Source organism: Chiloscyllium punctatum, chromosome 46 (assembly GCF_047496795.1).
Source record: "Chiloscyllium punctatum isolate Juve2018m chromosome 46, sChiPun1.3, whole genome shotgun sequence".
NCBI lineage: Eukaryota > Metazoa > Chordata > Chondrichthyes > Orectolobiformes > Hemiscylliidae > Chiloscyllium > Chiloscyllium punctatum.
The window spans coordinates 21,532,393-21,604,481 of record NC_092784.1 but is presented as its reverse complement, the minus strand read 5'-3'; positions in this window follow the sequence as shown (position 1 = coordinate 21,604,481).

Here is a 72,089-nt window from a genome sequence, read left to right as displayed (position 1 = left end):
TCTGTTTTTAATACATCTTTCCTTAATCCACGTACATATCTGTTCCTCAATCCCTCCATGGCTGTTGGAGGGATTATAGTAACGCAGTGCTTGCATCCTTCTTATTTTTGAGCTTTACCCATATTGCTGCAGTGGATGTACCCTCCAGGTTGTCCTCTTCAAGTATAGATGTAGCACTCTCCCTGATTAGTAAAACAACTCGTCCACATCTTTTACCTTCCTCTCTATCTCGCCTAAAACAATGAAACCCTGGAATGTTGAATGGCCAGTCCTTTCCCTCTCTCAAGCAAGTCTCTGTAAAGCTGCAACATCATAGTCCCATGCACGGATTCAGGCTGGAAGTTCATCGGTCTTACCCATAATAATTCTTACATTGAAATAAATACGCTTCAGCCCATCTCCATCAGATCCTGACCTGATACTTGGTTTGAGTTTCCTGATGTAAATTCTCCTCGTCTATTCTCTGGTAACTGGAGATTACAAAAGACTGTCAGTAAAGTAGAAAACTTTGCAAAGAGTCAATTTCAGTTTCCTCCCTTGTCCCTTCAATCTGTATGTTGCATCACCCACTGTACAATTCCCATAAACTGATGGATAATTATTATGCTTCAAACAACAGTCTCCAGCCTCTCAATGCACATTCTTCAACTCTCTCTGGACCCATTGGATTGATTGTTTTCTGATCCCTCTCTGAACTAAATCTCTGTAATATTTATATCATAGTTATGTATACTCATTCAAATTCCAAACTCCAAGCTCATCTGTCTTGCCCGTCGTACTGCTCACATTAAAATCAGCACACTTCAGACTGCCAGTCCCATTGTGTTCACTCCACACTGCCAGTTTGTTGTTGGTCTTAGCTGTGCTGGGATTAATCTCCAACTACTCTTCTGTCACTGTGCTTGTGGATGTACTGCTCTGTCTCCCCCCCTTCCCCACAACGCCACACTAGTTTAACCCCTCCTGAGTGACAATAGCAAACCTGCCTGCCAGGACGTTGCTGCCGGTTCACGTCCATCCCGTCCTTCTTGTGTACTTCATACTGATCCAGGAATTCCAATGACCCACATATCGGAGATTGCTGCCAGTTCACAAGCATCCCGTCGTTCTTGTGTATATCCTACCGACCCGGGAATCCCAATGATCCACATATTGCAATTGCTGCCTACCCTACCAGATCTTTGGTCATGTTTTTAACTGTACTGCCTTCCTATTCCTAACTTCACTGGCACGTGGCATAATCTCATCTCTCCAATATTCAAATATCATTTCAGCATCACACCGGCAAGATATTTACTTTAAAATGGATAGACTTGACAATAAAAACTTAAGTGTGATCGCATTTACCAGGAAAGTGGAGCCCAATGAATCAGTCACACTGAACATAGGATCTGATATCTATCATCTTCACCAAACCTGTGTGACAAGGTACACATATGGAGCACCTATTTGTAGATGGACGAGGATAAACAGAATTTAGTCCAAAAGACCAGAAAATGTTAGAACAGATGGGTGCCATTCAAACTGTTTACTCTGCTTTTCTGTTCAATTGGATTTCAGCTATTCTGTTCCTTTTCATGGCAGAGTGTTTGCCCCGCATCCCTAGTAGGTCAGAAAGTGCCCAGTGTATTTGTGCGCTCCCTGTATAGGGAGCATCCAGTGCCAGGCGATGCGGTGTGGGGAATACCGGGGTGGCTCGATGAAAGGCTGCATTCAGTGACGGATGGACTCAGGGATTGAGAGAGACAGAGCAGATAATCAGGGACATGCACACACATAAGTAGCTGGGCAAGATTCCCAAACAACCGGGGAGCCCGAGCACCAGGGCAACCTTTACAATAAATCCGTCATATTTGCAGCAATTCTCCATCAAACACAAGTAAATATACTGCAAATGGCAGAAACCTGAAACAAACACAGAAACATACTGTGGAGAGAGAAAAGAGTTAATTCTCCCAATGCAGACACGGGGAGATTGTAAAAACTCCACAAAGACAGGGTCCAGAGATTGGAATTATTCTTATTTGAATGAAAATTGTCTTATCAGTGATAGGCAACTTGGTTTTGTGCAGAGAAGGTCATGTCTTACCAAATCAATAGAATTCTTTGAGGAAGTGACAAAGTTGATTGATGAGGGAGACACTGTAGATGCCATGTACATGGACTTCAGGAAGGCGTTTGGTATGTTTCCCCATGGTCAGGGTATGGCGAAAGTGAAGTTACATGGTGCGCAAGCTAGGGGAATATAGAACTGGCTGGGCAACAGGAGGCAGAGAGTATTAGGGGGAGGGAGTTTCTCAAAATGGAGAACTGTGACCAGTGGTTACATTTAAGATGTTTCTGGGAAAGATACATGAATGGTCAGGGAACAAAGGGATACAGATCCTTAGATAATAGGCGACAGGTTTAGATAGAGGATTTGGATCGGCGCAGGCTCGGACCACCGAATGGCCTGTCTCTGTGCTGGAATGTTTTTTGTTATAACATTATCAAAGACCCATCAGACCGCAGTAAAGATCTCCTCCAACCTCTTCTATCAGGCTAAAAGATACAGAAGCTTGAAAACACTGAGCAGCTGGTTCAGGAACAGCTTCTTCCTCACTGTTATTAGACTGATGAATGGACTCACTTATCTCAGATAATACTGATCTTGTTCATGTTGATCTCGACTCATGCATGCCCTGTGAAGCGTAACCTGCATGCCTCTCAGACATGTTTTACAGCCATCGTTCTGTACATCCTTGCTTACTATGATTTGACTGTACATCGTGGTACAGGTCAAAGTAAATGCTCACCTCCCCGCCCCCCCAACTCACTCCAGTGCTCACTCCGATACTCTTTCCGGTCCTCACTCCCAGCACCTCCCATTCCCCATCCCCAGCTCCCTGTGTGCTTTGTATCTCACTATTTCTCTCACACTGGCTGTTTCCCTGTGTTTTCCTTTTCTCTGTCTTCTGTTTCTTTCCCTGAACTTACTATCTCCCATTCTCCCTGTTCTTGTGACTGTTTGTTTCTTGTTTTGTTTCCTTTTTCTGTTTTACTGACTGTCCTTCTGTTTCCCTCGCTGTGTTCTCTCTCTCCTTATACGTGTCCATCTCTTTCTCCCTCGTTGTGATGGTGATGGCTTCTCTTTTTTTTTAAGCATGTGATGGCTCTTTGGTTGGATGTTGGCAATACAGTAGACTCAATTGTGTTTTGGTATCTTGTACATAATTTAAATTTATTGGATATCCATTTTAACAGCCAATTTTTACATCTAAATATTTTGGAACTGCCTTCTCCCAGTGCTCTGTATACTGGCAACTGAAAGCATTCTGTTCACGTGCATAATAGTGTGACGGAAACTGCTCTTCCCAGGACCATAAGAAACTACAGACGGTTGTGTGCACAGCCCAGACTATCATGGAAGACAATCTTCTAACCATTCACACTTCTCATTGTTAGCGAAAGGCTGGCAACATCAAATATCTCTCCAAAACCGGTAATGATCTCTCCAATATCGCCCAAAGGGAGGAGATACAGAGGCTTGAAAACATGGACCAGCATGCTCAGAAACACCTTCGTCCCGATTGTAATTACACTGACGAATTCAAATCTCTAACTTTTCAAATAATGTTAATCTTGCTAAAGTCGATCTTGAGTTGCACACTTCCTGTACAGCTGTAACCTTGTATGCCTCACTCTGTCTAAGTGCCATGTGAGGCTCAAGGTCTTCCCAAGGGCAATCAAAAAAGTGAACTAATGCTGGCGCAGCCAGCGATACCGATATCCCATCAATAAATTTAAGAAGATGACAACACTCAGGGAAGAAAGACAGGTGGGATCAAATCGCTTTAAACATGATCTTAGATATATACAGGCTTCCCTCGGTATCTGAAAGTAGAGTGTTCCTACAAAACACCTCCTGTACAGCTGTAACCTGATGGCAAAGGTTCATCTTGGAGTGCCGTCACTAGCGGTGTTCCGCAAGGATCTGTTTTGGGACCATTGCTGTTTGTCATTTTTATAAATGACCTGGAGGAAGGGTTAGAAGGTTGGGTGAGCAAGTTTGCGGATGATACGAAAGTCGGAGGAGTTGTAGACAGTGAGGAAGGATGTGGCAGGTTACAGCGGGATATAGAGAAGCTGCAGAGCTGGGCAGAAAGGTGGCAAATGGAGTTCAATGTAGCTAAGTGTGAGGTGATTCACATTGGTAAGAATAACAAAAAGATGGGGTACTGGGCTAATGGTCGGATACTTGGTAGTGTGGAAGAGCAGAGGGATCTTGGTGTCCATGTACACAGATCTCTGAAAGTTGCCACCCAGGTAAATAGTGCAGTGAAGAAGACATATGGCGTACTGGCTTTTATTGGTAGAGGAATTGAGTTCCGGAGTCCTGAGGTCATGCTGCAGTTGTATAAGACTCTGGTGCGGCCGCATCTGGAATATTGTGTGCAGTTTTGGTCGCCATACTATAGGAAGGATGTGGAGGCACTGGAACGGGTGCAGAGGAAGTTTACCAGGATGTTGCCTGGTATGGTAGGAAGATCCTATGAGGAAAGGCTGAGGCACTTGGGGTTGTTTTCATTGGAGAAAAGAAGGTTTAGGGGTGACTTGATAGAGGTGTACAAGATGATTAGGGGGTGAGATAGGGTTGACAGTGAGAACCTTTTTCCACGTATGGAGTCAGCTATTACAAGGGGGCATAGCTTTAAATTAAGGGGGGGTAGATATAGGACTGATGTTAGGGGTAGGTTCTTCACTCAGCGAGTCGTAGGTTCATGGAATGCCCTGCCAGTAGCAGTGGTGGACTCTCCCTCTTTATGGGTATTTAAGCGGGCATTGGATAGGTATATGGAGGATAGTGGGTTAGTGTAGGTTAGGTGGGCTTTGATCGTCGCAACATCGAGGGCCGAAGGCCCTGTACTGCGCTGTATTCTTCTATGTTCTATGTTCTATGTTCTGAAACCTTTCATAAGCTGATATGGCATAAAGCGAATTAGCATTAGCTTATGTGGGAAAAATTCACCTTTCTTGGTAAAAGTGAAAATCATCTTCGGATTTCTTTTGGTGAGCGAAAACAGGACGCAATGGAGGTTTTTCAGAAAGGTGGCAAAAAGCGAATTTTTGAAAAGCGGGAGATACATGTACTGGCATAGGTATGACTTTCAGGAAGATGGGAAAAGTTAAAAATAAATGAGTTGAATCTCATATTTTATTTCCATCCCAGCTGATCATCATTCCCCTTGTTTGCTCTTTTCCTTCTATCCCTCTCTTTCTCTACAGATTTAACTCACTCCTCCTCCCCTTCAAAGCAGACTTCCCTGTCACCAGCATTATTCACACTATTTTTCAATTGCTTTCACTCCAGAAAAGTTCCCCAGCACTTTCTGTTCTTTTATTTGCATTTTTAATGCAATTTCAGATCTCCAGCATCTTTCTTTATTTATAAGACCATAAGGTTTAACCTTCAAATTTGTTCTTCCATGAGAAGTCGGCATCTCTGCCAAGGGCAGCATTTGTTAATCATCACTAATTTTCCTGACTGTGAGGCCATTGCTATGGGTCTGAAGTCACACTTAACCCAGACCGGGTAGTAATATTGGATTTCTTTACCGAAGGTTATCAGTGAAACAGCAAGATTTTCAGAAAAAAATGTGGGTTTATGGTTTTTTTTCGTGAAATTCACTTTTGTTCGAATTCTTATCATTTTTTATTTAGGTTCTGCCATCAGCTGTGGTAGGACTTGAAACAAATCGCTTGAAACAATTTACCTCGTTTAATAGGTGACACAGTTACAATGCATGGAGACTGACATCAATCACAGTCACTGAGCAAACAGTTCCAGCATTCTATACTGCACATTCAGTTCACAATATAACTGGACTGGACTGGATGCTGACATCGCAGGCTATTGGTCACATCTCCTATCACCAATTCCTCTAGTGAAGTCAGTTGTGAGGGAGAATGGTAGATGTTTTCTTATTGAAGGCTAGATGACTGCTCTTCTGTACGTTTGCAATGCTTTAAGCATCTTACCCCGAATCTCCGCCCCTCCACACAAAAATAGAAACTCAATCAGGATGTTGTTACTGTGCTGAGTTCTCATCCACGGGAACAAACGTCAGCCAACAGACTGTCACTGGGCACAGTTGCCCTGAAGATAGACAGGAAGTGTGGTCTTCTCTGAATGTTCCTCTCCCTGGTCTAATAAATAAACTTTGGAACTTCTATACAGAATATGCTTCAGTTTTTAATTTATACAAATTGACAAACATCTTAATACAGTTTTGTTTGCTGTAAAGCAGTAATTTTTATGTTTTCTCCCCTCAGTCCAAAACAAAAAGTGAACTTATTCATTAAAACCTTTGAATTAATGAGTCAGGTTTGGCTGGGAGATAGGGTGGAATGGTGGCAGTGGCTGTGGAGACTGCATGGGGAGTACAAAGATATTCCCCAGTCATCATCACTCTTCATGTCATACAGAATTAAACATAACTTACAACAAGGAAAGAGCTAACGTTTGTGAGATGCAATGCTGAATGACAATGTGAACTAAACAGAATAATTTTAAATGTGATAAAGTGAACGATATTGTATATACACACCATTTAACCATTGGGAATACAGAGTGAATAGGGTCACCGCACCTGAAGCATTAACTTTGATTTCTCTTCACAGATACAGCCAGACCTGCTGAGCTTTCCCTCCAACGTCTGTTTTTGTTTGAGATTGATCATATTGTTCAATATCTGGCAGGATGCTTACAATTAAAAGCAGATAATAATAACAAGATATGCAGGGCTATGGGGACAATACAGGAGAACAATAGTAGATATATCGCTCATTCCAAACTGCAAGAGACAATGGGCCGAGTTTTCACCACCTTTCTGGTAATAATTCTATGTTATGCATTGAATGCTTTTGGAGAGTGGGAAGACATGCTTGTTCAACGAAGGACACAGAGTGTTCCATCCTAAAAAATCTATCCCTATTATTTCATGAAGTCCAACTGCCTCTAAAATGCATTTACACAAAAAATTGATTTCCTGAGATTTACAGGACATTCAGATTTTCAAGGTTTGGGAGAAGATTTGTAACTCGGGTGCTCATTGTTGTGGTTCTGTTCGCCGAGCTGGGAATTTGTGTTGCAAACGTTTCATCCCCTGTCCAGGTGACATCCTCAGTGCTTGGGAGCCTCCTGTGAAGAGCTTCTGTGATGTTTCCTCCGGCATTTATAGTGGCTTGTCTTGCCGCTTCCGGTTGTCAGTTCCAGCTGTCTGCTGCAGTAGCCGGTATATTGGGTCCAGGTCGATGTGTTTGTTGATAGAATCTGTGGATGAGTGAAATGCCTCTAGGAATTCCCTGGCTGTTCTCTGTTTGTCTTGCCCTATAATAGTAGTGTTGTCCCAGTGGAATTCATGTTGCTTGTCATCTGCGTGTGTGGCTACTAAGGAGAGCTGGACATGTCGATTCGTGGCTAGTTGGTGTTCATGGATGCGGTTCGTTAGCTGTCTTCCTGTTTGTCGTATGTCGTGTTTTGTGCAGTCCTTGCGTGGGATTTTGTACACTACATTGGTTTTGCTCATGCTGGGTATTCGGTCCTTCGTTCTGGTGAGTTGTTGTCTGTGAGTGACTGTTGGTTTGTGTGCTGTTATATGTCCTAGTGGTCGCAGTAGTCTGGCTGTCAGTTCGGAAATGTTCCTGATGTATGGTAGTGTGGCTAGTCCTTCGGGTTGCGGCATGTCCTCGTTCCTTTGTCTTTCCCTTAAGCATCTGTTGATGAAATTGCGCGGGTATCCGTTTTTGGCGAATACATTGTATAGGTGTTCTTCTTCCTCTTTTTGCAGTTCTGGTGTGCTGCAGTGTGTTGTGGCCCTTTTGAATAGTGTCTTGATGCAACTTCGTTTGTGTGTGTTGGGGTGGTTGCTTTCATAGTTCAGGACTTGGTCTGTATGTGTGGCTTTCCTGTATACCATTGTGTTGAATTCTCCGTTCGGTGTTCTCTGTACCATCACGTCTAGGAATGGGAGTTGGAACGAAGGACCCGATACCCAGCATGAGCAATCATCTAGCTCCCCGAACACTCTTGAAAAGAGAAATCCTGACATTCGATACTCCATGTTTGAAGAAAACACTTACTGCTCCGATATATCATGGCCTATTGATGTGACAAAAAGAGGTTAGCTCAAGTGTTCAGGTAAAAATGACTGGCCCCGATATCAAGGCAGTGGTTGCCTTCTGTTGACATCAAGGAGCTTAACAAAACTGGACTTAATGGGAACCAGAGTAACCTCTCCAGTGTTTGCTGTCAAACATGGCACAAAGGAAGATGTTCATCATCTCAGTCCTGGGTCACCTCTGGGAAATCCTCAGGGTAGCTTCCTCTTCACAAACATCTTCAACTGCTTCATCAATTTCTCCCGCTTCCACCATCCCCACCATATGATCATAAGTGGGGATGGTCACTGAAGATTCCACAATGTTCAGAACAATTTATCCCCCGTCAGCTCCTGAACTGGTCTGTGTCCACGAGCAGCAATACCCAGACTCCATTGAGGAGTGTGCTGTTAAAGGGTCCGTAATATTCATTGAACAGCGCTGCCTGACACTGCACATTGCCACAATAAAACAAGAGTTCATTCAGCACCTAACGCTGGTTTCACAGGAATATGAGGAAAACATTCAGCCGATTGACACTATTGGAGAAGAACAGGGACAGCCCACTCAGTGCCTCCAGACTATTCCTTAGGAAGAGAGGGAGTCGAGTGTGATGGACCACACCACAGAAACTTGCAAATATTTGAAGGCAATAGCCTAGACTCTCGTGTTTTCTTATTTTAAAGGAAATGTAAAGTGTCTGTTTCAGATGCAATGTGACTGGTCAAACTACTCGGTGGTAAGGAAAACACCATTTATTTAAACACAAAAGATTAAATAAAACCAAAGAAAGAGGAATTTCGTGTAACGTAATTCTATTGGACAACTTAAGAGAATAATAGATCTAAGAACTACTACAAATGAACCAGTCCAACATAGGAAATTCCCATAAACAGAGCCCTTGGCAAAAAGGAAAATTCAGGAATTGAAAACAGCATCAAGAGAAAATTCAGAGACAGTAGCAGCCAGGAGTCATTCGCTGAAGCTTCCAACTCTGTCGAGACCCCTATAGTTTTTGATGTTACTGAGAAACGAAAACCCAGTGATCCAAATTTGTGCGTGCTGGCCACACCCATTCAGGCTGCATTAAAATAAACCTAAGGCCTCCCTAGCTGTTTACTCAAGTGTCTTAACTAGCCAGCTTGGTAACGATCGTTCAATCTCTCTCTGAAAAGAAACCAGGACAAAAGAAGCTCTTAAAGCTGAAGCATCATCACACTTGTCAGCACATTGAACAGTCAAACAGGAACCAGGGGTAACCCTTGGCCCTGTCCAATCGGAAGAGGAAGAAGCCAATCAGTCCCTTGAGTCACTTCCCCAGGATCAGGAGGAGGCCATTCCCATCTCAATGCACTTACACTGGGGCAGAATGAGGTAATTGATGCTGATTCCTGATGAATGTCTTATGCCCAAAACGTCGATTCCCCTGCTTCAAGGAAGCTTACTGACCTGCTGTGCTTTTCCAGCAATTGACTCTCTACTCTGATCTCCAGCATCGGCAGTCCTCACTGTCTCCAGATTGATGCTCTAACATAATGAAAAAGTGGAGCAGAGGCTGCACAGACAGACTGCTCCACGTTGTTCCTCCTGGCTCCGTTGCTTATGATACACACGTGGGACTTTAACGTGGTTTTGTAGTGGTGAGGAGGGAAGCCATATGACTTGTGTGAAGTCTCAGAAAGTAATCTTTCATCTCCAAGAAGACAGCCTGGAGTTCTCTATGCAGGGCGGAAGCTGGTGGGAATTGCTACCTGTTTCAGATAAAAGGTATTGTGGCTGCAGTTGGAGATTGTGAACAACATGGCATTCAGTACGGGTTCACACGCCGACTGCCCAATAACTCGGGGAGAGTTAATTTAGGCATATAAACTATTAGGAAAGTCACGTTAGACTGATGAAAGGACTCTCTAAGTTCAAATAATGCTGATCCTGTCCATGTTGACCTTGTCTAGTGCACGTCCTGTTCAGTGTAACCTGTATGCCTTACTCTGTCCAAGTCTATTTCCACCCTATGATTTGCCTGGCCATGCTTACTATGATCTGCCTCCACTGCTCATAAACAAAGTGTTTCCCTGTACTGAGGTACACGTGGCAATAAACCAAAACAATCAATCCTGGGTAAAGTATGGAATTTCTCACCCTGTCAATGTCTCTTTGGAACTAGGTGATCGCTGCCACGCCTCTTGTTTCAGTATCACCATTACTTCATCTCTCACAGCTCCACAGATTAAACACTCAGCTTCTTCACTCTATCCTAATTTTACCATCACCCTTGTCTGTGTTCAGGAGATCATATCTTACAAAGCAGATCAAAACTGTACAGAGTGCCCCACATGCTCTCTCAGCAAGGCTCTACAACAGCAGGAAGACGGCTTTACTTATGTTCTCGAATCATCATATAATAAAGGACAGCATACCATTATCTGCACCCATTACTTACACAGGTTTTGATTCGGAGCAGTCAGCATAGACTTGTGAGTGGAAGGGCATGCTTCCCAAATATGTTAGAGTCCTTTTGTGAAGTGACCAAGAAGGTTGATGAGGGCAGAGCGGTAAACGTAGTTTCTATGGATTTTAGTAAGACCTTTGATAAGTTTCCACATGGCAGGCTGCTCTGGAAGGTACCATCACGTGGAATGCTGGGGGATTTGGCCAATTGGATACACAGTTGGCTTGTTGGTAGGAAGCAGAGGGTTGAGTGGAAGGATGCTTGTCAGACTGGAGGCTGGGTCCATAGCTGTTTGTTATCTATGAACTGGTTGAGAACGTACAAGGCACGATTAGTAAGTTTGCAGATGACATTAAAATAAGTGGTATCATGATCAGTGAGGAATTTTATCAGAAATTAAAGAAGGACATTAATCAGGTGGGCAAGTGGGCCGAGAAATGTCAAATGGAATTTAATATAGACGTGTGAGGTCTTGCATTTTGAAATCTCAAATCAAGCTGGGAGTTACATGGTACATGGGAGGGTCTTACGGAGTGTAGTGGGCAAAGAGACCTTTGCGTTAAGGTGCAAGGTTCCATGAGAGTGGAGTCACAGGTAGACAGGGCAGTGAAAAAGACATTTGGCACACTGGCCTTCATCAGGCAGGACATTGAGCAAAGAAGTTGGGTATTCATGTTGCGGTTACACTGGACATTGGTAAGGCCGCACTTGGAGTACTGTGTTCAGTGTTTGTCACCTTGTTATTCGGGAGGATGTTATGAAATTAGAAAGAGTGCTGAAGAAATTTACAAGAACGTTGCCAGGACCCAATGGTCTGAGTTATAGGGAGAGATTGGACAAGCTAGGAGCTTTTCGTTAGAGTGTAGGAGACTGAGGGGGGACCTGATAGAGCTGTATAAGATCATGAGGGGTATGGATAGGGCGAATGCTTTCTCAGTGCTTCCCAAGGTGTAGAGAATCGAGGACGAAATCTGATCAGTTTAAGGTTAAAGGGGAAGGAATTAAAGGGAACCTGAGGGCTGGGACGTGGATGAGCTGCCAGCAGATGTAGTTGAAGGGGGTACATTAGCAACATTTCAAAAGCATTTGGATAAATATGTGTGTAGGAAAGGACTGGAAGGATATGGGCCAACTGCAGGGAAATGGGGTTAGTGTGGATGGACATTTACAAGGTGGAGTCGAACCCTTCTCTTAATTAAAACCAAACACCCAGAAAGGCTCACCTCATCTCGTATTCTGGTAAAATATTACCGGCACAGATCTCCTACATTCCACCATTTAAACAAAAATTAAAAAGTTAGTTTCTTAACTTTAATAGTGAACACTAAACAACAACTATTCACAAATGCAAGGCCCTCTTTTCTTAATTACGTAGTATCTGACTCCAACTCTATAAGAGTATACTATTTCAACAATCCACACATTAAACATTACAATCTCAATACCACGCAGTCTCCATCTTCCCCGCTGTGTTCACTCTTCCAGCTGCTGATGTCCAAGGGTTGTATTTTTTTTACTGCAAGTAGGTTTAACATGAACATATATCTTTGATAGAGAGTGTTTGACATGGTCAGTTAGCGCTCCTGCTCTACAGCAGTTACTCTGCTATTGGATGACAGTGACTCTCCCTATAGTGTTCAAAATCCTGTGTTTATATACTTCCCATATTATAATAAATGTCATACTTTCCAGGTGTCCAAACAATAATATCGAAATTCCGTTGGCTTCTGGTCTGCTAAGCGTTATTTAAACTCTTTAGTTGTATTTCTCAAAACAACAACCAAAACTCAGGTATCCATTTCCCAGCTAATGGTGACATGTGGAACAGCCTGACCTTTAGCTGGTATCTGTGGCTGTACTTTCTATTCAGCAAAGCCCGTTCTGTCTTAAAGTGACCAGACATGCTCTCGGCTTCCTAACACCTCCCCCCTTCAGAAATAAAATGAACCATCATTATAAAAAGATGGTTTCATTTCTTTTCCTTTAATTCTTAATTACATTATTATGAAATACAAAAGTCATTAATCTAAGTTGTACCATACATATCAATTCTGTACACGTATATAACACTGGAATAAGTAAAATTTTATCTAAACCTTTTCCTTTAAATTCGTGATAACACATCTGCTATCACATTTTTAGAACCCACAGCATGTATAGTTTGTAGGTTTAAAGTCGGTAACAAAGACTACAATGAAATAGTTTCATATTTTGGCTTTAACTAGACTTAAAAAGGGCGGGAAGATTGTTGTTGTTGTCCACACCCAACTCCGACAATTTGTCATATAAACATTAAAATATTGTTAGGGCAGTGCGAAACTCAATCATTCTTTTTCAGTAATGGAGATTTTGTATTTTTTTTCTGGTGGATATTGTGCTTTGTCAACAAGTAGCCAACTGGCCATTCAATTCTATCATCATCTTTCTGTATCAATACATCTCCGACCCATATACCCCGAGCATCAAACACAATTTTCAAAGGGTTTCAAACTATTTGGTGCAGCTAAATCTGGTGCGGTGATTATCCCTGATTTAAAATTCTCAAAAGCCTCCTGGCATTGTTCTGTCCACTACAAGTCTGTGATCTCCTGAGTAAATCCATCAGTGGTGCCAATACGCTGCTGAAGTTTGGAACAAACTTCCGATAGAATCCACTCAGTTCCAAAACTCGAAGCACCTCTTTCTTCGAGGATGGTCGTGGAAATTCCTCAAAGCCCTTCGTCTTTGTGTTCCATGGAGTCAACCTTCCATGTCCAATGTAATGTCCCAACAACGTCACCTCTGCCTTCGTGCATTTTGTTTTCTTTAAGTTATTACCAAGTTTGCTTCTTGTAATCGTTCAACATGCTCTACCAACTGTAACATGTGAGCTTTCAATCACTTGCTAAAGATCACTGCATCATACAGATAAACTGCACAATTTGTTCATCTGGCCACAAGTCTGTTCCTGAGTCTGAAACGTGGCTGGAGCATTATTCATTCACATGGCATACACGATAACGTTTTTGTCATATCTGGTATCTTTCCCAGATAGGTTAACTGACTCAACATTTTTTAATTTGAAAGGGGCGAGTAAGCCTGACTTTGAAGGGATTTCCTACCACTGGTGGCAATACTAATACTTAATCCCCACGGGAAATCGAAAAAGTTTCAGAGTTTTTACCTGCCACATGCTTCACTCTATGCTGTGTCCTCTTCAAGTGCTGTTTAGCTAACTCACCTACTCCATCTAAGCTCTCCCTCACCTGACATGCATAATGCAAGTGTGAGATCTCCGACTTCGGTCTTGTCAATTAATATTTAATTAATTTGAACGGACCTCTCATTTCATGTATGAACATTAGCTTAAAGGAAGTAAACTGAGTAGATTTATTTGAGGCATCTCCGATGGCAAGCAATTTAATGGGGCACCTTTATCCCAATCATTCAGGCAATCCTGACAGGACTGCAGATGCAGTCCGAAAACTGTGTGGCTGGAAAAGCACAGCAGTTCAGACAGCATCCGAGGGGCAAGAGAGTTGACGCTTCAGGTACAAACCCTTCATCAGGAAAGTAGGGAGCAAGAAAGGGGACAAGAGGCTGACACATAAATAAGAGATTGGGGATGGAGCTGAGTGGGAGGTAGTTTGGATGGTGATAGGTAGATGCAGGTGGGGTGTGACGGTATTAGGTCGAAGAGGAGGGTGAAGTGGATAGGTGGTACGACAGCTGGAACCCTCAAAATATACAGCATCAACGTTGACTTCACCAAATTCCAAATATCCCCTCCCCAAATCTCATCACTATTCCAATTGTTCAAATTAGCACCGCCCTCATGAACTGTCCCAACTTTCCATCTTCCTTCCCACCTATCGACTCCACCCTCCCCTCCGACATATCCCTATCACTCACAACTACATCAGCCGATCACCTTCCCAGTGACCCTCCAGCCAGCCCAGCTCCTACTGTCCTATTTATGTTTCAGCCACCTTGTCCCCCCACCATATTCCTGATGATGGGTTTATGCCTGCTATGTGGATTGTTCTACTCTTCTGATGGTCCCCGATCTGTTGTCCTTTTCCGGCGCCTCACTTCTCAACTGTTAGAGACTGAGCAGATCCCGTATCTCACAAAATTATAATTTCTCATCCACACCTCCCTCTCCCCACTCCGCCACCTTTCTGAGTAAACTTTATCCACAGAGGCGAATTTTTTATCGAGATCAGGCAATGCCTCCATACCCAGCCCCTGGCTAGGATGGACACTCTCCTGCAGATCCTCGGCTCCACTTGGGGTCTCTTTTACCAGTTTCACTCATGTCACTGGCTTAACCTCTTTTACCACGTGTTTTCCCAAAGTGACTTCCTTCAACGCCCAGCACTGTGTGTCCCAGTTTACTGCAGTGAAAACACCTATTCCCAGGTCCCTTCTTAAACCATTGGCAATGTAATTGTATGTGTTCCACTCCGTTATAGTGAGAACACCTGAGAACGTTCACCACCTTTCAACCCCTTGGGCTTCTTTTTTCACCTGTAGTAAACTATTTCCACTGTGATTTACTCTATGTCTTGTAGCGTTGGATCTCCCCTTGTCCCAATTTCTATCCTTCACAGGATGAAAATCCTTCCAGAAGCTAGATTTTATCTCATGCACCAATGCATATTTACCTGCCATTTCTGCCGCGTGTCTCACTTGTTGAACTTTCTGTTCATTCACATGAATTCGTAACATCTCCGGAAGTGAGTCTTTAAACTTCTCCAGCAGAATAATCTCCTTTCGAGCCTCATTTTTAAGGCCCACACCCATATATCAAAATGACTGTATTTAATTTTTCAATCTCAATATAATTCTGACCTCGTTCCGCCTCTATATTTCTGAAGCTCTGTCTATATGCTTCTAGTACCAATTCATAAACACTCATAATGGCCTGTTCGACATCTGCATAATCTTTTGACCCCTCATCTGCTAGCGCTGCACATATCTCACTAGTTGTGCCCACCAGCTTAGTCTGAACTAGCGTTACCCACAAGGTCACTGGACACACCATCTGCCGAGCCAATATTAACAATGTAATAAAAAAAGTTTTGACATGTTTCTCACCGAAATATGGCAATGTATTAATACAGTTGTATACATCCCTACGTCCTCCTTCATCTTCATCCTGCTAATTTAACTTTCTTACCTAATTCCCAAATTCTGAATTTCAAATTATCTCTCTTTCTTTTTCGTCTCTTTCTCTTACTCTTTTTATCTCTCTCATGCTTTCTGTCTCTTTCTTTATCTTCTATCTCCAGTTGCCATATTTACAATTTACGTTTTTCTCACTCGACTGCAGTTGCCTGTTTGTCTGCAACATCAAAGTGCTTGACCAACTCCATTACAATTTCAGCTTTCGTTTTTGTCCCTAGTGAAACCCAATTCTAATCTATTTGTTAATTTTAAAAGTATGCTCTTCCTCTGTCTTTCTAAACTTTCTTGGCAAACTTGGGAATCATCTTCAAACTCCAGAACCTCTTTAGCAATGTTAAAAGCCATTTCTTTTAATTTAACCAATTACAAGGATAAAAAAAATGAATTTGTCACCTGTTTTATTTATCTGTCAAGTGATGGAGTCTGCTGGGACCTTTTGTACCCCAAAACTGTCCAAATCCCATACAAGAAGCCCTCAAACTGTTATGATGTCGATGTAGGACCCCTCTGTCAATTAAAACCACACACCCAGAAAAACACACCTCGTGTCGTAATCTGTTAAAATATGAGTGACAGAGAAGTCCCAAATTCTACTATTAAAAGAAAAATAACAATTTATATGTATCTGGGCTTGATGGTTTGTTTTCAGATGATTCGTCACCATGACTAAGTAACATCATCAGTGAGAGTCTCCGGTGATACACTGGTTGTATGTCCTGCCTCTCTGTTTATAGGTTTTGGTTTCTTAAGGTGGGTGATGTCATTTCCAGTTCTTTTTTTTCAAGGGAAGGTAGATAGGATCTAAATTGCTGCGTTTATTAATGTACTTCTGGGTAGATTGCCATGCCTCTCACAACCTTCGTGCGTGTCTTGATTTTGCCTGTCCTCGGATGTGTGTATAGCCCTCGTCAAAGTGGTATCCTTCTTTGTCTCCAAGTATGGAAACTAGTGATAGTGGGTCATGTCTTTTGTTGGCCAGTTGGAGTTCATGTATCCTGCAAGCACGACAACAGGAGAGTTGAAATGGACGAAAAATGATTTTATAAACACGGTTTAATCAGTGTGTGTTCAGATAAGGAAGATTGTTCATATATGTCCAACACATTCTGAATGAACAACGGAGACACAGTAAACGAAAAATGGTGCACATAATGTATAACATTTATACAGCATTAAAAAATTATTTGATCCTCATCTGAAGTGATATGTGATCCTTCTCTCAATGTTCCCCCTTTTCTGGGATTCCCTACTCCTGTCTCTCATTCTTATCAGGATGTGTGTTATAGATCTTGATTGTGGTTTCTCAATTTATTTAGGTTAATCCCCTTTCTATCAGGAATTAAATATATTGACCTGTTGGGTTCTTTCCAAAGCTAGTGTCTGTCATATTATTGGAGAGAAAAATTCTGGCATCAGACCTAGCATTTGAACATATTACTCTGCTGTACATGCACCGTACATAGGACCACAGCACACAGGAATTGCCAAAACATTGGGGGATATACATCTATTTCTTTCGATTATCTAGTTTTCGCATTTCTCACATCTCCATATCTATACCTTCTCTCTCTTTCTCTCTTTGTATCTAGTTAAGAATCCCCCAATTATTGTTCGTGTCCCTTCTCTCGAAACTCCTTCTTTCGGTTTATATCTGTTGCTCTCTTCTTGATGCAATGTCATTATAATTGAGCAATGTAACTCCAAAGATATTGGGGAGGAGCTGGTCAGAGTTAATTGGAAGGGGACCCGAGCAGGAATGACATTATCTGTGGATAATTCAGAAGATAATAAAATTCATCCCAAAGAAGATGAAACATACACATGGGAGGAGAAAGTGGGTACTGCAGATGCTGGGGATCTGCAAAAAATGCAAAACATGCCCCCACAATCCCCACCCCCTCACTTCTCTTCAAGGCCACAAGGGATCCTTCAATATCCTTCAGAAATTCACCAGCACCTCCCCACACATCATTTACTGCATCCGCTGCACCCGATGTGGCTTCCTATACATTGGGGAGACAGGCCCCCTACTTGCAGAATGTTTCAGAGAACGCCTCTGGGACACCCGCCCCAATCAACCCAACCGCCCGGTGGCTGAACACTTTAATTACCCTCCCACTCCGCCAAAGACATGCAGGTCCTTGGCCTCCTCCATCGCCAGTTCATGGCAACACGACGCCTGGAGGAAGTGTGACTCATCTTCCGCCTAGGAACCCTCCAACCACAAGCAATGAATACAGATTTCTCCAGCTTCCTCATTTCCCCTCCCACCAGCTTTTCTCAGTCCCAACCCTCAGACTCAGCACCACCGTCTTGAGCCTGCAATCTTCATTCCGACCTCTCTACCCCCACCCCCTCTCCGGCCTATCACCCTCAGCTTAACCTCCTTCCACCTATCGCATTCCCAAAGCCCCTCCCCCAAGTCCCTCCTCCCTACCTTCTATCTTAGCCTGCTTGGCACACCCTCCTCAGACACATGGGAGGACCAGGCAGCCATGAGCGATAAGGCAAGTCAGGGACAGCATCAAACCAAAAGAGTAAACACACAATGTGATGAAGATTTTTAGGAATGCAGAGAATTCATTGGCTCTGAAGTTACATACGGCTGGTATCACTGACAGTACAGAGCTCTTAATCATGGTCAGGGAGAGAAACAGAGGGAAACACGTTTACTTTAAACGCAGAAGATGGCATTACTCAATAAAAAGATTTAGATGAATTAAACAATTGAATAAAAATCAGTTAAGTGCTTTTGGGGAATGTATAAGATTGAAAGCATGACCCGGGAGAGACCCTCAACAGAACGAAAATTTGAAAACGGAAGTACGATCACATCAGAAACCGGAGTAAGTCATTGAGTCGAGGGCTGATGGGTGAATGGGTCTCAATGTGAACTGGGAAACGGCCAGCAGAATTGCATTGCAGATATTGCAGCTCAAAACTATGTATTTATGTAGTGCTGCAGACCACAGCAGCAGGAGAAGCGGACCTGCACTCATACACAACCAGCAACATTTTTGCCCAGGGATAATTCTTCATCGGCCATCACTATCAACACGATCTATGGCTCAGTGACGAGTGTGGATGAACATGTCAGGGTCAGAACCACGTGAACATAAACCTGATTCTAACCCATTAAAGCTACCACACTTGACCAACAGATCTGATCGAAGCTCTGCTGTCCTGCCACATTCAGTCATAAATAGTGATGGATGATTAAACAAACGACAGAGGAAAGCGCTCGACAAACATCCCCATTCTAAATAATCAAACAGCTCTGCAGCCTCGGTATAAAATACAAGGATGTTGTATCTGCACCATCCTCAGCCAGAAGTGTTGAGCCAATGATCCAACTCACCCTCGTCATGATGCCCACAGAATCACAGATGCCAGCCTTCAACCAAGTCGATCCGCTGCAATCGATATGAAGAAATAGCCGAACACAATAGATACGACAAAGACAAATATTGTATCTACTGTGTGCAGCTGTTTCTTCATACCAATTTCAGCGGATCGACTTGGTTGAAGGCTGGCATCTGTGATTCTGTGGGCATCTTGGCGAGGGTGAGTTGGATCATCGGCTCAACACTTCTGGCTGAGGATGGTGCAGATACTACATCCTTGTCTTTTACACTAACACCATTCCTTCAATAGAACTGAAGACTTGTGCTGCACAGCACGCTGTGTCCCTGGAGAAACTGTTTCATTCCAGCTCCAACTCTGACATCTACCTGTCAATATGGAAAATTACTCAGATATATCAAGTCCCCTAAAAGGGGAATACTTACAATTTGAACAATTACCACTCCATCAGCCCCATCATGACAGTGAAATTGGTGGGAGTTCTTTTTGACAGTGCTGTCAAGCAGCACAGAAATTACGCCCTCAATATTGCTCCTGACAGGGCCCGATGTTGAGATGGTGCTATTGTGGAAACGTCACTGGATTACACATACAGACCATGATAATGCTCTAGCAGCATTTGGAAGTTAAAAAACAAATAATAAATTATCGAGATCTAAAATCTGGTGTCAGTAATAGTTACCCTGAAGCCAATGTGGATTGTCAACAACAGTTTGTTTCTCCAATGTACTTTCGGGAAGGGAATCTCCTGTGCTTTCCTGGTCTGGCCTAAAAGTGACCCCAGACGCACAGCCATGTGATAAAATCTTCAATGGTCTCTGAAATGGCTCCAAAATTATCATCCCTGCTTCGATTCTGTCTCGCCCTGTCAGACTTTTATTTATTTCACTGAGGTCTCCACTCATTTTCCTCAAGCCCATGGAATATAGGCTCAGTCGCCCCAAACTCTGCTCCCACAACAAGCCTGTCATCCCAAGATCAGTCTGGTCATCCTTCACTGCTTTCCCTCAATGTCAGGTTTGTCCTTTGTTAGGTAAGGAGACCAAACCTGCGCACAATGTTCGAGATGGGGGCTCACCAAGGCCCTGTACAGCGGCAGTAAGACCCCCTTACTCCTGGACTCAAATCCCCTTGAAATGAAGGTCAACACCATTCATCTTCCTAACTGCTTTCTGATCCTGTCATATTGCTTTCAGTGACTGTTGTAAAGGAAGATCCAGATATGTTTCAATGTTACAACTACCCAACTTGTGGGTCGACGTACACTGGTAAGTGTCCCAATGCCATTCCCAGTATTGACTCATGCTTCAGAACTCACGGCCCTGGATGGACGGCGGAGATCGGTGAACAATGAAACAAAAAGAAGCGTAAGTCCCTTTAGAGAGGAACATTTTCCAACCTTTTCAAATGCACTTTGAAAGAAGGAACCAGACAGGGGAGTACTCAATGTATGGCAGCACACTAGGAAGCTCAGATGGTTCTTCTCCATTCATCCCTGAATGTGACTGGACAGGATAATACACATGTTGAGAAAGCATAGGGGTCCGTAAACATAGCCTTCATTCATCGAGGCATAGATATATTATACCAAGATGGAATACTGTGTACAGCTCTGAGAGCCACATTACAGGAAGGATGTAATTGTACTGGAGGGAATGCAGAGGAGATTAACCAGGATGTTCCCTGGGATGCAGCATATCAGCTATGGGAAGAGGATGGATAAGCTCGGGTTGTTTACTTTGGAGCAGAGGAGGCTGAAGGGACGTGATTCAGAAGGATAAGATTACGAGGGGCATGGACAGTGTGGATAGACAGCAGCTGTTCCATTTAGTCAGAGGGAGAATAACAAGGGGGAGCACATTCTTAAAGTGAAGGGTTTGAGATTTAGAGGGGATTTGAGGAACGTTTTGCACCCAGAGGGTTTTGGGATCTGCAATGTACTATCGGAGAGGGACTTGTCACGGGTAACCTCACAGTTGTTACAAAGTACTTGGGACGGCCTCTTGAAGTGTCATAACATTCCCAGCTATGGGGCTCGTGCAGAAAAGTGTGACTATTGTAGACTGTGCTGTACTTCTAATGGTGCAGAGTCTGTGCTTTTATGAGTGCATGGTTGTGCAAGGTCAATCATTGAAAAGCTTACGACAGGAATTGATGGGTTTCAGAACACTCTATATGCACAAGGGTTATACGAGTGAACTTCTAACCGCTTCATAAAGTATGTCAATGTCAAAATTAAGGGAAAAGAACGTGCAGCTTCGTTACAGTCTGAAACCACAAAATGGAGAATGGAGAACAGGGAAATGGCAGAACTTTGCAGCAAATATTTCAGTTATGTCTTCACAGAAGCAAACAAAACGAGAAGCAATCTTCCCAACAACACTAGGAAACTTTAGTCTGGTGTGAAGGAAGGGAATAGAATAAAATTAGCAAATAAACGTGATAGAGAAAGTAATTTAACTGAAAGTAATGGGCTGAGACAAAGGCAACAGAGATTTATCAAATGGGAATCATATTTGAGAAACTGACTTTCAGCAAAACTATGGAGAAGCAATCAAAGCAATACGATTGGATTTTCAGAAAGTTTTTTGATAAAGCCCCAGGCCCACAATGCAAATTAGAAACATATGAGACTGGGGCTAATAGAAGGGCATGGTTTCAGAATGGCAGAGCTAACAGGAAACAGTGGGTAGGAAGAAAAACAATTTATTTTAGAGCGGATGACTCGGGAGTATAGCAGGATTTCAGTGCTTAGGACTTAGATATTTCAAATACACGTCAAGCTTTTGTTAGAGGGAATCAAATGCAATATTTCCAAGCCTGCTGATGGCACTAATCAATGTCGGATTGTGAGTGGGTGATGAAGATGAAAGAAAAGCTCCAATGTGACTGAGGCAATTGGAGTGTCTGTGCAAAAACGGGGCAATGGAGAGCAATGTGGGTAGATGTGACGTTGTGCCCTTTGATGGGAAAAAAGAGCATGACAGCCTACGATTTGAAAAACTCTTATAATCGATGCCTCGATGAATGAAGGCTATGTTTACGGGCCCCAATGCTTTCTCAACTTGTGCATTACCCTGTCCAGTCACATTCATGGATGTGTGGAGAAGCACCCTCTGAGCTTCCTAGTGTGCTACCTTTCATTGAGTACTCCCCTATCTGGTTCCGTCTTCGAAAGTGCATCACCTCATATTTATTACGGTTACAGTCCATCGGCCATTGATCCGCCCATCTGACCATTCCATCTGTATCTTCCTGTAACATAAGACCTTCCTCCTCACTGCCAACCACCGGCCAATCTTTGTGTCCAACACAAACTTTCTCATCTCACTCTCCCCACCCCCGTCCATATTCACAGATACACCATTTATGAATACCACAAATTATAAGGTTAAAGATCACACAACACCAGACTATACTCCAACAGGTATATTCGGAGACATTAGCTTTTGAAGTATTGTTTCTTCATCACGTGGTTGCGCACTTTGAAAGCTCGTGCCTCCGAATAAACCTGTTGGTCTACAACCTGGTATTGTGTGATTTTTAATTTTGTCCACGCCAGTCCAACACCAGCACCTCCGAATCACAAATAATAAGGGAAACGACACTGATTCCCGTGGTACACCATTGGGCACCAGCCTCCAGTCACACAAACAGCCTCCTACCACCACCCTCTGTCTCCTACCACTAAAGTTGATTTAGATGCAACTTGGCAAGTCATTAATGGGTCCTACCAGTTCCCTGATTATTCTTTTCTGATTGAAACACTGCAGATTATATGGGGATTCACCCTAATCTTGCCCTGCCAGAAGGTTTAAATTCCCCTGTGTTAGTCAGTCCTCTCCGACTGAAGAATTTCCTCCTTATTGTGGTCTTCCATAGCCTCTCCCTTATCTTGCCATTATTTGTCTTAAATGTGGAGAAGACAGCCAGGGAAGTATTCTGTTCATTTCCACCTTGTCATATGTTTTGTGAATTTTCTAAATTTAACTGTGATCATCTCTCATTCTTTGAAACTCCAGAGATCATAGGCCAAGTTTCCTCATCAGGCAATCTCGCCATCTGTGGGATTAAACTGAAAGATTGTCTATTGCACTTCCTCTGTGGTCAGTATATTCTTTCTCAGATTAGGTCACCAACCCTGTACACAATACTCCAGATGCAGTCTCACGAACCCTGTACACAATACTCCAGGGACAGTCTCACCAACCCTGTACTCAATACTCCAGGTACAGACTCACCAACCCTGTACATAATACTCCAGGTACAGTCTCACCAACCCTGCACACAATACTCCAGGTTCAGTCTCACCAACCCTGTACACAATACTCCAGGTACAGTCTCACCAACCCTGTACACAATACTCAAGGTACAGTCTCACTAACCCTGTACACAATACTCCAGGTACAGTCTCACCAACACGCTGTGAAACTACATCAACATTAGGTTGCATCGATATTCTGACGCCTTTAATTGAAGGTGAAACCAACTTTAACTTGCCACTTACATGCATTTTTCCCAATACCCTTCAAAAAATTCCGAAGTTATCAAGTATAATTTCTCTGTCAAAAATGTGTACTGATTCTCTCCAATGTTGCTGTTAATTTCTACATGTCCAATATTGCATCCTGACTCATAGATTCCAAAAGTGTCTCTACAGATGTCAAGTTAATTGCTCTGCATTTCTTCATGCTATCACTGTTTCCCTGTCTAGATGCTTGGATCCATTCCATTCATCAACCTACCATGCTTGGATCACGTTTACTACCTTCCATTTATCTACAATGGCTTTCCAGTCTCTGTGGAATATACAGGAATATAAAACACAGCCACTGGCAGTGCAATTAATACTTCAATGCTGATTTATTTCTGGCATTTTGAAATGAATTGCATTTGTTTCGTTCGATATGGCAATGCTTAATGCAGCTACATGTTCAAGTACTACCTTGTTACTGATATGAATTGACTTTGTGTCTTTAGTTCCACAAGCCCTCTACGATCACTAGGTATTTCTGGATGATTTTCTGGGTCTTTCTCCATGATGACAGATGCAGAGTAACGGTTATTTTCTCGGACATTTCACTGTTCTCCATAATAAACTCTCCTCTCCCGATTACAAATTTCCACATTTGACCTTACTTTTGTTTTGTTTCCCTTGAAATACAGATTGTCGATTTGTGCAGTCCTCGTGTTCCTGTGTGAGCATGCATGCTCGCTTTTTGATTTCCTTATCATTTTCAACGACCTCCTTTTCTCTATTGTAAATTTCTGACATTTCTCAGGTTTCCACAATGTCTGGAATTCTTCTGAAGTCACTTCTTATAATTAAAATAATCTTCAATTTGTTATGTTAACCATCATTAAGTCACTTTATCACTCTTTGGTGTTTTTACCTTAAATAAAGACTTTTGTTTCAAACTTTGCCGTATGTCCATTGAAGAACATTGCAAGAAGACAGAGAAGAGATTGCGGGGGGGGGGGGGGGGGGGGGTGGGGGCTCGCTGATATTTCTACATCATCTCTAGGCACGGGTGATATCCCGAATGACTGGAAGACAGGGAATGCTGTGCCCTTGTTCAAGAAGGGCTACAAAGAAAAACTTGGGAACTATAGACCAGTAAACCAGACATCTGTAGTAAGTGAGGTACTTGAGAAGATTCGGAGAGATAAGATATACATACATTTGGAAAGGCAGGGTGTGATTAGGAGCAGTCAGCATGGCTTTGTGTATGGGAGAGCGTGGCTCACAAATATTTTAGAGTTCTTTGATGAAGTGGAAGGAGGCTTGTCGAACCGGAGGCCTGTCACTAGTGGAGTGCCTCAGTGTTCGGTGCTGGGATTATTACTGTTTGTTTTATGTTTAATGATTTAGTTTATAATGTACAAGGCATGATTAGTAAGATTGAAGATGACACTAAATGATGTGGTCTCGTGGACAGTGAGGGAGATTATCAGGCATTGCAGCAGGACCTTGAACATGTGGGGGCGTGGGCCAAGAAATGACAAATGCAGTGGAATGTGGATAAATGTGAGTTCTTGCATTTTGCAAAGTCAATTCAAGGTCGGAGTTTCATGGTGAATCGTTGGGTCTTATGGAGTGTAGTGGAACAGACGGATCCTGGAATTCAGTGCATGGTTCTCCGAAAGTTGATTCAGAGATAGACAGGGCAGTGAAGAAGGCTTTTGTCACACTGGCCTTCATCAGTCTGGGCATTGTTTATCGAAGTTGAGGAGTTATGTTGCAGTTATACAGGATGTTGATGAGGCCATACTTGTCGCGTTGTATTCAGTTTTGTTCACTTTGCAAGGGAAGGATCTTATTAAACTGGAAAGAGCTCACAAGAAATTTACATGTAAATTGCCAAGGACTCTATGGTCTGAATTTTAAGTAGAGGTTGGACAAGCTAGAAATTTTTAACTTTCGAGTGTATGAAACTGATGGGGATCTGATGGAAGTGAATAAGATCATGGGAGGCACGCATTCCTTTTTCCCTAGGGTTGGACAATCCCGGACTAGAGGGCATCACTTTAAGGTCAGAGGAGAAAGAATAAAAGGGAACCTGAGGAGCATGTTTTTTTACACACAGGATGGTACGAGTATGGAATAAGCTGCCAGTGTAAGTGGTTGAGGTGGTTACAGTAACAACATTTAACAGGTATTTGGACAAATACTTGGATAGGAAAGGATTAGAAGGAAACCGGGCAATAGCAGGGAAATGGGATAAGTGTGAATAGATATTTTGTTCGGAATGGACCACTTTGGGCCGAAGGAAATATTTTTGTACTGGAGGACTCTATGACTCAAACAACTATTGCTTCTCTCTCACAGAATGTTATATTGCACTTTTACAATTCACTGGAACTAACTTGATGCTCTAGACTCCAGGGTTCCTCGATGTTTGATTATAATGTTCAAAATTTCTATATTGTGTCACAATTCCTCAAAGCTGCTTCAGCGCACGGTTAGTAATTAGTTCTCCTGACCACACAACACCAAATCCGAAATAACCTGCTCTCTAGTTTGGGTCACAACATACTCTCCAACTACCTGATATACACTTATGGTATTTACTTTTCACAACATGAGCAGTCACTTAGTTCACGCAGTTTCGATGCAACTTGACACTATCCAGTATTACTGCAGCACCCACGATTATTTGTTACTCATTTACAGGATGAAGGTGTCCCATTTATAACCAGCACTTTCTGCCCATGCCAGAGGGCAGTTAAGAGTTCAACAGCGTTGCCTTGGGTCTGGAGTCACATGCAGGCCAGGCCAGGTCAGGATAGCAGTTTTCTTCCATAAAGGTCATTAGTGAAGCAAATGAGTTTATCCAACAATCGACAATGAATTCCTGGCCATCATAAACCCGTGATTTCAGATACTTATTGAATTCACATTCCACAATCTGCCATGGCAGGATTCGAATTCGGTACTCAGAACATTACCTGGGTCCCTGGGTTAAGATACCAGCAGTAAAATCACTGTATCATTGCTTCTCGTGCATATATTTGCATATCCAATTTCCAGAGCAAATGATGCAAAGTATTTGCGCGAAAGGTTGGTCTCGATATATAACAGATTAATGTTTACTTCCACTTGCTATTTGTAAGATCCACCCAAACTGATTCTGAGGAATCTGAGGGACAGGGTCTGTGAAGTTGTTAGTGATAGACTTGGACAAGATAATTGGGGAGGCTCACCTTGACGCTGAGATGAGCTGAAGAATTGGTCAGCAATTGAGGACACGCATCAATATTATCCCCGCTCTGCCAGGATAACAGTCATCGTATTCTCTCTGCTCCCTCACACTCTCTGTATATCTGTTTTAACAAATATCCCCGAGCAAGGCTCACACTCTATCTCCAAATAAGGCTCAAGCACGACCACTCTCACTGTTGAGTTCAGCACCTACCCGCCCCCACTTTTTCTGTCCCTGATGCAATCGCCCCGCACACTAATAAAACCGCATGGATACAACATTGTGGTCAGACTCCCTCCGAATATATCACCCTTACCCCCTCCAGCACTAACAACAGGGACCCCCACTGCCACCCTCATTCCTTACATCCCCTTACCCCATTCCATGAGAAACAGCCTGGAATTGGGCAGCAAGTGCCAAGCCTGGTGGTGGAGTGCCCGATATCCGTTCCCTCATCTTCCTCCAATCCTGACATATGGGGAGGATCCTGGAAAGAGCTGGAGAGGACCAGGACGCCTTGTGTGGATATTCTGAAATATCCACGTCCCACCAACCGAGTAAGGAACAATATTCAGACAGATGTAGTCACAAGAATACACACATAACAAGCACATGGACACACACACACACACACACACACACACACACACACATACACTCAGACACAAATAAATACTTGTTTGATTTATGAGGAGATCAAGGATTCTAGGGAGAAGTTAGGAGAATGATGTTGCGGAACTTATAAGAAATGATTGAATAACATGTCAGACTTGATGGGCCAAATGACCTAATTCTGTTCCTTTCTTTAAGACTTGCGTGGTGTCATGTCATCAGGTATTCTCTTCCTGACATATCAGCACATGCTGTGTTTGATACATATTTGATTGGAAAGAATCAGTGGAAATGTGGGACAGAGTTGGAGGGCGGAATGGTTTATGTCTATTCCTAGTTATTGCATCCTTATATCCGAAAAGGAGCAGTCATTTGATGTGATGTGAACACAGTTTTAACATAATGGATCCCATATTGAAATTCCCTTTAGTGTTGTGCTACCTGTGGTGTTCTCGCGCTCAGGGAGAAGTGAAGACTCGGTTAGTGAAGATATTCAAGGCTGAGCTCGACTGATCTTTGCTGGACAAAAGAGTCAATGTTTATTGGGAACAGACACGAGTCGGATAGTCAGACACAATTGGATCAGCCATGAGGATTCTGAATGGTGCTGCCCAATGGTCAACTGCCGCCCCTATCCAATGTGTTGTTCCTTCAATCCTGCTCTTGATGCTGTTACAGAGATATATTGTTGCCCCTACCCTAAGTGCTGTTTCCTCAATCCACCCCTCTAGTCTGTTACAGAGTAGGGGACCACCCCATTCAGTCACACAGGATCGTTACAATGATTTGGGAGGAGACCATTCTGCCCCTTGAAGTAGTTACACAGGAATATAGAAAGGAGTACTTCAGCTCGTTGAGTACATTACACAGCCCAGGAGGAGGCCATTCAACCCGCCTGAACTGCTGCAGAGGAACAGGGTTGCTGTCGCAAACAGAAAATAGACAGTAGAGATAAATGCATATATGTATAAAACTGCAACTAGTTTTGGCTCGGAGATCACTGTGTGGTCATCAATGATCTATAATCTATATCAAATATCTGGATGAAGAGACTGAATGGATCAAAGCTGAATTACCCTATCGTGCACTGACTAATGTTCGAGGGTCACTGATGTCTTTTCCCACTCCTCGACTGGTGAAAGCAAATTATAAATGAAACCAGTTGAGTGCTGTGGCCAATGAAATAGGTATCAGACTGGGTAATTTTCTACAAAAATGTGGGACAAAGAATTTGAACTCTGAACGAATGGTAAAATGATCGAGTGTCCCAAATATTTTTCTGCCTTTGAAGTTATTCTGCTCACAAAAATGTCAGGGAATGCGGATTTTTCATTTAATGAAAAAGATGGTCATTTAATATATCTTCAAATGGAGGTAGTGAATCTGCATTGTTATATAGACAGGGAAGGTTAGTGAGCAAACTTTCAGCTAAAATAATATAACGTGAGTTGTATATTGTGGTAGGAAGGATAGAACATCAGGAAACAATTTAAATGGAGAGAGATCGCAGAACTCTGTGATGCAAATGTTTTTCATATTCCTGGTACACGAATCATATGAAGTCTGCAGATGTAGCAAGTGATTTGGAAGTTAAGTGGAATGATACAGTTTGTGGCAACGGGTATTGGGTTTAATAAGGAATGTTTTACTGCATCTGTTCAGGGCATTACTGAGACAACATCAGATACACTGGGTGCAGTGTTGATCCTCTAAACTAAAAAACGGACTTAACTCATTTTGAAGATGTTCAAAGATGCTTCCCTTTACTCACTCCTGAAATGAAGGCCTTTTTTTTATCAGGGATTATCTGCTAAGGACTTAAATGAGAAATCTTATTGAAGCACGATTTTCAGAAAAGTGTTTCAGCTGGATACATATTTTCTCTTGTTAAGGAGACTAAAGTTAGAGAATTTTTTATGAATGCGATGTGTTGATAGAAACACAAATATTATGAAGATATCAACCTATTTATGAAAAGAACGCAGACACATTTAAGATGTCACCAAATTATAAAGCGGGTACATTTCTTTTTTACTAATGAAAGGCACTGTGGACAACGACAGCATTGATGCTGCACACAGCATACAGTCCATTATCATCCATTCCAGAGAATGTTCATCGAGAGTGCACATGATCCACTTTGGTGTTCAGTTGAAATTACAGTATTTTTCCACATGGCCAGGGAGAAAAATATTACCTGCCTCTAAAGCAGCAGCCAATTGGCCTTTCTATCTTACTTTGATGTGCCTGAAAACAAGGTGTAAGAACAGAAAATCCCTGAGTCAACTTTACCACTCGTGGAGGATTCCTGGTGAGAATTCATAGGAATCTCTCCACTGCCTGAAGCAAAGGGAATTCAGCCAAATCCAACTGTTCCGGAGAAAAATCCGCATTCCCAGATATTTGTGTGAGCAGAATAACTTCAAAGGCAGAAAAATATTTGGGGCACTCGATCATTTTACCATTCGTTCAGAGTTCAAATTCTTTGTCCCACATTTTTGTAGAAAATTACCCAGTCTGATACCTATTTCATTGGCCACAGCACTCAACTTGTCAGTGCACGATGAAGAGATTGTCAAAGGGCTGTTAAAGTTTGTGATGACTGGATATTGCCATTTATTCAAAATTGTGTATGTTAAATATTTGACAGATAAATGAGATTAGGAAAATGGTACACAGACAGAAAAGTGCTGCTGAGATCATAATCAGATCATCGCGCGTGGTGGAGCAGTGACACAGTGTCTGATGACCCACTCTTGCTCCACAGTCCCATTTTACTATGTTGCATTCAGTCCCTCGCAGCTCCTGCACTGGAGCAGATGGAGGCCACTTGCTCCAAATAACCTGGGCCACAGTAACGCAGGATCTCATTCAATGTTTCCAGACTGTCACACACGGTTTGGTGTGGCTTGGAAAATGTTATTTGGAAATCTAGCCTGGGTTCGAAAGACTAATCTGGTCTCTTTACAGAGTGCAACTTGTGCAACTTGTGCTTCATTTGTTGGTAAGTGTCTAGACCAAGATTCATTACGAATAAAGCCCCAAACCTCATCTACAGATTACTCAAAAGTGCTTTGCTCTCTCTGATTATAACATTTAATAATAGTACATAGAGGAACATTGCAACCTTTAACTTTGTAATTACAGAAAATATGAACATAAGGATCAGGAGCAGGTAATTCCGACAGTCAAGCCATTGTATACTGTCATGGCTGATCTCCTGTTAGGATTAACTCGTCTTTAATACCCAATCTTTTACACCCACCAGCTCTCTGACAGGGCAAATATATATCTACCTCCACTTTAAATACTTTCTGTGATCTAGCTACCTTAATTCTCTAGCCCAGATAATTGCTGACATTGATTAGTGAGAGGAAAACACATCCCACGCATACACCGTCACCTATTGATAGGAACAAGAGGTGATCACAGGGGCTAAGGACAGAGTGAATGGCCTTGATATAAAGGCAGTATTTGACTGCAGATGTCATCTGGACCACCTTCTTACTTGAACTTAATGAGAATCAGGTTTACCCTCCCCACTGGTTGAGGTCTTTCAGAGCACAAAGGGAGATGTTCTTGGGCTGTGGCTTCCAATCCTCTCAGCCACAGGACATCCCTTCAGGAGATCCTCATGTTAACGTCCTCAGCACAAACATATTCAGCTCCTTTGTCAACGTCTACGCACCCCCTGTGCCCGCCATCCATCATAAGATCAGAAGTAGGGTGATCATTGAAGATCACACAATATTCAGAACATTTTGTCACAACTCAGCTCCTGAACCAGTCTCTGTGTCAATGTGCAGCAATACCTAGACAGCATTAAGGTGTGTGCAGTTAAAGTGTCGTTAACATTCATGTAAGATTATTATTCTCTGCCTCTCAATTAAGATTCAATGACTTGAGCACCATGCAATGTCTGTCCATCTGACAGATTCTGTGGAGAGAACAAACTAACCATCTCAAGTACAAATATTTTGTGCTGCAAGCATAGTTAGAAGGGATTTGAAACAGTTATATCTGGATTTAACAAAGACACAAACGATGGATTATTCAGCAGTTGCACTGAGGCTGAGAAGGAGACTGAAATATCCTGATAGTGGTCTTGGGCAGGATTGATGAGTGGGGAGAATATGTAGAAATATACATATGAATGAAGAAAAAAGACCATGGAGATTAAGAACAGTCTGGTTTCTCCTCGCGCATTGTTGAGTCAGTTGTGAATTGTAATTTGCTCGTTATAATTTGCAAGGAATAAAATTTTTGACTGGATCTGAAAATGATGACTTCCAAATTCTAAAATTTTAATACGAACAGCAATGCAGTTCAACTCGGTTTAATGGTCAGATGGAATGACTTACCAGGAACACCAACTATAGCGAGGATGGGATAGTAACCACCTTGAATAATCCAAAGGATAACTTCGATCCGTGATGCTAATAATATCCAAGGCTGCGAAAGGTAGTAAAGACCCATGGATAAACTCCTGTCTGTTATTGTAATATTCCAGTCTACATTTCTCAGATTCTGATCCATAATTGGAACATTCCAGTCTATTGTTCTCAGCCTCTGATCTCTCCTCCCCCATCCATGAAGCTGCTGACCCTCGTTAGTGCTTTCGGTGATGCTCTCGCCCATACTATGGGATAATACATTGAACCGAGTCCCGAATTAATAGAAGAGGCAAACCCTCTAGTGATATATCTCGGATCTACTGAGATTGACATCAATCACAGTCGCTGAACAAATAGCTTCAGCCAACGCCTTTCAATTCAATACTGTTTTATTAAAAGTCAAAACCATGATTAAAGTTTTGACATGCTGGATGTGGTCTGCAAGGGTGACTGATGGAGCAAATGTTGAGGCTACGAGATCAAGTGAGTGTAAACATTCAATCTGCCTTGGATATGGGAGAAATGCTGGAGTTTTATCAGAATGTAAACATGCTTCTCTGTTTGTAAATGGAAACATAAATTTTGTAATTACTCATAAAGCATTATAATTTCAATACAACATTGAGACAATTTTTATAGTTCATGACCTGAGGGGCTTGTGTGCCTGAAACAACGTGGAGTTATAACAGAAAAATGGTATGGATATATTAATTGAGAATTGTATGTGACAAATGCAATTCAGTTTGTTATTCCAGGATCAGAGTGGGCAGGTGAGGGCTGTGCTATTGATGTTATTAATGTTAATGAACTGTGACTAAGTGTCATTTACTGGACTTCAATTGCAGTGTGAGTATGGCATGGGGGAGGAGATAGACAACAGAGAATTGGGGGATATGGCAGTACAGACTGGAGGGAGGAACAATAATATTCCCCACTCATCAGTATTGGAATGTTACTCTTAACAACTCATTTGAAGAACAGATTCAAGGATTCATCTGAAGTGAGGAATGAGGATTAAAATCTGTTTTTGAACACAAAATACAGGGACAAAATTATTTTCTCTCCCTACTAAAAATTACGGAAAGTACAAAACGATAACATAGTTAAAATACACTCATGATATTGAGCTACATAAATTGAAATGTGTCTTACACAACCGTGGACGTGGTGTACAAACTTTATCTATCATTATTTGACGTGCAGCTGAGATGCTGATTTCCCCGCTGTCATGATCCACCTCACTGAGTTGCTCTGGCGCAGTATCACAGTAGCGAGGGGGGCTCTCAGTTTCTGCTACTGTTCAGCCAGTCTATTTAAATTAATCCACCTTCTCCCTGTAAAAATAAAAATCGCTTGACCTTTGGACTCTCTGTAACTATCAGCTACTCAGGTCTGTGATATTATTGGCGATAAATGATCTGAGACCACAGCAAGTATCAGCACAGTGCTCACAGGGTATGGCACAAGTCAAAGGCCATGCAGTCCGTAGGAATTTCTAAATAAAACTTCCATTTTCTGTCTGTCCCTGTTTCTCACCCCTCATGCAGTCTTCTGATCTATCGTCGTTTAACACCCCTCCAATCCCTCCCTGTTTCCAAATTGTGCAGTTTTAGAGTTTGATGTTGTGGCCATTTTGGAGAAATTGATAGAGCAGGGACAGGAATGATTGCAGTAGGTTTTGGGGTTTAGTTCCTCCCTTAAGAATAGGGAAGTTATTAAAAAGGGGGAGGGTGGCATTGTATTAAGGTGGCAGCAAGGATGATTGATCAGGACTCGTCCCAGAGGTAATATGGGAAGAGGTTACAAACAGGAAAGAAGAGATCACCCTGTTGAGAGTTCTGTCTAGACCTCTGAAAAGTTCCAGAGATGTAGAGGAAAGGATTACAAAGATGATACTGGATAGGAGCGTAAGTAACAGAGTAGTTGTTAGAGAGGATTTTAACTTTCCAAATATTGACCGGAAACGCTACAGTTAAAGTACTTTATACAGGTCAGTTTTTGTCCAATGTGTGCAGAATGGTTTCCTGACACAGTATGTAGATAGGCCAACAAGGGATGAGGCCAAATTGGATTTAGGTATTGGTAATGAACCAGACCAGATGCTTGATTTGGAGGTAGGTGAACATTTGACCACAATTCAGTTATGTTTACTGTAGAGATGGAAAGGGCCAGGTGTATGACAGGTTAATGCAAGGAGAATACCAAAGGATCTTCCTCGAATCTGGATTTGACACGAGAAGACAATGGTTTCCTTAATCCTCAGCTCAGATCAAAAGAGAGATCAAGTATACACTTCGGTTTTACAACAAAAAGCAGTATTTTTATACGTTCAGCGTTGCAATGATCATACACAATGTAGTCAGTGTCCCGTCCACACCCCTTCTGCAGAACCAATCTTGTAAAACAACTAATCAATGATGGACACTCCCATGGACAGCCCGAGGTTCTTATTTGTTTCAGATGGTTAACGATTTTCGTTATCTCTAGGCCTTAGGATCTTTCTATGTTGCATTCCAAAGTTAGTGGCTGTGTTTCTTTTAGTCATACCCATAATTGTTTATCTTGAAGGATTGCATGACTTCTATTCTCCACTGGGCAGGCTATCTCTTACAAATTACATTACCATATTTTACATTTAAATGTTGATTCTGTTACGAAATTCATATAATAATAATTATTATTATTATTACCATTATTACTGTTAACATTTCTTTGAAGATGCCAGGCATCTCTTTAAGATTTTATAATTACGTTGAAATCTGTCTCCATGATCATTTACCAAATCTTTAACTCGAACTTATTCCTGTTGTAAATAGTTTCAAAGGCACAGCTAGCTTCGTAAAGATAATCTGAGTTGCTGTTGTTGTGGCTAAACACATCCTTAATGAGATCAGAATAAGTTACCTTTCAAAGTTTCTCTGCTACAATTTCATTATTTCATCCGTGTTCTGTTACAAATCATCAATTTGAAACAAAGAACCGTCTTTATCACTACGTTAGCATGTTTCAGAATCTTGTGAATCAGATTATTCTTTGATTTGCCTTGGAGTAATTCCCTTCTCAAAAGCCCTTTATTCACTTATGCTAAAACAATCTATTTTAAATTCTGCCTATTTTGTGGCTGTTCACAAACAGACAGTTGAAGTAGACTTTTAAATTTCGGCTACTCCATGTCTTAAAAAAACATAGTCAGCTCCAACACCCACTATGATCTGCCAAAACTGTGTATAAACAAAGAGTTTCACTCTACATAGATATATGCCAAAATAAATCCTATCAAATCTAATTAAACCAATTCATATGATAGACAGGGAGAAATTCTCACAAGGTTAACACACACAGATTGAAGCTCTGCAGACTACCACATCCAACCAAAATTCGTGATAGACGATTAAACAACTAACTGGTGGAATGGGCTCCACAAATATCCCCGTCCTATCAATGGATCAGCTCTGCACATCAGTGTAAAAAACAAGGAAATAGTATCTGTACCATCCTCAGCCAGGAGTGTTGAGTCGATGATCCACCTCACCCTCATCATGATGCTCACAGAATCACAGATCAGTCTTCAAACAATTCGATTTGCTGCCCTGTGACATGAAGAAACAGCTGGACACAGTAGATACGACAAAGGCAATGGACCCTGATCCCATTCCTGCAATAGGACTGAAGACTTGTGCTGCACAACAAGCCGTACCCCTGGGGAAGCTGTTTCATTCCAGCTCCAACTCTGATATCTCCCTGGAAATGTGGAAAATTACTCAGCTATGCCGACTCCTAAGAGGACAATAATTACAATCTGACCAACTACAACTCCGTCAGTCTCATCACGAAAGCGAAATTGGTGTGAATCATTTTTGACAGAGCTCTCAAGTTGCACAGAAATAACCTACTCAGTGTGGTTTCCGATAGGTGCCAATGTGGAGATGGTGCAGTTGTGGAAATGTCATTGGATTACTAATCCAGACCAGACTAATGGTCTGGCAGCTGGGGAAAGTTAAAAACAATTAATTAAATATCGAGATATCGAATCTGGTGTCAGTAACAGTGACCTTGAAGCCAATATGTACACACCAATATGTTTCCCCGATTTACTTTCAGGAAACAAATCTCCTGTGCTTTCTAGCCTAAAAGTGACGTCAGACAAACAGACATGTGATAAAATCTTCAACGGTTTCTGAAACAGTCAAGCAAGATATTGTATTGTACCAAACTGCTCCGAGGTCTTAAAGGACATACCAGGACAGAACACACAGCACTAGCCTTGGTATCGGAAAAGGGAATGGGACATACAGTCCTGTCGACCCTACAGAGACCTCCTAACTAACATCTGAGAGTTTGTGACAACATTTGTAAAGCTTTCCCATGGACCGCACAGAAACATCGGGAATGGAGTAAGCCATACAGTACATTGAGCATCCCCTTTCTAGTTCATGGCTGAACATTTCCTCAGAACACATATACCACACACCGTACAATTCCCTTAATATGATTAACCTTGTGAAGTTATAAAATAGGAACTGCAGTAGTCCCTTTGGTGTATCGAGTTTGCTACCCAATTCAATATAATGATCGCCCGTCCTTTATTTCCATACCGTGTTCCTGCTCTCTTCCTCATCCCTTCAGTGTCTGGACAATCTTATCAGCCTTTAGTGCCTTGTCTTCCACCGTCTTACGTTGGAGAGAATTCTCCAGGTTCATTAGTCTGAGTGCAAACATTTATTCTAATCTCAATCAAGTGTGACCTGCCTGTACCTAATACTGTGGTCCATTGTTTTAGACGTCCCAGCCAGGTGAATTATAATCCCTGCTTCCAATCTGTCTCGTCCTGTCAGTGTTTTATATACCTCAGTGAAATCCCCACTCATTTGCCTAAAGCCCATGGAATATAGTCCCAGTTGCCCCAAACTCTGCTCCCACAACAAGCCTGTCATCCCAGAGATCAGTCTGGTCATTCTTTGCTGCAAACCCTAGTGTCAGGTTATTCCTTTGCTGGGTAAGGACAACACTGCACAATGTTCGAGATGGGATCTCACCAAGGCCCTGTACAGCTGCAGTAATACACCCTTACTTCTTGAATCAAATCCTCCTGAAATGAAGGTCAACACCCCATTTATCTTGCTAATTGCTTTCTGCTCCTGCAGTATTACTTTCAGTGACTGTCGTACAGGGAGATCCCAGATACTTTTCAATGTTACGGCTCCTCATTTGGTGGGTCTGTTTACACTGGTTTGTGTGATAATGTATTCCCAGTATTGGCTTCTGTCTTCAGAACTCACTGCCCTGCATGGAACGCGGAGGTCGGTCCAAACAAAATCAAAAAATATGTTTATTTCCCTTTCTAGATCGACATTTCTCAACCAGTCCCTTCTCAAATGTTCCTCTGGCATTCTATTGTTCCCAACAATGTAGACAACATCACATCTATCCACAGTGCTCTTCAGCTGCCACATATTTACTCATTCACTCCATTTGTCTCAATCACTTTGAAGTTTTTTGCACATCCTCCTTACCTTTCAAAATCCTAGTTCCGTCAGCAGACTAGGAAACCTTGCATTTGATTCCCTCAACGAGATGTTTCAGATATATTGTGAATATCTGGGGCCAAAGCACCAATCATTGCGATGCTGCAGGAGCCTTCCAAACTGAAAGCCATCCATTTATTCCTACTCACTGTTTCCTGTCAGCTCTCCCATTGTGACACCATGTCCATATATTACCCCTGATCCCATGTGCTTTTACTTTGCACACTAGGCTTGGGACTTTATTAAACATCTTGCTGAAATTCCAAGTTCAGTGCCTCTATTAGAGAGGGCGCTCAGAGAGGGTATCTCAGCTAACGAAGTTACCATTGTTGAGGAGGGTCTGCATGCTGAGTCAGTATGGGTGGAAATTAGGAACAGTATGGGACCAGTCACCTCATTAGTTTTCTACAGGCCCCCCAATAGCAGCAGGGAGATTGAAGAATGCATAGGTCGGCAGATTTTGGAAAAGTGTGGATGTAATAGGGTTGTTGTAATGGATGACTTTAACTTTCCCAATATTGATTAGAACCTCTTTCGAGCAGATGGTTTGAAAGGAGCTGTTTTTGTAAGGTATGTTCAGGAGGGTTTCCTCACTCAGTACGTTGACAGGCCGACGAGGGGAGAGGCCATTTTGGATTTGGTGGTCTGCAATGAGCCGTGGCAGGTGTCAGTTCTTGCGGTGGGAGAGCATTTTGGTGATAGTGACCTCACATTCTACATAACTATGGAGAAGGAGAGAAGCAGGCACAATGGGAGGATATTTAATTGAGCAAAAGGAAAATATGATGCCATCAGATGTGAGTTGGGAAGCAAGGACTGGGAGCAATTGTTCCGTGGAAAGGGCACTATTGACATGTGGAAACTGTTTAAGGAACAGTTGTTGTGCGTGATGCATAAATGCGTTCCTCTGAGACAGGCAAGAAGGGGTAAGATAAAGGTCCCTTGGATGTCGAGAGCGGAGGAGCTTCTCGTCAAAAGAGAGAAGGCAGCTTACAAAAGTTGGAGGAAGCAAGGGTCTTGCTCAGCTCGAGAGGATTACAGGCAGGCGAAGAAGGAGCTCAAAAATGGTCTGAGGAGTGCCAGGAGAAGGCATGAAAAAGGCTTGGCAGGTAGGATTAGGGAGAATCCAAAGGCATTTTACATGTATGTGAGGATATAAGAGAATGATCAAAGAAAGAGTAGGGCCGATCAGGGATAGCATAGAGAACTTGTGTATAAAGTCTGAGGAGATAGGGGAAGTCCTACATGAGTGTTTTGCTTCTGTCTTTACTAAAGAAAAGGAGCTTGTAGTGAATGAAACCATTGTGGAACAGGTAAGCATGTTGGAACAGATAGAGATTGAGGAAGCTAATGTGCTGAAAATTTTGATGAACAATAAGATTAACAAGTCGCCAACGCCAGACCAGATTTGGCCTCGGCTGCTTTGGGAAGCGAGAAATGTGATTGCTTCGCCGCTTGTGAAGATCTTTGCATCCTCGCTCTCCACCGGAGTCGTACCTGAGGACTGGACGGAGGCAAATGTAATTCCTGTCTTCAAGAAAGGAAATAGGGAAATCCCAGACAATTACACACCAGTCAGTCTCACGTCTGTTGTCTGCAAGGTGTTAGAAAGGATTCAGAGGAATAGGATTTATGTCCTTCTAGAAGAGCATGGCTTGATTAAGTGCAGTCAGCACGGCTTTGTGAGGGGCAGGTCATGCCTCACAAATCTTATTGAGTTCTTTGAGGATGTTACTAGACAGGTTGATGAGTTTAGAGTGGTGGATGTGGTGTATATGGACTTCAGTGAGGCATTCGACAAGGATACCAATGGTAGGCTCATTCAGAAGCTCAGGAGGAATGGGATACAGGGAAATTTAGCTGTCTGGATAAAGAATTGGGTCTTCGACCGAAAACAGCGAGTGGTAGTGGAAGGAAAGTATTCTGCGAGGAAGTCAGTGGTCAGTAGTATTCTTGTGCTTCAATTCTTTGTAATTTTTATTAATAACTTGGATGAGGAGATTGAAGGATGGGTTACCAAGTTTGCAGACGACACAAAGATTGGAGGTGCCGTTGACAGTATAGACGACTGTTGTAGGCTGCAGCGTGACTTTGACAGGATGCAGAGATGGGCTGAGAGGTGACAGATGGAGATCAACGTGGATAAATGCGAAGTGATGCATTTTGGAAGTTGGAACTTGAAAGTTGAGTACAGGATTACATACAGGATTCTTGGCAGTGTGGAGGAACAGCGCGATCGTGGGGTGCAGGTACATAGATCCCTTAAAATTGCCACCGAAGTGGACAGGGTTGTTAAAAAAGCATATGGTGTTTTGGCTTTCATTAACAGGGGGATTGAGTTTAAGAACCGTGAGATCTTGTTGCAGCTGTATAAAACTTTGGTTAGACCGCACTTGGAATACTGTGTCCAGTTCTGGTCGCCCTCTTATAGGAAGATGTGAATGCTTTGGAGAGACTTCAGAGGAGGTTTACCAGGATGCTTCCTGGGATGTAGGGCTTATCTTACGAAGAGAGGTTGACTGAGCTCGGACTTTTTTCGTTGGAACAAAGAAGGTAGACAGGGGACCTAATTGAAGTGTACAAGATAATGAGAGACATAGATAGAGTTGATAGCCATAGACTTTTTCCCAGGGCAGAAGTTGTTAACACGAGGGGTCATAGTTTTAAGCTGTTTGGCAGAAAATATAGACAGGATGAAAGTGGCGGGTTCTTTCCACAGAGAGTTGTGAGAGCATGGAAAGCCTTGCTAGCAGCAGGTGTGGAAGGGAGGTCATTGGGGATATTTAAGAGACTGCTGGACATGCATATGGTCACAGACATTTGAGGGTTCATACATTAAGTTTACCTCACATAAGGATCAATGGTTGGCACAACATCGTGGACTGAAGGGCCTGTTCTGTGCTGTACTGTTCTAAGTTCTATGTTCTATTGCTGTTCTGTATTTAATCTGCCAGTCAGTTTCTCAATAATGTTTCCCATTTCATAATTGTGTGTTGATTGTTTTTGAAGCCCATTATTTTCAGTTGCAAGAATTTCTCCAAATTACTTTATTTACTAATTTCTTGCTATATTCTTTTCTCCTCAGTCTCAGGTTTTCTCCTATTGCTGGGAAGGCTTTGTTTATCTCTTTTTCTGTGAAGACAGAAGTGATGTAGTTATGTCATGTTTCTCTGTTCTCCATTCTCCATTCCCTGGTTTCAGACTGGAAGGAAGATGACACTTCGACTAAATAGAACAGCTGTTGTCTATTCCCCCTGTCCATGCCACTTTCAGTCTTGAACCTGAATTACTTACCCACTCAACTTTCTCTGCTCTGAGGGAAACATCTCGAGCTTATCCAGCCCCTCTCCACAGCTCATATGTTCCATCCCAGGGAACATCTCAATAAATCTCCTCTGCATCTCACCCAGTACAATCACATCATTCCTGTAATATGGCTGCCAGATCTGCACACAGTATTTACTTTGGCCTTACCAAAGTACCATAAGCCTCTTATAACGTTTGGGTCAACAAAAAAAAGGCTATTCCTACGGTTCTGTCAATGATCATAACCAGTCACATTCAGGGATGTGGGAGAATCACTCTCTGAGTTTCTTAGTGTGCTGCCATTCAGTGAGTACTCCCCTGTCTGATTCCTTCTTCCAAAGCGCATAGCCTCATACTTATCAGGGTGACATTCCATCTCACATTGTCCTGCCCATCTGACCAATCCATCTGTATCTTCCTGTAACATAAGGCCATCCACGTCACTGCCAACTACCTGGTCAATCTTTGTGTCAAGCACAAACTTGCTTATCACACTCCCCCTACCCACTTCACAATCACATCACTTTTGAATACCACAAATAATAAGGGGCACAGCACTGATCTCTGCGATACACCAGGGAACATTGGTCTCCAGTCACGCAAGCAGCCTTCTACCATGAAGTTGAGTTTGGGTGCAACTTGGCAAGTTATTGATATATCATACCTGTTCCCTGCTTGTTCTAACCTACTTGGCATACGTGTAGAATACGTAGGGATTCTCCTTAATGTTGCCCTGCCAGCAGGCTTCCATGGCCTTGTGTTAGTCAGTCTCACCTGAGTGAAGAATTTCCTCGTTATTATGGTGTGAAATGGCCTGTCCCTTATCCTGCCCGTATTTGCCTTAAATGTAGAGTAGACAGCCAGAGAAACATCCTGTTTATTTCCACCTTGTCACATGTTTTGTAGATTTTCTAGATTTCCCTGCGATCACCTGTCATTCACTGAAACTGGAGAGGTCACAAGACAAGTATCCCCATTGGAAAATCTTGTCATCTGAGGGATTAATCTGGAGAATTTCCATTGCACGTCCTCTGTGATCAGTATACTCTTTCTTAGATTAGGTCACCAACACTGTACACAATACTCGAGGTACTCTCTCACCAACACTCTATGCAATTGCATCATGATGTCTTTATATCTATAATCCGATTCCCTAAAAAGAAGGCCAATCAAGCTTTAACTTTCGAATTACATGTATTCTTCCAAATACTGTTCACGTTAATTGCATTTACGAACTCACTGTGTGAGTTCTTACAGAAAGACTTCCGAAAATCCAAATACACCACTTCCACGGGCTGTCCATTGTCTATACTGCAAGAAACAACTTCAAGCAATTCCGAAGTTTGTCAGGTATGATTTCTCTGTCAGAAATGTATAGTGATGATCTGCAATGCTGCTGCTCATTCCTAAATACCCAATATCACATCTTATATAATAGTCTTCAACTGTTACACTACAGATGTCAAAATAATTGATCTGCCGTCCTCCACATTATCTCTTCTTGTCTGTGTATATAGTTGGGTCATGTTTACTACCTTCCATTCATCTGCAATGGCCTTTGCAGAACCTACAGGAAAATAAAACACAGTTACCGACAGCTCAATTAATATGCTGTTTTACTTCTGTTATTTTGATATGAAGTATATCTGTCACATCAGACTTAGCAATGATCAATCTAGCTCCATTTTCAAGTACTACCTTGTTGCTGATACGAATTGACTTTATGTCTTTATTTCCACAAGTTCCATGTGATCACATGGTTTACACGGAATTTCCTGGAACTTTCTCCATGAAGACAGATGCAAAGTAGCTGGTTATTTTCTCTGACATTTCCTTGTTCCACACAATAAATTCTCCTCTACCTTACAAATTTCCAACATTGCTCTTGCTTTTGTTTTCATTGGTGTATGGATCGTAGATGTAAGCAGTCTGTGTGTTTGTTTGTATTCATGTCCTTTTTGATTTCCTTCACACTTTCTTTGGCCTTATTTTCAGAAAAGTAAATCTCTCAGAATGTTCAGGTTTCCACAATATCTGGAATTCTTCTGAAGCTGCTTCCTTTGATTTAATGCAATCTTTAATTTCTTATGTTAACCGTCATTGAGTCACCTTCCCTTTCTTTGCTGTCTATAACTTAGTGATATGTACATATTTTTCAGACTTTGCAGTATTTCGATCAATAACAACCATTGTTTGTCTCACACTAAATGTCATATTGTATTTGACCAATTCACTTGACCCTCTAGCCTCCGGGATTCCATGATATTTGAGGGTAAAGTTCCAAAATTGTATATTGTATGCAGATGCCGTGTAGAATACAACATATTAATGTCACTAATCCTCAAAAACTACTTCAGAGCAAGGTTAGTAATTAGTCCTTCCAGCACACAACGCCAAATACGAAATAACCTGCTCTCTAGTTTGGTTCATAACATACTCTTCAACCTATCTCATATACACTTATGGAAATTATTTTTAACAGCATTAGCAATCATTTAGTTAACGCAGTTTAGATGCAATTTTAGATCATCAAGGATTACTGCAGCACCATAATATTTGCATATCTAATTTCCAGAGCACAGGATGCACAACACTTACATAACAGTTGTGGTTTAGATATGTAAGGCACCAATGTTTGTTCCTCCTTGTTTGCAAGATCCACGCAAACTGATTCTGAAGTTGAGGGATGTGTTCTGTGGTGTTATTTGTGACAGGCGTGGACAAGATATTGGGGAGGCATACTCCGACGCTCAGATGACCCATCAATACAGGACAAGCATCAATATCCTTCCCCGGACTGCCAGGATAAGTGTCTCCGTATTCTCTCTACTTCCTCACACTCTCTGTATATAGTATAACACCTACCCCCAAACAAGGCTCTTGCTCCACCACTCTCACTATTTCTTGCAACACTCTCTTTCCTTCACTCTCTCTGTCAGTGAAAGCAAATTGAGTTTGAATTTATTGTTTTGCAACATTGAACCAGTGAGACGATTTGATTCTGGGGATATAAAAATGAAGATATTTTGTAAATTAGGGAGAGAGCAAATCCCATTGAGACGGAAGAAACCTGGGGGTCAACTATTTTGCTCTGCAAGAAATTAGGAAATACTCTCTATCAAAGATATTTTTTCCATATGAAACATGTTCACAGTGAACAGAAATATGATGACCCAGGGAATTCATCAGCCGGAAGGGTGACGTCACAGAGGGCGGCAGCAGCTGTAAGGTTTTGAAATTAATTTGATGTAATCTTCATAAGTGTCTTATTGAGACAGCTTATTGTTATATAGTTGGGGGCAGATAATAAGCAATTGTGTGTGTGTGGGCGGGGGTGTAGAGTAGTGAATAGTTGTTATGTAATGTTCACATTTAGACTTAAAAAGTAAATTGACGTTATTTTTTTTAAATATTAAAATTTGGGAGTTCTCTGTCACTCATATTATAATAGATTACGAAGTGAGGTGAGCTTTTCTGCGTGTTTAGTTTCATTAACGGCCATGTTCACTGCCATATTGTAGCACTTGCAACGACCAACAGAGAGCAACAAAAAATAGAAATAAGTGGTGAGAATATTAAATATGAAGTAAGCTAGTCATGTAAAGAAAGACTGTAAAAGCTTATTTCAATATATGAAGGGCTAACGAGAGGCAAAAAAATGTGTACTTGATCGCTAGAAATCGACACAGGAGAGATAATATTGTGGGACAAGGAAAGGGCTGAGGAGCTGAATAATTACGTTGGGTCAGTCTTCACACATTAAAATTGAATAGAATGAGTGGACAGAGCTGGGTAAGGTGGCCATCACCAAGGGTAAGGTGCTGGAAAAACTGAATGGCCTGACGCTAAGTAAATCATCTGGACTAGATAGACTACATTCCAGAGTTCTATGGGAGATAGGTGCTGAGACATTGGAAGTGTTGGTGGTGATCTTTCAGGAATCTATCCATTCAGGGAGATTCCCAGAGGACTGGAAAATCGCTAAAGCGATACCCCTGTTTAAAAAAGGAGTAAGGCATAAGACGCTAAATTATAGACTGATTAATTTAAACTTGGCTGTGGGTAAGTTCCTGGAATCCATTGTGAAGGAAGAGATTTCTGAACACTTGGATGTGGATGGTAAAGTATAACAAAGTTAGCATGGTTTCATGAAGGGGAAGTCGTGCTTGAAAAGTCTGTTGAAAAACCTTGAGGACGTAAAGAGCAGCTTTTAAAAAGGAGAGCCAATGGATGTCATCCACCTGGACTTCTAGAATGTCTTTGACAATGTGCCGACAGGACGCTATAGAGTAAGGCAAGGGCCCATGGTGTTAGAGGCGAGGTACTGGCATGGACAGAGGTTTGGCTGCCTGGCAGGAAGCAGAGAGTACCGATAAAAGTGTCCATCCTATGATGACAGTGAGTGATAAGTGGTGTTCCATTAGGCTCTGTGCTGGGACCACAACGTTTTACTATATACATTAACGATCCAGATGAAGGAACTGAAGGCATTCTGTAAACGTTTTAAGATGATGCTAAGATAAGGACAGGTGACGACGAAGAGGCAGGGAGTCTCATGAAGGACTTGGACAAGTCAGTATAATTGGCAAAGAAGTGGTAGGTGGAGTATGAAGTGTAAATTGTAGGAACATGTACTTTGATAGGAAGACGACAAACATGGACGACTTTCCAAATGGGCAGTAAATTCAATGTCTTGGGAGACTTACTCCAGGACTTTCTGAATGTAGACTTGCAGGTTGAGTCAGTAGTTAGGAAGGAAAATGCAGTGATGCATTTATTTTGAAAGGATTTGAATATAAAAGCAGGGACGTACTTCTGAGGCTCATTTTGAGTATTGTGCGCTGTTTTGTGCCCCATATCTCTGGAAGGATGTGCTGCCCTTGGAATGCATTCACCGGATGTTCACGAGAATGGTCCCAGGAATGAAAAGTTTAACATATGAGAATGGTTGTGGACTCTGAGTCTGTTCTTGATGGAGTTCAGAGGGATTGGTTGGGGGATCGGTGGGATTTAATTGAAACATACGGAATACTGAATGGCGGGGACAGTGTGGATGTTGAGAAGACTTCCATTGGTAGGATACTCAAGGTAAAAACAATGACTGCAGATGCTGGAAACCAGATTCTGGATTAGTGGTGGTGGAAGAGCACAGCAGTTCAGGCACCATCCGAGGAGCAGTAAAATCGACGTTTCGGGCAAAAGCCCTTCATCAGGAATACAGGCAGAGAGCTTGAAGGGTGGAGAGATACGTGAGAGGAGAGTGGGAGTGGGGAGAAATTAGCATAGAGTACAACAGGTGATTTGGGGAGGGGATGAAGGTGATAGGTCGGGGGGGGGCGTGTAGAATGGATAGATGGAAAAGAAGATAGGCAGATAGGACAAGTTATGGGGACAGGAGATTCCAGGACCGAAGGACACAACTTTAGAGTAAAGGGAACCCCTTTTAGAATGGAAATAAGGAGAAACATCTTCAGCCAGAGAGTGGAGAATCTATGGAAGTCATTTTCACAGAAGGCAGTGGAGGTCAGGTCATTGAGTATATTTAAGAGATATGTAGGTCTTGAGTATCAAAGGGATCAATGCTTACAGGGAGAAAGCAGGAGAATGTGGTTGGGAAACTTGTCAGCCATAATTGAATGGTGCATCAGATTCGATGGGCTGAATGTCCTAATTTCTGTTCCCATGTCCGATGATCTTATAGGCGTAAACCACAGTCTATTGCTCCCCTCTTTCTTACTTTGTCACTCCTGAAAGCAAAATGTGAGAGTAAAAATTCTCTGAGTCATCTTTACCAAAAGTTAAGGATTCCTGTTGAGGATTCATGGGAAGGAAAGGAAATTCTGCCAAACCAACTGTTCCAGGAAGAAGTCTCAGACCAGCAGCTTGTTTGAGTAGTATAACCTCGGAGACAAAATAGGAGTTGGGACACATGATCACATTTCCTTTTGTTATGAGTTGAACTACTGTGAAACTCTGGAAACCTTCCTTTATTGTTTTTCGTCTTAAGACATGTGCGTTGGTGTATGTGTCTGGAGTGTGTGTGACTCTGTGTCTCCCAGTTGTCGAGAAAATGACCTAAGTAGCACTTCAAATTTGTTGTAACCAGTGGAGAAGTGAGGCTGGAAAAGTAAACATTGACCCTCCAACATTGGTCGGAGCAGGATCGAGAAATTTTCACGGGTTGTTCAAATGGGAATTCTCTTCCCCAGACGTTTATTCCCAAGATGACAGCTCAACAAAACTACTTCCGGAATAATTAGACATGGTCCATAAATGTTGGCCTATCAACAACACTCACGTTCCATGAACAAATCAAAAATGATAAACTGCAGCAGATTTGATTGAATGGGAGCAAGAATGATAGATAAATGCCTGTTGACTTCCAGAATTGTGTTGCTTGCGTATTTGACTTTGTGCCTGGGTGTTTGCATTTTTTTAAAGTTGAGTTTGTTCAATATTTGACAGACATGTGAATGGAGGAAAATTGTATAGATAGAATCGTGCTGCGGAAACCACAATAAGATCCGCCATGATCTTACTGTCTGGTCGAGCAATGTCAAGGTTACTAATGACCCACTCCTGCTCCTCAGACCTATGTTCCTATGTTCCATTCAGTCCTTAAAACCACCTGTATCGGAGCACATAGAGACCACTTGCTCCAAATACCTGGCCTTCAGTAACACAGGATGTCATTCAGTCCCTCAACACTGTGTGGTTTGGTATGGGTTGGAAAATGTGAAGGGAAATCCAGGCTGGGTACGAAAGAAGCCTCCCATCTCTTTACAGAGTTTCTCCTCTCTGCTAGTGGTGTTTCATTTGTTGGTCATGTTGTAAACCCAGATTAACTATGAATATCAGGCCCATATCTTTCCCGGAGATGGCTCAGAAAATACTTTTCTCTCAGTGTCTTTTACATTTAATTACAGCATTTCGATGAAACTTACAACCATTCACTTTCCAAAGACAGAATATAAGAACATAAGAAACAGGAGTAGGTAATTCTGAAGCTCACAACATTGTATGCGATAGTGGCTGACCTACTGTTGGCATTAACGCCTCTTTAATGACGAATTCTTCACACCCCTCAGCTCTCTGACAGGTCAAACATCCATCTACCTCCTCTTTAAATACTTGCAGTGATCTAGCTCCCCTAACTTTCTAGACGTGAGAATTCTTGACATTCACAACCCTCTGTGAGAAGAAAACACTCTTCACACCGACGTCATCACGTATTAACATTAACAAAAGGGGTTAACTGAACTGCTCAGGTAACCCCGATATCAAAGCAGAATTTGACTGAAGATTTTTTCCTCGAGGCACGTAAATACCTAGAATCATGCATCTCGAGTAAATTTTAAAGTACAAGCCATGAATTTATCATCTTCTCAGTGTCTGTGTACAGCATAAAGAGTGATTGTCCATCACCATCAAGTTTAAATGCAATGACCTCTTATTCTCTGTGCACTGCCATCGATGTGGAATTTAAACGTTCCTTACATCTGTATGTCATCATCAGTAAAGCCAGCACCAAAGTTGCCTGTGGAGATGAACATCACTCTTGGGGAGACAGTCAGTCAGAAAGATTGGACTTGAAATAGGGAATGGTCACCTACGTGAATGGAAATGAGGGGTAGGAATAAGAAAAACAGGCAGAGGAAGGGAGCTAACTTTACTTTTGTTCTTCCCTCATGGGATGTGTGCAGTCCTGACAAGGCCAGCATGTTATGCTGATCTTGAACTGAGGTGGGCCTTTGTTTTCTCACAAATGATGATGGTTTCAATTCAGTTACTTAAAGTTCCTTCATGATATATCAACAGATTAGTAGTCTGTTACTCTAGATTTTGTGTCATTGATTTAAGCATCATGCAGTGTCTGCCTGTCTGACAGGTTCTGTGCAATGAATAATGTCAACATACTCAAGAGCAATTATTCTGCAACTGACATGTGGTTAGAAGGGACATGATAAGTTGTATCCAGACTGAACAAAGGCACAATTGATGGTTTATTCAGAAGATGCACTGAGGCTGAGGAGGAGACGGGGATATCATGATGGTGGTATTGGACGGGATTAGTGAGTGGGGAGGATATAGAAATGTAGAGCTATGCAGGGCTAGAAAGATTATGGAGTTTGAGAACATTCTGGTTCCTCCTCGCATATTGGTGAGCAATTTGTCATGAGTAATTTGCACGTTATAATTTGTGAGGAATGGAATATTTCATTGGAATTGCAAATACTGACGTACACCTTTCTAAATTTTAAATAATATGAGCAGCAATTCAATCTAACCTGGCTTTATGAACAGATAGAATGACTTACCAGGAACAGCAACTATAGCGAGGATGGGATAATAACCAGCTTGAATAATCATCAATACATCTTAGATCAGGAAAACTAATGAGATCCAAGGTTGAGAAAACCAGTAAATACCCTTGGATAAACTCCTGCCCATTGTTGGAACATTCTCGTCAAATGTCCTCAGATTCTGATCATTTGTTGGAACATTCCAGTCTAATGTTCTCAGATTCGCATCTCTCCTTCCCCTCTCTCTCGATTTGATGATCCCTGTTAGTGCTGTCGGTCATGCTTCCGCTGATACTATGGGATAACACATTGAACTGATTCCCTAATTAATAGAAGAGGAAAGCCCTCCAGTGACACATTTGGGATCCACGCAGTTAAACATCACACAACACCAGGTTATAGTCCAACAGGTTTAATTGGAAGCACACTAGCTTTCGGAGCAACGGTCCTTCATCAGGTGATAGTGGAGGGAACGATCGTAACACAGCATTTATAGCAAAAAATTTACAGTGTGATGAAACTGAAATTATACATTGAAAAATTGATTGTCTGTTAAGCCTTTCATCTGTTCAAAGGTCAGAGCATCAAGCAATGGCATCCAGACAGAAGACAGTGGTAAGCAAGCCTTCAACAGAAAAAAATGACAGCCCATAATATATGTGGTGAGAATTTTCTGATTTGGGGAAAAGACAAAACAGCAGAAAATTATTTAAATGCAAGGAGATTGCAGAACTCAGTGGTACAGAGAGATTTGTGTGTTTTACTACATGAATGACATCAAATTACTCTGAAAATGCAGCAAGAGATTTCGAAGGTAAATGGAATGATTCTGGTTCGTGCAAGGAGTGTTGTGTTTGATCTTTGCGAAGTTTTTCTGCATCAGTGCAGGGCATTGCTGAGATCACATCTGATGTATTATGTGTCGCTATAATTACCTAAACTGAAAAAAAATGAAAATTGCTTTCGAAACGTTTCAAAGATGTTTTTCGATTTACTCATTCTTGGGAAGAAGGCATTACGTAATGAAGAATTAATAGTTCAGTCTGAGAATGAGGGTTGTTTTATTGACCATATAAGATCGTGAGAAGAGTGGTTGGTGAATACCAGACGGATATTTCTTCTTGTGTGGGAGATGTAAACTGGGGAAATAATTACATAATAAGTCAGTTTCAAAGGAAAGGTCATTGGACCGAAAAATTGAACTCTGATTTCTCTTCATACATGCTGCAAGACAGGCTGATCTTTTTCAGCAATTTCTGTATTTGTTTAAGAATAAAACATACTCATCTTAACACAGATATTGTAGATATTGGGAAGACATGAAATGCTTGTTTTTACATTATGCAGGCACATATTAACTCATCTTCAAAACAAGCAGGGCAATTTATTGTTAATGGATTGATTATGACAACAGCAATAATGCACAGACCTGGAGTCGAGAATGTGATGGAGTCATATCGATCGGACAATGTTCAAGGAGAACTCACACGGTCCAATTTGGGGACTGACAATGTAACTGATTTAACTTAACGATGGAAAAATGTAACCTATCTGTGAAGGGACAATCTATTACTCCTTTTCTGTTTCCCTGTCGCTCATCAAAGTAATGTGTGGGAGTGAATAAAAAGCCCAGTCGTGCTTCCCACTCATGAAGGATTCCTGATGAGGATTATTTGAAATCTGACCACTTCCTGAAGTAAAGCAATTCAGCTACATCCAACTGTTTGAGAAACGTTTCAAAGTTTTTTTTTCTCTTTACTCATTCTTGTGAGGAAGGCATTACGGTATGAAGAATTAACAGTTCAGATTGAGAATAAAAGTTGTTGTATTGACCATATAAGATCTTGAGAAGAGTATAGCTGGTGAATACCAGATGGATATTTCTTCTTGTGTGGGAGATTCAAACTGGGGAAATAATTTCAGAATAAGTCAGTTTGAAAGGAAAGGTCATTGGATGGAAAAAATAAATTCTGATTTCTCTGCATACGTGCTGCAAGACAGGCTGAGCTTTTCCAGTATTTTCTGTATTTGTTTAAGAATAAAACATATTCATCTTAACACAGATATTGTGGAGACATGAAACGCTTATTTTTACATTATATAGGCACATATTAAGAGATCTTCAAAACAAGTAGGGCCATTTATTGTTAAGGAATTGATTCTGCGTACAACAACAGCAATAATGCACTGACCTGGAGTCGAGAATGTGATGCTGTCATATAGTTCGGACAATGTTCAAGGAGAGTTCACATGGTACAGTTTGGGATCTGATAACGATATTGCTTTAACTTAGAGACGGAAAAATGTAGTCTATCTGTGAAGGAAAAGTCTATTGCTCCCATTCTGTTTTCCTACCGCTCATCATAGCAACGTGCGGGAGTGGAAAAAAAAAACAGTCGCTTTTCCGACTCATTTAGGATTCCTGATGAGGATTCATTGAAATCTGCCCACTGCCTGAAGCAAAGTAATTCAGCCAAATCCCACTGTTTAATGAAGAAATCCCATTGTCCGAAGGTTGTGTGAGCAGAATAACTTCAGAAGTAATTATTCAAACTGGACAGTGAGGGGAACAGACAGGGAATTCTATTGCTGCAAATGGGAATCCGGGATGGTGTGTAGCCTCTCACATGCCAGGGTCCAGGATGTCTCAGAGCGGCTGCAGAACGTTCTCACCGGGGCGGGGGAAGCAGCCAGAAGTCATCGTGCACATTGGTACAAAATGACACAGGTAGAAATAGTGATGAGGACCTGCAAAGTGATTATAGAGAGGTAGGGAAAAGGATAAAAGACAGGACCGGGTCAGCAGTAATATCCGGTTTACTTCCAGTGATAGTGAGGGTAAGAACAAAAGGATATGGAAGATAAATGTGTGGCTAAATAATTGTTGCAGCGGACAGAGAGTTTTGGATCACTGGGGTCAGTTGTGGGACAGCGGTGACCTGTTCAGGAAGGGCAGGTTTTACCTGAACTGAAAGGGGAGCAATATCCTGGCAGGCAGGTTTGCTAGTGCTGCAAGGGAGGATTTCAACTAAATTGGCTGGGGTTGGGGAAAGGTGGGATCCTCAACAGCAGGGAGACAAGTGTGAGACTGGAAGGAGATACAGCAATCAGAAACGGTAAAGTGGAGAGACAGGTCAGGTTGGAATACGACAGGGAGCAAGAAATGCTTGTTGGATTAAATGACAACTGTTTCAATGTAAGATGGCTGACATGTAAGGCTGATAAACTCAGGGCATGGATAGGTACGTGGGACTGGGATATTATAGCCATGACATATACATGCCTAAGGAAGGGACGGCATTGGCAACTTAATATACCAGAGTACAGGTGCTTTATGCAGGACAGAGATCGTGGAAGGAGGGAACGGGAGTTTCATTTTTGATTAAGGCGAGTATCACAGCAGTGATCAGAGATAAAATAACTGATGAATCATCCATTGAGTATTTGTCGGGGGAGCTAAGAAATAAGAAGGGAATGGTGATAGTATTTGGATTGTACTATAGACCCCCAAACAGTAAACGAGGAATTAGGGGCACAAAAATATGGAGACAGATTGAGGGCATTTGCAGGCCAATAGGATTACATTAGTAGGAGATTTTAATTTTCCTAACATAGACTGGGAATGACATAGAATTAAAGACTGAGATGGGGTGTATCTATGAAGTGTGCTCAGAATAGTTTCCTCAAGCAGTATGTAGAGGGTGCAACTCGGGAAGGGACGAAACTTGACGTATTCTAAGATCTAGGGCAGGACAGGTGACTGAGGTGACAGTGGGGAGCACTCTGGGACCAGTGACCACAGTTCTATTAATTTTTAAATAGTTATGGAGAAGGACAAAACTGGTCCACAGGTTCAAGTTCAAAATTGGGGCAAGACGAATTTTGACGGAATTAGATGGGAGCTTGAAGGGGTTGGTTGGAGGAGTTTGCTGCAGTCGAAGGGATCTCCTGCAAGTGGGAGGACTTTAAATGTGAAATGTATGGTGTTCAATGTCAAAATGTTCCTGTGAGGGTAAAAGGCAAGGTTAGCAAGAATAGGGAACCCTGGACGTCAGGAGATATTGAGGCTTTGATCAGCAAGAAGGCGGTGTAGCTCAGGTCCAGGCAGCTGGGATTGAGGGAATCCCTGGATGCATACAGGGGATACAGGAGTTTACCGAAGAAGGAAATTAGAAAGGCGAAAAGGGAGCACAACATTGCCTTGGCTGAGAAGATTAGGGTGATCCAAAGACGTTCTTTAAGCATATTAAAGTAAAAAGAATAACTAAATGAGAATATGACCCCTCAAGGTCCATAGTGGACATGCATGTCTCGAACCGTAGGAGATGTGCAAGATTCTCAATGAATATTTCTCCTCTTTCTGTACCATGGAGAAATGCATGAAGACTTGGGAGGTGAACAAAGGTCGTGGTGTTATCTTGGGGTGAGTCAATATCACAGGAGAAGACGTTTTGGATCTTTAGAATGTATAAAGGTGGATAACTCTCCTGGTCCTAAACAGATGCATCCAAGAACACTGAAATAGGCTATAGAAGAAACTACGGGGACCATAGTTGATATTTTTGCATAATCATTAGCTACACGTTAGATTCCAGAATATTGGAGAATATTAAATGTGCCATTATTCAAGAAGGGAAGCAAAGAAAATTATGAAATCTAAAGAACAGGAAACCTACCGTCTGTGGTAGGTAGGTTACTTGAGAAGACTCTGAGGGATGAGATATACATGCATTTGGACACATAGGGTTTGTTTAGAAATAGCTTTTTTTTCAGATTCCCTAGAGTATGGAAACAGGTCATTTGGGCCAGCAACCCTCCAAACAGTAACCCACACAGTCCCATTCCCCTACTCTATGTGGGCGGCACGGTGGCACAGTGTTTAGCACTGCTGTCTCACAGCGCCTGAGACCCGGGTTCAATTCCCGCCTCAGGCGACTGACTGTGTGGAGTTTGCACGTTCTCCCCGTGTCTGCGTGGGTTTCCTCCGGGTGCTCCGGTTTCCTCCCACAGTCCAAAGATGTGCAGGTCAGGTGAATTGGCCATGCTAAATTGCCCGTAGTGTTAGGTAAGGGGTAGATGTAGGGGTAGGGGTATGGGTGGGTTACGCTTCGGCGGGGCGGTGTGGACTTGTTGGGCCGAAGGGCCTGTTTCCACACTGTAAGTAATCTAATCTAATCTATATTTACCCCTGATGAATGCACAAAACACGATGGGTAACTTAGCACAGCCAATTCACCTGACGTATACATCTTTGGATTGTGGGAGGAAAATGGAACAGCCAGAGGAAACACACACAGAAGGAAACACACACAAACACAGTGAGAATGTGTAAACTCCACACAGAGAGTTACCCGAAGCTGGAACCAAACCTGGATCCATGGCACTATGAGGCAGCAGTACGAGCCACTGAACCAACATGCCACCCTTGCTTTTTGTAAAACAGTTCAATGATACAGGGGCCAATCTATTCTGCCCTTCACCCATGTTGTATGTTCTAATATCACATATTTATTCTCCACTGAAAATGTCATCGTATTATTATTTATTAGTTTCTTATTATTAATTTTAATAATTATTATTAATGGTTGTTTTAAGACTGGAAAGATTGCATGGCTTTGTGAGTGGGAAATCATGCCTCTCAAATTTGTTTGAGTTGATTGATGAAGTGACCAGGAATGTTGATTATGGCAGGGCGGTAGGCGTAGTCTGTATGGTTTTCAGTAAGGCCTTTGACAAGGTTACCATTGATAGGCTGGTCTGGAAGGTTAAAATCGTATAGAATCCAGAGGGAGCTGGCAAATTGGACACACAATTGGCTTCATGGTATTTTGCAGAGGGTTATAGTGGAAGGATACTCTCGGACTGGAGGCCTGTGACACATGAAGTGCCTCAGGGGTCGCTGCTGGACCCATTGATGTTTGTTTTCTGTATCAATGATAGTCTTGCGAATGTACAAGGCTTGTTTAGTAAACTTGAAAATGACACTAAAATAGGTGGTATCGTGGACAGTGGGGAAGTATATCAGAAATTGCAGCAGGACTTCGATCAAACTGGAGAAGTGGGCTGAGGAATATTTTGGCAAAGTTAGATCAAGGTAGGAATTTCATGGTGAAGGTAGGACCTTAAGGAGCATAGTTGAGCGGAGGGACCATGGAGTTTAGATCCACTTTTCTCTGAAAGTAGGGTCATAGTTGGACATGGCAGTGAAGAAGGCTTTTGCCACAGTAGCATGCATCGGTCAGGACATGCAGGAGAGCAATTGGGAAGTTATCTTGCAGTTATACAGGATGTTGGTGAGACTGCACTTGTAGTGCTGTGTTCAGTTTTAGTCATATTGCGATTGGAAGGATGTTTTTAATTTGGAATGTGTGCAGACGGAATTGACAAAAATGTTGCCAGGGCTCGACGGTATGATTTATAGGGAGAGGTTGGAGAAGCGAGGACTTTTTTCTTTGGATCATAGCAGACTGAGAGGGATCTTATCGAAGTTTACATGAATAGGGTGAATGGACCCAGCCTTTTTTTCCCGAGATTTGGGGAATCGAGGAGGAGAGGGCATCAGTTTAAGGTGAGAGGGGAAAGAATAAAAGGGAAACTGATGGAAATTGTTTTACACAGAGAGTGGTACACAAAGGGAATGAGCTGCAAACGGAAGTAGTTCAAACATTTATATTAACGATAATGAACTGGCATTTGGGCAAGTACATGGACAGGAAAGGACGATAATGCTACAGGCCAAATGCTTGGAAATGAAGTTAGTGTGGTTGGATATTTGGGTCAGCATGGACGAGTTTGTGCCAAAGGGCCTCTCTGCTTCTCTCCATGCTGTCGGACTTGATGACTCTACAAATAGAACAGCATTTGGGTCAAACTCTCATTTTTCCTTTGGTCATGAGTTCAAATCATATTTGGACAATGTTCTTTCAAGTAAACCTTGCAGATATTTTGCTTTTCAGTTTGTTATCGACAATATATCTGTGTGCGTGTGTGTCTGTGTGCGTGTTTGTGTGTGTGTGTGTGTGTGTGTGTGTTGCTTAGTAATTTTCAAAGGAAAATATCAATGTACATATTTGCAATATCTTCTCGTCATTCCTCTTTCCATCATAGTTTGAGCAAATTTGTTTTGGTCACAGACGTGTTGTTTTAGCAGATTAAATAAATCTACCTGACTTGTTCCTAACACTGACCCTGACACACTCTGAGAACTATATCATTGGACATATCACCAACATAGTTATAGTTTTTTTGTGGGCAGTCGAGGAGTGGGGCTAGAAAAGGGAGCAGTAATCCAAAATAACACAGGGAATTATCGACTCAATCAGCCAAGTTAGTGTCGAAGAGTTCTTTGGAGTGGATTCTGAGGGATAGGATTTACATCTATTTAGAAAAACAAGGAGTGATTAGGGATAGTCATTATGGCTATGTGTGATGCAAATCATGTCTAATTAATGTGATTGAGTATTATGAAGAGATGACAAAGAAGATTGAAGAAGACACTGTGCTGTACACTGATAGACAAACTTCAGCAAGGCATTTAATAACGTTCCCCATCGCAGACCGATTACTAAAATTTGGTTATATGTAATCCGAGAAAAGCTAACCAATTGGATACTAAATTGGATTGAAGATAATGGATTGTTTTCCAGACTGCAGACCCATGGCCAGCGGTGTGATGAAAGAATCAGTGCTGAACTCACTGCTTTTCATCACGGATATAAACAACTTTGATGTGATTATCGAAGGCATGGTTAATAAGTTTACAGATAATATCAACAAAGTCGTGCAGTGGACAGTCAAGAAGATTATCTCAGAATATAACGGAACCCTTGACCATCAATGAGCCAAGGACTGGCAGATGGTGTTTAATTTAAATATTTGTGAGGTTTTGCATTTTGGTAAGTTAAAGCGGGGTAGTGCCCTGGGGAATGTTGCTGAACAAAGAGACCTACGGGTGAAGATTCATAGTTCCTTGAAAGTGGAGTTTAGGTCGGTAGGTTGGTGAGGAACGCGGTTGGTATGCTTGCCTTAATCGGTCAGAACATTGAGTATAGGAGTTGGGGTAGCGTGTAGCGCTTGTACAGGATCGAGGTGAGGCCATTTTAAGAATACTGCGTACATGTCAGTTGACTCTGCTATAGGATGGATGTTGTTAAGCTTGAAAGGGTGCAAACAAATTTACAAGGATTTTCTGGAACTTGAGGGTTTGAGCTACCGGGAGATGATGAACAGGATGAGGCTTTTTTCCCTCGACTGTCAGAGACTGAATGGTGACATGACAGAGGGTTTTTAATAGATATTTTTATTAGAAATTTAACATTTTTACAAGTTTACAAAAATAAACAAAGCTCTCATATACAAACATTGATGTACAATTAAATCAAATATACAATAGCCAAAATTTAACAAAAGAAAAATATCCCGAAAAAGAAAAAAAACACTCAACTGTCTACTAATCAAACCTACAACTAACCAGAGTCTCTCTTTAAATCTCTTACATGCTCGGAATGTGTTAACATCAGATGTAATAAAACCCGTATTCGTGTGGGAGTCCTCTCCTTAGGGGCCCCGGACCAGCAAGGTTTGTAATCTCAATTAAATAAAAGCCCTTGTTAGGTTAGCCGAAATATCTGTATTTATGTAATTGAAGAAGGGCTGCAATATTTTATAAAATAATTCAGTCTTTCGGTGCACCATATTTGTAAGGAGGTCAAAGGGAATACTTTCCATAATTAATCTGTGCCAATTTGAAAGTCCAGGGGGGCCTCAGCCACCCAGTTCACCAAAATATTTTTCCTTGCACAGGAAGAGAGAATAGAAAATAGTCTCTTCCGTACATGTCCAGGGAGGGAAAGTTCGAAAAGCCCAAAAGGAGAGGTACAGGGTCCACTTTAATTTCCGTTCCTAAAATTTCTGTCAGGGTACTTGCTACTTTATTCCAATATCTACGGATCTTATGACAGGTCCATAGACAATGTACAAGAGTGCCCACCTCTAATTTGCATTTGGGACACATTGAAGATGCTCCTGTCTTACATTTTGCCAATCGAACCAGTGCTATATGGGCCCTATGAAGTATCTTCAGCTGGATAGCCTGGGTTCTGTTACAGATAGTAATTCTTGTAGCGTTTTCCCAAATATCATTCCACGTTTCTATAGAGATTTCTAGTCCCAAATCCTGATCCCATGTTTTAAGCAGATTGTCCATATCTCCTGATACTTCATCATGTAGTAAATGTTAAATAGCACTGACGGAAGATACCCCCACTGGTCGTAGAACACTACATTCTCTATCTTATTTATAAAGACTATCTAATAACGTAGACTTCTTCTGTATATAGTCTCGAATTTGGAAGTATCGAAAGAGGTCTCCATTAGTTAATCCGAATTTCTGACGCAGCTGTTCAAAAGACATAAGGACTCCATCCTTAAATAGGTCCCCTAGACATGAGATACCCCTGGATCTCCAGAGTTTAAAAGTGGCATCTGAAAACCCCGGTTGGAATCCGCATGCTCCCACTAACGGTGCATAGGGGAATGTTTTATGTGAATTAACCTAATTTTGCCGCATTATATTGCAAGCCTTAATTGTGTTTAGTATTATAGGGTTTTTACAGTGATCTGTAATGATTTTCCTCTTGTCTGAAAATAAAAGGTTAATAAGTAGGTATTTTACTTGAGAGGCCTCGATGTCCAACCAGCTTGATTGTGGATCAGACAAGACCCAATCAGCTATGTAACTTAACAGGGAACCTTACTGATATTTCCTAAAATCCGCGAAGTCCAATCCTCCCCTTGTCTGTGTAAGCTGTAGCTTCTTCAGCTTACTGACGAGCCGTCTATGATTCCAGATAAAGGAACCCAGCCAGCCATATAATTTACGTAGAGCCATACTCGGTAGCATCACCGGAAGCATACTCATTGGATATAGGAGACGGGGCAGGACACTCTTTTTAATTAGTGCTATGCTACCCAACCAGGAAATTGGAATGTCTCCCCATCGCTGGAGGTCCAACCTTATCCTTTCCAGTAAATGCACAAAATTAGCCTTATACAACTGACCAAATACTGGAGTAATAAAAATGCCTAAATATAAGAAGCCCTCTAGGGACCAACGAAAGGGAAAAAGGGATCCGTCCACTAAGTGGGGTATCAAAGCAAGGCCACCCATTAGCATAGCCTCCGATTTTGAAAAATTAATTTTATAGCCTGAGAATGCGCTAAATGTATTAATAACTTGGATTAGGCAAGGTGCGGACATCAGAGGATTACTAAGGAATAGAAGAACATCATCTGCATAAAGGGTAATTTTATGTTTACCTGTACCAATACATGGGGCCGTTATATTAGGATCAGCCCGTATAGCTTCTGGAAGTGGTTCAATTATTAGCATAAATAACAATGGCGAGAGAGGACATCCCTGATGGCAGCCCCTACCCACACTGAATCTATCCGAACCTAATCCATTGGTAACCACAACTGCTTTGGGATCACTATACAATGTTGAGACCCATTTGGTAAACACCTGTCCAATGCCAAACCTTTTGAATGTGTAAATCAAATATGACCATTCAACCCTATCAAATGCCTTTTCCGTGTCTTATGAAACTACTACTCCTGGTATTTTTCCCTGATGACAGTCTTGAATCATATTCAAAACCCTTCTAGTATTATTGGATGATCTACGGCCCTTAATAAACCCCGTATCCTCCTTTATAAAATGTGGTAGTACCCTTTCTAGTCTCAGTGCTAACGTTTTAGAAAGGATTTTGAAATCTACATTTAGAAAGGATATTGGCCTGTATGACGTACAATCTTCTGGATCCTTTCCTTTTATAAGGATAAGAGAGATATTTGCCTCTTTCAGCGAAGGCAGGAGATAGCCCTGACTATATGCATAGTTATACATGTCCATAAGTGGACCAGCCAATATTTCTGTAAATTCTTTATAGAATTCAGCTTGAAAACCATCTGGGCCCTGTGCCTTACCGTTCTGAAGTTGCCTAATCGCATCAAGTATTTCTTGGACTGTTAGAGGAGCATTTAGGACTGATACCTGCTCCGGAGTTAGGCACAGAAAGGTCAATTTTTTAAAAAAATGACTGCATTCTCCTTGTCCTATCTTCACAATCCTGCGACTTATATAACTCAGAATAATGTTCTCTAAAGATCGCATTAATCTTTTTATGATCATGAGTCAAAATACCCGTACTTTCCTTGATAGACGAAATAGTCTGAGGGGCCTTTTTTTTCTTTGCAAGAAATGCTAAGTATCTACCCGGTTTGTCACCATATTCATATAACCTTTGTTTTGCAAATAATATTTCCCGCTTAGCCATTTGAGTAAGCGTAGTGTTTAGAGCTGTCCTAAGAGCCGTAATCCTTTGCAATTTAATAATAGAAGGTCTATCAGTGTATGCTGTTTCAGCTGCGTTTAAGCGACACTGTTGTTCTCCCTTCAATTTTTTTCTGAGTCGCTGAGTAGGAGATGATTAAACCTCGCGTGTAAGCTTTGATGGTCTCCCACATAATTGATGGGTTGCTAGCTGTACCTGAATTAATTTCTAAAGAAGTTTTAAATTCTTGAGAGAAGTACTTTACAAAGTTATTATCTTTCATTAGGAAGGGGTCCATACGCCAATGCCGAGGGGATGTCCCATTGTTCCTCGCCTTATTTTCCATATATACAGCAGCGTGGTCGGAAATTACTATACCACCTATTTTACAGGATGATATGGAATTTAAAAAAATCAAGGGGGCAAAAAACATATCAATTCTGGTATGACATTTATGTGGATTGGAGTAGAAAGAAAAATCTCTGCCCTGTGGATGAAGACATCTCCATACATCTATTAATCCTAATTCTTTGTTCAGAACCACCAATTGTCTAGATCTGGGAAATACGCCTGCAGTACTCTTGAGAATCCTATCTATTTCTGGATCCACAATACAATTACAGTCTCCCCCTATAATTGTATGACGAGTACCAAATGCCATTCATTTTGAAAAGGCTACCGTTATAAATTTAAAGGGGTGTGCTGGGGGTCAGTACAAAATTTAATATCCCGTATTCCTCTCCATTTATGAGAGCTTTAATCAAAATATATCGTCCAGATTCGTCTTTTAACTGATTTAGGATTTTGAAAGGGAAATTCTTCCGAACAAGAATAACAACTCCCCTGCTTTTTGAGCTAAAAGAAGAAAAAAAGGCCTGATTAAATCCACCCTGTATTAATTTCAAGTGTTCTTTATCCGACAGGTGTGTCTCCTGTAGGACAGCTATATCAACTCTTTGTTTCTTAAGATTTGATAATATTGTCTCCCTTTTGACTGGCGGATTTTTCCCCTTGACATTCCAGGTGCACCACTTAACTGACAAATCAACCGTAATCATCTGGGCAAATCCGAGACCTCTCGGGAGGGGAAACCCTATCCAGAACACCCCAAGCATAGAGTACATAAAATTTACAAAAATAAAGGCTCTCTAATACACTCACAACAGTATAATAAAAAACTATTTCTAAATAAAAAAAAATATAAAACGTATCTAAGTGGAGATTTCCCCCCTTGTTCACAGGGGGTGTCACTTCCTCTCCAAAAGTCCATCATATCCTCTCCCAACCAATGCCCCACTCTTGACCCAGGCGCTCCTCAATAAAGTGAGGAGAATTCAGATATAATACAAAGCTAGAGTTAACATTGAGCACCCTACCCCCACCCAGACTAACACCTGGATATATTTGATAATGTTAATACCATATATAAATATGTAACTATAAAATTAAACCTCAACAAATAATAATTAAATATAATAATACAAAATAACAAGGGAGAAACAACCCCGCTCCTAAAGACAGTGGTAAAATAGAAAAAGGTAACCACGTCCCCCCACCAACACCAACCAAACCCCCCAGCTTATATATTATATATATATACATATATATACATACACATATATACACATACACATACATACATACATATACACACACATACATACATACCCACTTATACACACACATACATACCCACATATATACATAAAATAATAAAAGAAAACAACCCCAAGGGCGGGGGGAGAAAATCAAATCCCTCTCCCCACCTCCCATGATAATATTAAACAGCAAGGTAAGAAAAAAGAAAAAAAAGGGGGATATAAACCAAAACTGGGGGGAAGGCAAAGCAACATCCATTATCTCTTACAGTTTATCTAAGAGAGTCCAAGAATTCCTTAGCCTTTTCTGGCGATGCGAAGTTATATACGGATCCTTCATTTTTAAAGCGTAGCGTCGCTGGGTAGTATAAGGAGTACTGAATATTTAAGTCCCTTAAACGCTTCTTCGCCTCATTGAATGCCTTCCTCTTTCAGGCCAGAACTGGAGAAAAGTCCTGGAATAACATGATCTTGGATCCTTTATGGATCATAGCTTGGGAGTCTTTTCCAAGATTTCTAGAAGCTTCTAGGAGTATCTGCCTCTCCCTTTCGCTCTGCAGCCGGAACAGGACCGGGCGTCGGCGCTGGTTGGAGCCGGGCCCGCGTATTGCGACCGGTAGGCCCATTCTACCCTTACCTGGCCTGATCCAGCTTCCAGATTTAAAAGCTGTGGCAGCCACTGTTCGAGGAATGCTGCAAGCTGGCCTTCCTCTTCCCGTTCGGGAAGGCCCAGCAAACGAATATTTTTTCGACGACTTCGATTATCGAGGTCATCAATATGATTCTCTCAGGTCCGGACTCGCTGTTCGAGAGTCCGGATCTGATCCTCGACCGATTGCGCTGTAGTTTCAGAGGTCGCGGCCTTTAGCTCCGCCCCTCCAACTCGACGCTCGATTTCCTGGATGTCTCGGTCGTGCTTCTGCAGCGCGGCCGAGAGTGAATCCCATCGATTTCGGGACTCTTCAATAAAAGCGTCGATCTTCGCATCCAGTTTGGAATCATTTCTACAAAACTTGTCACTGTAGGTAAGTCCCCTGGGGCAGCTGTGGACGCCTCTGCTACAGCTGGAGTGGTTGGGGGAGGGTGTCCTGCTTACTGAGAGCTGCGGGCTCCCTTCCCTTTGGTCATTTTTACTAAATATTAAATTGTTTAAGTTTAATAATTAACAACTAATTAAATTAAACAGCTATTATAAATGATTTGGTGAGTGTGGTGGGGTGGGTGACCCACTTTACCCAAGTCTTGGGAGGAGCACTATAGACTCAGACTTGCTGGGTCGCCGCCATTTTTGATCCCCGACATGACAGAGGTTTAACAAGTCCAGAGGGATATGGATAGTCTGAATGGGCAAGATCTTTTTCCCAGTGTGTGGGTGTCCAGAACTAGATGGCATAGAGTGAAGGTGAGAGGGCAAAGATTGAGAAGGGACCTGAGGGGAAACCTTTTCATACAGAGGCTGGTGGGTGAACTGTCAAAGGAAGTGGTGAAAGCGGGTACAATTACACGTTTAAAATTTATCTGGATAGGTACATAAATAGGAATTGTTCAGAGGGATTCAGGCCAATTGCTGGCCAGTGGGACGAGATCAGATGAAGATGCCTGATTGGCATGGACAATTTGGACAAATGGATGTGTTTCCACACTGTATGATTCTCTTATGCTAACAGAGGCATGAGGAAAATTCTAAAAGGGCATTTCGAAAGAGAATTCTCTTCCCTAGAAGTTTGTGCTTCCTGTATGATTACAAGCATTCACAGCTGAGTTAGTTAAAGATTTGACAGGGATGTGATAATGGGATACAGACAGCAAAATGAGGCTGAGACCCAACCCTGATCAGCCACAATCTTCATGCCTGGTGCAGATGGCTCAATGTCTCTAGTGACCCACTCCTGCTCCTCAGTCCCATGTTTCTGTGTTCCATTAACACCTCAAACCTATTAGACAGTAGCAGTTGGAGTCCACTTACTGTTAAGCATGGTGAACAGGAACAGAGGAGACCATACAATCCCTCAAGAGTGTCGCACATGGTCTGGGAGATTAGGAAAACGTAATTGGAAGACCCAGGCTGGATATGAAAAAGGTCGTTCATCTCTCTTTTCAGAGGTTCTCCCCTCTGTAACTTGTGCTTCATATGTTGATCATGCTGTTGAACCAGATTCACTGTGAATACAGCCCCCAAAACTAACCCAGCGATGGCCCACAAATTCCTCTGGTCTCCCTGACTTTCCAGGAAAATAATGCCTACTAACTTTCCAGTTACAGAGTGGGAGAACATCAGAAACAGGGGCGGGTCATTCTCATCCTAAGCCTGCCTTGCCCTTCACTAAGATCATGGCTCAAATCTTCCTTAATGTCCAAGTCTTCTTGAGTACTTTCATAGAACACAGAACGAAGAACAGTACTGATTTGGTGATGTCGGTGTTGGACTGGGATGTACAAAGTTAAAAATCACACAACACCAGGTTATAGTCTAACAGGTTTAATTGGAAGCACACTAGCTTTCGGAGCGATGCTCCTTCATCAGGTGATAGTGGAGGGCTCGATCCTAATACAGAATTTATAGCAAAAATTTACAGTGTGATGTAACTGAAATAATTCATTGAAACATTGATTGCCTGTTAAGCCTTTCATCTGTTAGAATACATTGATAGTTTCACTCCTTTCATGTGTAAATCACAAAACCTTTTTTTAAAAAGTTGCATTCTCAGGTTAGCTGTGAACAATGGTGATAGCTAGACAATATGTTGAAGGCGTTGTTCCCCCTACGTTCTCTGACTATGCCATGATGTTTAGATTGATTCTAATCTAAAAGTGAGATAACGGAGTTTTACATGAATTCATGCAGTTTTTGAGCTCAGAGTTCTACACGAATGCATGCAGTTAGGACCTTCAGTCCTCGACATTGTGCCATTTGTCCTACTCTAAGATCAGACTAACCTACATGCTTCCGTTCACTTTGTTCGATGTGCCTATCCAAGAGTCTCTTAAGTTTCCATCACGTATTTGACTCGACTACCACCGCTGGTATTGCATTCGACACACCCACCACTTTCTGTGTAAAGAATCTACCTCTGATATCTCCCATAAAACTTCCTCCAATTATCTTAAAATTATGCCACCCAGTGATAGACATTTCTGCCCTGGTAAAATGTCTCTGGCTATTCACTCTCTCTCTGCCTCTCATCATCTTTGACACCTCTATCAAGTCACCTCTCATCTATTTTTCCTCCAATGAGAAAAGACCTCGCTCCCTGACGGGTTCTTCAGAAGACCTGCCCTCCAGTCCAGGCAACATACTGGTAAATCTCCTCTTTACCCTCTCTAAAGCTTCCTTATCCTTCCTATAATGAGAAGACCAGAACCGAACGCAATATTCTCTGTGCGGTCTGAGCAGGGCTCTATCGAGCTGCAGCATAACCTCACGCCTCTTAAACTCAATCCCCCTGCAACTGATAGACAACACACCATACACCTTCTTAACAACCCGATCAACTTGGGTGGCAACTTTGAGGGATGTGTGGATACGAACCCCAAGATCCCTCTGTTCCTCCGCAATGCTACGATTCCTGCCTTTAACCATTGCAAGGTAAATCACTTCAGTTTGAACTCCATCTGCCACTTCTCAGCCCAGCTCTGCATCCTGCGAATGTCCCGTTGCAACCTACAACAGCCCTCCACATTCTTTTCCACTCCTACCACCTTTGCGTCATCGACAAACTGACTTGCCCACTCTTCAACACTCTTATCCAAGTCATTTATAAATGTAACAAAGAGCAGAGGTCCCAGGACTGATCCCTGCGGAACACCTCTTGCCCCTTTCAGTGATCTAGCTCCCCTAACTCTGTGTAAGAGAATTCCTGACATTCACTACCCTCTGTTTGAAGAAAATGTTCTCTGTTACTACACCATGACCTATTGATATGAACAAAAGGGGTAACGCAGGGGCTCAGGTAAGAGAGACTGGCCCTGAACTCAAGGCAATATTTAACTGAGGATGACCTCAAGAAGTCTGAACAAAATCGCACTTAATGAGAATTAATTATGGCCTCTCCACTGTTTGGAGTCATTCCCGGCACAAGGGAAGATGATTATCATAAGTGGGGATTAAATAATCTCAGCCATGGGATACATCTGCAGGAGATCCTCAGCGTAGCTTCCTCAGCCCAGAAATCTCCAGTTTGTCCTCACAGAATCCCTACTGTGTGGGGAAGGAGGCTATTGAGCCCATTGAGACTAAACTGAGCATATTAGATTCCCTATATCCCTTCGACCCAACCAGTCCACACAGACCCTCCGAAGAGTAACCCACCCAGACACATTTCCCTTTGACTAACGCACCTAACATAATGGATAATTTAGCATGGCCAATCCAACTGACCTGCACATCTTTGGACTGTGGGAGGAAACCGGAGCACCCAGAGGAAACTCATGCAGACAAGTGGGGAGTGTGCAAACTCCACACAGACAGTTGCCCAATGCTGGAATCGAATCTGGAACCCTGGTGCTGTGAGGCAGCAGTATTAGCCACTGAGCCACCGTGCTAGCAGAAGAGGGGGCATTCACTGAAGTTTACAAAATGTTCAGAACAAGTTGTCCCACTCAGCTCTTGAAACACTCTGTAACCATGTGCAGTAAAACCTGGAAAACATTCAAGATCGTGCTGTTAAATTCTGGGTAACATTTATGTAACGGCACTGTACATTTCCACAGTAAAAGGAGGAGTCTATTCAGCATTTCAACCTGGTTTTACAAGATTGTGTGGAAGCCATTCATCCCATCGACACTACTGAGCAAGGAGAGGGATAGCCCATTCAGCCCCTCCTGTCTGTTGCACAGGAAAACAGAGGGTCTGCTCTCTCATACATGACACGTATATTAGATCAGAAAGAACCATTTTACACCCGGAGTTAAGTAAAAAGGAACAGAAGGAGGTTATTCAGCTTGTCAAGCCACTAACACAGGAACAAGAAAGTGTCAAAGATGCTCCAACGTCACAAACAAATGGAGCAGGAACTGAACAGATACACTGTTCCAAAATGATCCACATGACAAATATGTGTCACTTTAACATGGTTTTCTGGCAGTCGGAATGGAGCCAACGTTTTAGGCCATTCTCCAAGTTGTCTTCCATCTCCAAGAAGGCAGACCCATGGTCTCTATGGAAGTCAGAAGCCGTTAGGGAATGACTCACTGTTTCAAAATGAAGGTATTGTGACTGCTGACAGGATTGTGTGCAAAGTGATATTCAATGCAGTATCACACAGGAATTGTGCATTAAAGTGTTCAGAGGGCATTCAGAACCTCTTTGTCAATCGACATGGGGGTCTCTGCACATGCATGCAAACTGTCGTGAATCAAAGATCCACTGAAAAGTATTAGATTTTCACCCTATTGAGCATAATGAGTTCCCGTCCATATCAATCAAGATTCAACTTCTTATTCTCTCACAGCGCGACAGATTAAACACATAGTTACTGCATTGTCTCCTCATGGTAAAATCGTTCCAGTGTTTAGTATGGCCAAACTCCTTTGCACTGTCTCGATGACAAAGAGATCATTATTTATAAAGCAGACCAAATCTTTACACAATGTACCAAATATTCTCTCAACTAAACACGATCAGTGAGAAATATATACTAACTTTGGTACTTCAATCATTTTGCAAGAAGAGCCACATGTCATTTACTTCCTGCCCCCATATGAATTCTGTCAGTGACTTATGACCAAGGACATCCAGGTCCTGTTCAACAAAAGCACTCGCCAACCTCTCTACCATTTAATAAATATAAATGTACATGATGATATTTGTTAGGAGAAAGTGAGAACTGCAGATGCGAGAGATCAGAGCTGAAAAATGTGTTGCTGCAAAAGTGAAGCAGGTCAGGCAGCATTAAAGGAGAAGGAGAATCGACGTTTCGGGCATAAGCCCTTCTTCAGGAATGAGGAGGGTGTGCCAAGCAGGCTAAGATAAAAGATAAGGAGGAGGGACTCGGGGAGGGGCATTGGGAATGCGATAGGTGGAAGGAGGATAAGGTGAGGGTGATAGGCCAGAGAGGGGGTGGGGCGGAGTGGTCGGGAAGAAGATTGCAGTTTAAGAAGGCGGTGCTGATTCTGAGGGTTGGAACTGAGAAAAGATGGGGGAGGGGAAATGAGGAAGCTGGAGAAATCTGCAATCATCCCTTGTGGTTGGAGAGTTCCTAGGCGGAAGATGAGCCGACTTTCCTCCAGGCGTCGTGTTGCGATGGTCTGGCGATGGAGGAGGCCAAGGACCTGCATGTCCTTGGTGAAGTGGGAGGGGGAATTAAAGAGTTCAGACACTGGGGGGATTGGGTTTGGTTGGTGCGGGTGTCCCAGAGTGTTCTCTGAAATGTTCCGCAAGTTGGCGGCCTGTCTCCCCAATGTATAGGAGGCCAAATCGGGTGCAGCGGATGCAGTAAATGATGTGTGTGGAGGTGCAGGTGAATTTCTGACCGATATAGAAGGATCCCTTGGGGCCTTGGAGTGAAGTGAGGGGGGAGGAGTGGGCGCAAGTTTTGCATTTTTTGAGGTTGCAGGGGAATGTGCCTTCAAGCGATCCTTCAATATGTACACTGTCGTGAATCAAACATCCAATGAAATGTATGGAATTTTCACGCTATTCAGCTGTTTGGGACATAATGAATTTCTGTCCATACCCATCAAGCTTCAACTTCTTATTCTCTCACAGCGCTGCAGATTAAACATAGTTACTGCACTCTCTCCTCATGGTAACATCATGCCAGTGTTTAGTCTGGTCAAACTACGTTACACTCTCGCAGTGACAAAGGGATCATAGTTTATAAAGCAGACCAAATCTTTACACAATGAACCAAGTACTCTCTCAACAAAACACGAGTCAGTGGGAAAGACATTCTAACTTTGATACTTCAATCATTTTGCACGAACAGCCACATATCATTAACTTTCTGCCCCGTATGAATTCTGTCAGTGACTTATTACCAAGACATCCAGGTCCTTTTCAAGAAAAGCACTCGCCAACCTCTCTACCATTTAATAAATATAAATGTACATGATGATATTTGTTGTTCAAATCGGAATCATTTCTATACCTGCGAACAGCTATTGCCCAAACACTGATCCTGCTACCACCCATCAATCCTTCAGTCCAGAGAAAAACAGTGTTCTTCTCGTATCCCCATTAGCCAATGTTTAATCCATGTGGTCTTTATTCCACCCCTACCTACCCATGGACTCGAACGTTCCCCACTCATCTGTATTCAAACATGTCAAGCGTCTTCTAAAAATACAAATGTTCCACTCCCATTGGTTTTCAACTGTAGATGTCACAGCAGACAATCCCTACAAAAAGGTATATCAAAGATCATTTCTCTTTCCTGAATCTAGACAGACTCAATCAAATTATATCATTTTTCTCCAAATGTCTATTTGTCATATTCTAACAAAAGGTTCCAATGTTTTTCTCACAGCTGAAATCAAGCTATTTAGTTTTCTGTTTTCCCGCTCCATTCAGTTTTAAATATTTAGGTGTATAACAGCTGCTTTCCAGTCTGCAGCATTCTTACCACAATCTAACCAGCTTTGAAAAATAATCAGTAATTCTTTCACTAACTCTGTTCTCGTCTCAATACTTTGGGATATAGCTCATCAGATGCAGCAACTTATGCAACTTCAATTCAATTCAGTTAGAATTTCAAAAATTTACTCTTCATTAATTCTGATTTACTGCAGTTTCCAATTGTTTTTTTACCAGTCACTCTGTTCCCTAGTATTTCTGGAAGTTCGTTTCTGTACCTTCCCCTGTGGAGATAGAACCAATGCATTCCTCTCGGCAGGCAGATGATTTCAGTCAGCTCGTGAATACATTGGAGGACTGCACTTCAGAGATTGTGGATATATTACCCATTGCTGCCTGCAAAGTGGCAGAATCAATCCAGTTTAATTCATCATGAGTGTCAGCACAGTCCTGTCCCTGGTGTGAGGCTACAGATTATACTGAAGGAGGGAAGACAGCTCAGTAAGCACCTCATTTTTGAAACAAGCTGGTCTTACACTTTACACATGAATGGGTGCAATTTAGAAAAATGTTCCCGAAAATCCCAGAGAGGATAGTACGGTGCCCTGGTCCTCCCCGTTTACAGAGCTTTACTTCTGTGTATTCTCATATCCATTTGTTTCCCATGGTCCCAGACACTCTGTAAATGCAGTGTCCAGAGTGGGGTCCACAGACCCTTGGGGCTCCCTCTTGAACCCAGCAGCTGACAACACAAACCTGATAAAACCATCCACAGAAGCTCCACTGAATTTCCAAAGACAGCAGCAGGTCAATGTCCCACAACCACTGCGCACCCATTAAGTGTTGAAAAAGCCTCGGTCTCCTCCGTTTCTCTCCCTGACTGAGAAAGCTGTCACATCTCCACACAGTCGCACAGTAACAGTTTATCTCTCCAAAAAAGCAGTTGACAATGTAACATTACGTTTCTCTATATCTCTTCAACTCTCAGTATTACTGATGGAGTTGATCACCACACTCAGAGACAAGGCATAGCGGGAACATAACTCACGTTAAGCAGGCCCATCTCTTGCTGCACATGAACCACTCAACACAAACCTCCCGCTTACCCTTCGAACCATCCCTGACATAATAATATTATTTCCCAGTTGCATTCAGCTTTGATAGGATCACTGCAATCGAAACGTTATCTGTGTTTCTCCTGACAGACTGCCATACCTGCTCAGATTCTCCAACATTCTTTCAGACTCTGGAAAATTTTATTTCAGATCTCCAGCATCCACATTTCATTGGTTATTTCACCTGTAATGTTGTTGTTTCCCGGATGTCAGCATCACTGGCAAGAAAAGCATTTGTTGTCCATCCTAACTGCCCTTGAACAAGCGGCCATTTGTCAAGGCAATATCGAGGCAATCACATTGTTGTGGATCTGAAGTGACACTTAGTCCAGACAGGGCAAACATGTTAGGTTTCTTCAACAAAGCTTATCAATAAAATACGAAAAGGAATCCTGATGGTTTATGGTCGCCATGAGTAAAATTAGGTTTCATTCCAAGTTTTGGTATTGGAATTTAAATTTAGTCATCGGCTGTGGTAGGATTTCAAACAATGCTTTTAGAGTCACAACATGTGCCTCTGAATTACACAGTCAGTGATATCTTTACTCTGTTGCAGAGTGCCTGTTGTGAAGTAACTGTAGATACAAGAACACGTTTGTAATCAAACTATTTGTAACTGGAAGAGAGATCAGAAGAGAACTGGAGGCATAAAATCTGTCGTTAACAAAGGGGTAGACGATGGCAAAGTCAGCAACAGAACTCTGGCAGAGCTGGAGATTGGGGTGTCGGCAAGCTTGATGACAGCGAGAATGTGGAGACTTAAAACAGTTCACAGTAAAAAGGAGACTCAAGGTTCTGAACAGTCTTATTCCTTCTCAGATGTTTATGATTAAGTAGATTGGAAAAGCATGAGAAGGAAATGGCGTTTGTGACTGAAAGTTTATGTATTTGTTAAACATAATCAACCAGAATAACAATAACATTCAGCATCATTTGTAGAATTGACAGAGATAGACCTACCAGGAACACCAATAGTAGTCAGGATGGGATAATACCCAGCTTGAATAATCATCAGTACGGCTTGTATCCGCAACTGTAACCATAGCCAATCCTGTGAAAGCCAGTAAAGACCCGAGGATAAACTCCTGTTCATTGTTGGAAGATCCAAGTCTAATGTTCTCAGATTCTGATCCATTGTTGGAAGATTCCAGTCTAATATTCTCAAATTCAAATCCATTGGTGGACCATTGTAACGATCGCAGATTCTGATTTCTCTCTTTTTCTCTGCAGCTGCTGATCCCAATCGTATTGAGGTTGAGTCTACCCCGAATACCATGGCATTAGAAGTTGAAAGAAGGCCCTAATTATGGAAGAGGGAAACCGTCCAGTGACCCAGTTAGGTGCAGAAAGACTATTATTAATCACAGTTACTGAACAAACAGCTCCAGTTAACTCTGATATATCACAATAGCACTTGATGTGGGTGGGACTTTGATATCGCTGGTTATTGGTCTAATGGCACATCTCCAGTTGTAAACATAGAGGTGAGGGAGAGAGATAATTCTGCTGTGTTTTGGCAGTGTAGGAATTGCTGGGCTCCCGAGGCCGTCTGTGTTTGATCACCAGG